At 42.7% G+C, this 72,089-nt stretch overlaps 4 protein-coding genes and 1 pseudogene across 4 annotated transcripts in view; 3 read left to right on the top strand and 2 right to left on the bottom strand.

The window, feature by feature from the left end:
- LOC127755877 (uncharacterized) overlaps positions 1-1,739 on the bottom strand; it is a 2,208-nt gene extending 469 nt beyond the window's left edge. The window contains exon 1 of the mRNA XM_052281493.1: positions 1-1,739. This exon is cut by the window's left edge and continues 469 nt beyond it. Within this exon, the coding sequence (XP_052137453.1) occupies positions 1-1,739 (1,739 nt within the window).
- Positions 1,740-11,163: 9,424 nt separating this feature from the next.
- On the top strand, positions 11,164-13,290 carry LOC127753907 (uncharacterized). The gene has a single exon (XM_052279356.1). It carries the CDS (start codon positions 11,176-11,178, stop codon positions 13,288-13,290), a length of 2,115 nt encoding a protein of 704 aa, XP_052135316.1. The 5' UTR covers positions 11,164-11,175.
- A 7,801-nt stretch (positions 13,291-21,091) lies between these two features.
- LOC127755876 (putative disease resistance protein RGA3) lies at positions 21,092-25,022 on the bottom strand. The gene is made up of 4 exons (XM_052281492.1): positions 24,816-25,022; positions 22,391-23,327; positions 21,281-22,336; positions 21,092-21,144 (listed from the first exon to the last, which is right to left on the bottom strand). Exons 1-4 carry the CDS (start codon positions 25,020-25,022, stop codon positions 21,092-21,094), a joined length of 2,253 nt encoding a protein of 750 aa, XP_052137452.1.
- A 19,695-nt stretch (positions 25,023-44,717) lies between these two features.
- LOC127755874 (disease resistance protein PIK6-NP-like) lies at positions 44,718-45,620 on the top strand. Its single transcript, XM_052281491.1, has one exon. It carries the CDS (start codon positions 44,781-44,783, stop codon positions 45,618-45,620), a length of 840 nt encoding a protein of 279 aa, XP_052137451.1. The 5' UTR covers positions 44,718-44,780.
- A 655-nt stretch (positions 45,621-46,275) lies between these two features.
- On the top strand, positions 46,276-70,996 carry LOC127755873 (disease resistance protein RGA5-like; annotated as a pseudogene).
- The last annotated feature ends 1,093 nt before the right edge of the window (positions 70,997-72,089 follow it).

The following is a 72,089-nucleotide window of genomic DNA, read 5'->3' as shown; positions in this document are numbered from 1 at the left end:
GCAGTCTCCGTTCGGTGTTGTTCTTCTTCGGAGGGTTGGTGCATGGGGTCATGGGCCTCGCAAAGGGTAGTGGCGATGTGCCAAGCTAATATGGTGTGTGTTGTAGTTTCATGGTTGGTGTATGACCATGAGAGCTTCTGGAGTACTCCATTAGCTTGTAAAGAGGTGACCCCATTTGTCAGTTCACCATTGCTACTCTTCAGGGTCTCCATGACAGCTCTCTTTACAGCCATTGACAGCTTGATGGGCGCATCTTTCTTGCGACCATTTTTGGTCTCGTCAACCAGGCCGAATGTGACTCGGTGCAAAATGTTTATTGGTTTGAAGTTGCAATTTTGTAGCAGTGTGTACTGACCAAGCTTATCTTCCCAGGTCCTGAAGAACTTTAGGCCTGTGATGCACCCAATGGACTTGGCAACCCACTTGCGGCTCTTCCATGAGTCTCTAACAACGTAGTTTGAGATGAGGGCCACCTTGCACCAGCTAGAGGCAAGGTACAAGTACACCTGTAAACCCTCCACTAACGCGATTCCAACAACGAGCACAAAAGTGATGAGAGCGTCGTAGTTCCTGTTGTGAGCAGGGAACACGAGCTTGAGCTCATCATTGGGCGTCTGGAAATGCCGGAACAGCTTGTAGGCAAGCCAACTGCAGAAAGGAATCATGGAAAAGGACAGCAATACGGACAGATGGTGACCGCTGTAGATAGCGAAGTACTTGGTGTAGAAGAAGTCATGCACGAAGGCTAACTCCTCCTCGATCACCCTCAAGGCTCGCTCGAAGCAATTGTCACCATGGAGCAACCCATGGAAGAGGAAGTCATGGGTCTTGCCGAGACTGGATTCGGCAAGCTCAAGGCCGGCAAACCTGCGTTTCAGCATATTGGACAGTGCCATGGAAAGGCACAAGTCCTTGAGCCGACCGATGTTGTCGCCGTCGCCACGGAGCAAGCTCCCTTGGCATCCCCAGACTTTGTCGACGGTGAGAAGCTTGTCCACATCATACTTGAGCTCGAAGTCAGGTGCCATAGCCACCATGCGCCACTTACCATCACCAATTACATACCGGTACCCTCGCATGGTGACGGGGTCAGGGTCCTCGTCGTCAGGGCATAGCTCATGCTCGCAGCTCATGTAGTCCACCATCCCTTTATCTGAGATGTCACGTCCAGTGGCGAGCCTCAATGATGCAACTCTCACGGAGCATTTGATCACGATGATGGCATACATGACCCACAGAAGATACTGGAAATTGGGGTGGCCACCAGAGCTGATCAGCAAAACCACCCAGGACGACATGATGAACTCCTGGAAGTAGAACCTCTTCCAGTTTTCATTGTCCTGTAAGCTATAAGCGGAGAGGGAGTCGACGCTCCCGAGAATGAGGAAGAGGCACAATGCCCACACGGAGAAGAGGCCGTTGTTGTAAGGGGAAGACTGCATCAACCCAAGGGTGTAGTTGACCAGTGGGTAGGAGGAGGCATACGCCACCCAGATGGTCACCTTGACGGCCGCGCCGCTCGACCGCCGGCGGTACGAGCCGAGCAAGAGGAGGACCAGCAGCCCGACGACGCCGAGCAGCATGAGAACCTCGGTGAGCATCAGTCGGGCCGCTGGACTGCTGCGGAACACACCGTACAGCGTCGTGCGGCTGTCGTCGGTGATCTGTACTGTGCTAGCGGCGGCTGCAGGCGACTTTGCTTGCACGATTGTTAGCCTAGCTATATCTTCCATCATCATGCTTCTCTTAATTAATTTGTGCGCTTTGCGTCGACTTGATCACAACCATCGTTCTCCGGTGCTTCAATTTATAGATGAGCTTTAGCTAGTTGAAGGGCTTTGCCGGCGGCTGATTGCTGATTGACCAGGTCCATAATCACACCACACCCGCACACATCATCCATAAACTTTGATCGATATTGATATTCTTTACAGTCCTTGGAAGAGGTAAACATACATATCTTGGTTGCAGTCCAGAAGAAATTATTAATTTTGCAGCTTTCACTTTACTATTTGGGAGCAGTCAGCTCCCCCGATATCTTATAGTGTAGCCTATTTGCACCCACTTAATCAATATGGCGTACCTGTACTTTTGGAAGATGATTAACTAGATACTTCCTCCGTCCAAATATAATTGCAACTTACTCCCTCCGTTTCATAAGACTTTTTAGCATTGCACAAAGTCTAACATTATAAAACGGATGAAGCAGTACATATGTGATATATCCTAGAATTACGAATCTGAACAACTGTATGTCCAGATTCGTAGTTATAGGACATGCCGCGCCTGTACTAGCATAGTAAGTTGCATTTATATTAGGACAGAGGAAATACTCTCTATACCCTCCTCGTTAATTGCACTCCCTCCATCCCATAATATTTGGGAGCAGTCATCTCTCTCGATATCTTCTAGTTTTGTACTCCCTCCATCCCATAATATAAGGCACGTGCGTAATTCAAGATTCAACTTTTAAAATATTTGACTAACACAGAGTATAATATGAAATAAATTTAATTTGTTAAAATTTATATCATTTGATTGAGATTTAAATTTATTCTCATATGGTTATAATTTTGTTACTGTAAACCTTATAGTTTATGAGATTATAAGCTAAAGATTAGTTTTGAAGACTGTGCTAACTTTGACCGTGCCTTATATATTGGAATAGAGGGAGTAGTTTATTTGCACCCACTTAATTAATATGTGTACGTGTACCTTTGAAAGATGATTAATTACTTGCTCTATACACCCACCTCATCAATTGTACTACTATAGGATGCATTTTGTTCATGTTTAAAATGTAGAATATGGTATAGGTTCCGAGGCAATACATGTTTATTTAGAGATTAACGTATAGCGTTGCAGTTACCATCGCCATGGATGGGCTTGGCGCTGTCGTCACCCCCCCCCCCCCCCCAAAACCGCTAGATCCGGCCAAGGGAAGGCCAGATTGGCCATGGGACGTTGGATCCTACTGTCCCAATCACCACAAGAATACTTTACCATCAAGTCTATCATTGCCACAACCTTGTTGTTGCCGCCATCATCACTACTAGGTGGCCTCGCAGCCGCCATCATCGCTGCCCGTCGTTTTTTGACATTTCTCTCATGGCGATAGAGGGAGAAGGGGGAACGGTGGTGCTAGGGTTGGGGAAGCTGGCCATGTCGTCTTGTTTGGATAACGTGGGGCTGGTATCTCATAGAGATTATGTTGGGTTCTATTGCTTAGTAAAAATGCAGGTATTACATGAACTAAATCTGGAGTCAATGGCATCCTACATGCAGTATACTCCAACTAGAGGTGTGATGAGAATCTGGAGTCAACGGTCATGGGGATATTTGCCAATTTCATATGGAGATTTAACAAATAGGATTTAATAAGATGCATTTCTCCTTTTTGTGATGGAGTGTTTAAACATATTCTCTCATCATCTTTTTAGTCGTTTTGATGGTTATACATGTTGAATAGTCACACATTCGTTGTGAAGGGCTAAGTGACCTAATATATCAGTGAGGGAGCACTCGCCCCATTGGCTAGCTTTTTGTGTGAGAAATGCTTTTTACGATTTTATAATTGATATTAGAGCTTGGCTAGTTTAACATATTGATCCGAGGGACACTAGAGTGTGAAGACCTGCATGACCCGAGAGTCTGTCGGTGTACGGAAAATGAGCGATGAATGGTTGAGGGACACCAACGTATGGGGGGGAATTGTCGAATAGCTCCACATTGATTATGTAAAGATAAGTGACCTAATATATATAAGTGTAAGAACTTCTCACCTCATTGAATAGTTTTTGGGATACGAAAGAATCTTTACGATCTTTATAAAAAAAAGTTGCCGTTTCTTTTGATTGCTCACAGTAGTATTTGACTTGCAGACTCAATGAGTTGTAGTCAATGGGGAAAGAAACAAACTTGTTCATATAACGGTACAGTCTCGATGATCAGTTGTATAAGGACAGAGTTGTCCCAACTTGAAGTGCCATCGCCAACTCGAATTCTTTTGCAACCATTTGTCAAACATCAATTTATAATTGGCATGTTGCCTTGTGACTGGGAAGTTGCAATTTTTAAATGTTCATGTCACTAGTAGTCATTTATTTTTCTGTCCAGATGTTTAGTATCTCAGCACCTTGAGACAAAACGTTGTCCAGTTCCATGGTAAGCTACTTGAGAAATCCGGCGTCAAAGTTGACAGCTTTCGAGTAGTATATCAGCAAAAGTATCCACTAGTACAAAGCAGAAAACAATCAAGAGCTAGTAGCTCATCATCGTCCGTAATTCCACCATGATCAACTTGGTTTTGGAATCTCCCTCGGACACTGAACTAGGGAAGGCCAAGGTGCCGACCTGCCAGAACAAATTATCGGCAGCTGATTATCGCTGGAATATAATGGCCTGTATTCGCCGGCATCTGCAAGAAGAAACTTGCGAGCAGTATCAATCGTTGCGGAAAACAGAAGGCTAAGGGGCTCGATGGCTCATGTCTTCCTATGGGATTCATAAATCTATTAATTAATTAACTTAATAAAGTAATAGAAAAAAAGTCTCCACTGTAGCTCTCAAGGTCTATAAATTCTCATATTAATTAAAATAAAATAAAAAAATATGAGAATTTGAAGTAGATAAGGACTCTTTCTTTTTCTTTTTAGAAAAAAATCACGTTATATACATGTAACATCCGATTGGACACTTGCATAGACGAATCTTTTGCAAGAAAAAGAATTACCTACAGTAGCCATGTAAAACACGATTTCACTGACGTAACGCTTTGACCTATTCTATCCCGCTGAGTCATCCTGTTATGCACTTCGAATTATTTTATCTAATAAACAACCCAATCGAACTATACGGTTGTTTGACAGGCTATCGAACTCCAAAGTTCGATACCCTCTATGCATGCACACACTTTTCTTTTTTTATCTGGTCATCTAACTTAATTAATATAAATTAATTAATGATTGTTTTTCGCTCTATTGTATTCAATTCTTTCTCTCGCTCAATCAATCTTATCCACTTTCAACACGTTATGAGCACTTTCGCTCTCGCGAAGTACATCGCGAAGTGAAAGAAGGAAACCCATCGCTTTTGATCTAAAGGAAAAGCGAACAGAAAAACAACAGAAGGTACGATGCCTACCTTTCGTTGGATCATGGATGCCGTTCTCGGCCTCCCTCGCCATCAGCGTGCACGCCGGCTTCGCCATCTTCTTCGCCGATCGATCTTCTTCCTTCTCCGAATCAGATGCAAAATTCCGTTAACAATTACGTAAGTTAATGAGGTTTATGATAAATTAAATTTAAATAGTAAATAGAATGATGATTCAAATGTAAAAGTAAGGTGATATGACTTTATTAAAGAAGAAAAGTATTGAGATAGTTTGGACCATAGATTAATCATCTAAAGGGTAAAGATAATTGAGGTAATATGGACTAATGAGAGAAGAAAATGAGAGAGATAATTTGGACCATAGATTAATCATTTAAGCACTAAAAACAATTGATGTGATATGGCTTAATGAAACAAGAGAAAAAAAATATTAACTACGTGAGGATGAACTATGTAGGTACTGCCAGTGTTATGGATAAGGCAAACCCAATAGCCTTAGGTTGAGCTTAGCGGGGCCCACCATATACCAAGTTTTATATAGAATCATGCCTCATATATGGAAAATATTCCTTATACGGAAGGAGAAGCAGAGTTCTACATGGAAACTACAAGGACTACTCGGATCGTATCCATTTTTGTCTTCCTATTTCTATTTGGACAAGGGACATCTGTGGTATAAATATAAGCCCCCTAAGAGGAGAGGGGGGAGATCAAGCCAAGCCTAACCATAATAAACACGCTCAGTGAGAATAGATACCAATACACATCAGCAGACATAGACATCGGAGACAAGCCTAGACAGACTCAAACGCCATCCCTTATGTCATCGAGTTCGTATTCGAGCAGGAAGACTATTCCGTCGTCGACTACGTGTGGTGTTCCATGCCGTCAAGTCAATGATGACTAGATATGTTATCCCAAATATTGTACTTGTTTGATTCTGATGAAGAAGAGCAATACTGGCTTCGACCAATATGAGTAGGTCTATTACCTGTCGGTTAAGGGGCCCAAACCTATATAAACATCCTTGTCTCTGTATCTTTACCCCCAATCTCGCGTATATCCTAGCACCAATGATCTCCATATTCTGCAAATAACCTAGTTGTGATCTACTCCGTCAACAGGTACATAGCATATTATAAAAAAATAATGAAAATCTACATTGAAATATTATGTGAATTATGTGAAATGATGATCACATGTTAAATATAAGTTTATAGATAATATAGCATGTTTGCATGATGTTTAAATTTAATGGTTGTTAGTGGATGATAATGATATAGCATCTTGTTAGTGTATGATGATGTAGTATCTTTGCATGTTAAGCTTTAAAGTTAGTGAGTTATAACTTTATAGTAAGAGAGGATACAACCTCACTTTGAAAAATATATTGGCATATTATATAAGTGTAGCGCCCGTTCCGTCGTGGCGCCTAGCAGGAAAATTAAATTCTAAAAACCCTAATTGCGAAAATTGTTTCTTCGCTTGCAGTCAGTCTCCGTGCCATTCCGGATCTCAAATCCCCGATCTATCGTCAAATTCAAATCCCGAATCTCGATCCGTCCCAAATCAAATCCCTCCGCAAAAGTCTGTTTTGCCTCCCTCAGGTTCGATGGGCCGAATTCCTCTCGGCCCATTTCTCTTCATCTCTCTCTCTCTCTCTCCCTCTCTCCCCGCTCTGCCCGTGAGCCGCGCCGAGCGCCTCCCCCTCGCTCTCCCTCTCCCCGCCTCCATCCCCGTGAGCTCCCCGCCCGCGAAATCGCCACGCCGCCCGTTGCTTCTTGCGTGCGCGCGCGCCGTGGTGGCCGACCGGCCAGACGCCGCCGCTGTCAGCGCCTGCCACGCCTGAGCCCGCGCCTGCTGCCCGTGTCGCCGCTCCGTTCCAAACCGCCCCCGCCGTCATCGCCGTCGTCATCGACTCGGCCCCGCCTCTCCCCGCGCGTGCTTCCAAGGAAAGGAGGAAGGGCTCCTCCTCATCGCCCTCTCTCCCTCCTTCTTTTCCCAAAGAGGCAAGGGGCAAGCCCCCTTTCTCCATTCCTTTTTCCTTTTCTCTTCCCCGCCGGCGTCATCCGCCTCTGTCGCCGTTTTGGCCGCGAGCGCCGAGCGCCAGCTCGCGCCTTGACCGCCCAAGGTCGGTTTCCAAACCGACATTGCCGCCCTATAAACCCAGGCGCCCTCCCTTCCCTTTTTCCGTTTTTCGCCCGCGCCAATCTTCTCCGTTTTTCACCCGCGCCATTGCCGTCCCTCTGTCTCTCTCGCCGACCGCCGCCGTCGCGTGTGCCGGAGGAGCCAGTGCGCGCTAGGACATGGAAGGGGACTCCGAGCGCTCGTCTTCTTCCTCTTCCCCAGCCCGAGGCCGGAGAGATCACTCCCGTGCCGTCGGCCCCTCGTCACTGCGCCCCATCACCCCGCACGGTAGTGCCTCCCTCCGTTCTCCCTCCTCGTTCCATCTCCTCCCCTTAGACTCGGGTAGTAGCACGAGTAGCCTCCCCGTAGCTAGCTGGCGCCACCCCGACCGTTGCCGCCGCTCGCTGTGTGCTCGCTGCCGTCGCCGCCCGTGCTCCGTAGCGCCGCTCGTCGCCGGCCTCGCTCGGCGTAGCTCCGCCCAATCCGACGCTAGCAACGGATTCCCGGAGTCGCGTAGATGCTCTAGCTCGCCCGAATCGGTCTCTCGTCGCGCCGTCGCCGTTTCCCCCTTCTCTTGCCGCCGGTTGCCGCCGCCGCAATCCACCGCCGTCGAGCAACCCCCGGCGAATCCGAGCCATTGGCTCGTCTCCCCTCGTCCCGTGCAACCTCCCGGTGTGCTCGCTTTCGCCTGTATCACCGTGGTTCGCTCCTCCGCTTGCTGCCGCCGTCCGCCGTCCATTCCGGCCGACGTCGTCATCTACCTCCCACCGGCCCGCATGGCAGCCACGTAGGCGCCACATCGGCGCCACCTCGGCCGCGACCGGGTCAAGCTGATCCCGGTCCGCCGCTTCCCTCCGCCCCGCTCGTGCGCGCGGTCCACCGCGAGCTGTGAGGCTGCGCGTGGGCCCGCTGCATCCGCACCCCCGCGAGCCGGCGCATGCACCGCGCCCCGCTCCACACCCTAGCGCCGCGCCGCGTACTCCCTCCGCACGGTAAGCCGAGCCGCTGACAAGCGGGTCCCACCCGGGACCACGCAAGGTGGACCCGGCCCACCGGCTCTCTCTCTCTCTCCTCCCTGCCCGCGCGCGCCTTGGGCCGCCTTCTTGGGCCGGCCGGCCCATTAAGCTCGGCCAAGCCGCCCCTTTCTCTCGGGCCGCGCCCTAGCCGCCCGAGGGAAGTCTATTTCCACTCCCTCTTTCTTTTCTTTTCTTCTCTCAAAAAGGATTTAAATAAATCCTTTTCCTTTAGACCAAAAATCCAATAAACTTAGAAATTCAATATCTTCCCAACCGTAAGTCCGTTTGACTCCGTTCAACTTCCAAAACTCCTCAAATCTCGAGATCTATCTAATGGTACGCCTAGAGGTCAATAATAGGGCTTTATTTTCGCCGTTTGTTGAGTTGTCCCGTTTCGCGTGTAGTTTCGGAGCCCGAAGACCCGCAGTGCGAGGATTTCGAAGATCAAGTTCAAGATCTCGAGCAAGGCAAGTCACCTTTGATCATCTTGCACCTATAATTTAAATCTAAGTATTTCTTTTCCGCAAATATTGCATGAATAGGATTTACACAAGTAATTCGGCCGCGGCTTGCGAGACGGCCTGCCGGCCCCCAATCCTAATTGCTGCAATTACCCTCCTTGAATTATTGAACACTTAAACCTCCTTGTTAACCGTTGTGCTTCGATGCACGGGCCTTCGGGTACGCGCATCGGAACACCCCCCCTCAAAATATAAAATATCCAACCATGGGTAAAACTTGGGTTTTACAAAAGACATGGAAAACCCGACACCTGGGTCGGTGCTTGTGAACTAAATGAATTTCCAAAAAATCGCGGACCGGGGAACGTACCGGGTGTACGGTTTCCCGCTCTTGCACTTAAGGACCGTTTCCTTGGAATTTTATCCGAACATAAGACAAGTGCGACCACATGGGTGGAATGGGACACCCCTGGCTGAGTAACTAGCTAATCGGGGGAGCCATGATGCCAAGAGACATGTGGATTCAACGGGGTGGTGTTGGTGAGAACACCCGGGTTTCCTGGCACAATATGGTCTGGGACCTAATCTGGTGTTGGTCTGAGACCCCTCTCGTTGGCATATGGTGAACCTGTGTCGGCTTTCGAAATTCCTTGTCATGAAAGCCTTAAGGTCTCTAGTCGTGGCAGTTCTGCACGGGCTGGATGATCCGGGTTAGTAATGTCGTGTGGGTAAAGTGTACCCCCTCTGCAGAGGTTATTAAACTGTTCGAACAGTCGTGCCCACGGTCATGGGCGAATGTGAGGTGATTCCTAGCGTAGTTTTGTTTGACTACTGCTTTGTGAAATTTGCTGAGGTGGTTTGGGTTCGATGTTTGGAAAATCTGCGGCTGATGGGATCAGCCAGGCCCGGGTGGCCGTTTGAAAGCTGTTGGCCGGATGCCAACCTTAATCAATTCAAAAAAAAACTAATACCTTGCACATACTCCGACCGGACGAGACGCACTGTCTCATCCGTGTCGTTTGAGAAGCACTCACTTAGTTGTTTCAGAAAAGAGTTTAAATAAAATCAATTACAAAAACAACAGCCTTTCCTTGAAGCCTGCATTAAACACTTAATCCCCATGACTTGCTGAGTACTCCCGTACTCACCCTTGCTCTATATAAATAATCCCCCCCAGTTGCTGAAGAAGATGAAGCGGATCCCGCTGACGAGGAGTTCTTCCAGGAGCAAGTCGGCTACGATGAGTTTTAGGGTTTCGGCCTAGTTCCCAAGTCGCGCCTATGATGTTTGGTCCAAGTCTTGGCTTCCGCTTCCCTTTTGTAATGCAGTTGTGAGCTCGGGATCTGTCCGCAGCCCAACATGACTGTACTCCTACTCTATAATAAAGAGACCTCTGTTGCTGTGATATTCTGTCTTCCTGTGATACCAGCACTGTTTCCTGGGACTGGTATCGATTAACAGGTTAATTTGGAGCGTCACGGGCTCGTTCCGCTCGCGGCTAGTTCGGGGCATGACAATATGTGTCTGCATAGTCTCCAATATTATACTTTGTCTAAGTTTTAAACAAACTTTATAATTTGATCATTATTTTTTATAATATATTATCAATAGTGTGAAATATCATATGAATTGTCTAATTAGATTTTGTCTCTATTGAATTTGTGTTGTATCCGCTTTACGCGATGTGTTAGTTAGGTGTGTGGGAATGGAGGCCATCGCTCGGTCGGACTTACAAATGAAAAATAATTGATGTGACGAACGGAAAGTTGCAAATTTTTTAATTAACTAGTTAAGAAGTAGGATTCAACGGTACGTACCGTGTTCAGAAAATGGAAGCGTGTCCATAAAAATCTAATAGAGCTAGTGATTAAAAAGAACGAGGCGAAACTTATACCCTAGCACTATACTGTACGTTTTGCCCCTTAATTAATAGAACTGAGGTACAAACGAGGGTCAGTGTGCAAGGTCGGAAATGATCCTCGCGTGACTTCGTCAAGTCTTCAGTTCCTAATTATAACATCGGGCAAAAGTTAAGAGATCGATTAGGACAGTGTGACATCACGGCCCAATTTGAATTAGAAATGTGTGGTACATGCATGTAAGCTGTGTACGTATGTTTCGTACCACATTGCTAGTTTAGTAAAAGTGGAACCAACTTATAAGAGCTTGTCCCTTCAACTATATCACTCCTGTATTAACCCTTTTGTACGAAACGAGAATGAAAATAAAAATGAAATTGTAAGTGGAGTTGTTATGTGTAAGTGGGTCCGACCGTCAGATGGTCTGGACAAGGCAGGAGGGATGGTTGGATAAAGTGTATAATTATCGATGACCTAGCTAGCTACCTAGCAGCAGCTGGTAGGGCTATCATCCTTCGTGCAACTGCTGCCTATATATTAACCAGTACACCAACACCTAGGCCTAGATAGCATATTTACGTATATATGGCACTCGTCGATATGGTTCACGGGCTCAACAGCCCAAAGTTGCGATTGATCCGCATCGAGGTTCTCGTGTTCCTGGGCGTCGTCGGGCTGTTTGTGCTCCTCATCCTCGGCTCCTACCGCCGGCGGTCCAGCTGCGAAGCTGTCAAAATGACCATCTGGGTGGCGTACGCTGCTTCCATCCCCATGGTGAGCTACACCCTGGGGCTGATGCAGTCGTCCCCTTACAAGAACAGCCTCTTCTCCGTCTGGGCCATCATCCTCTTCATCTTCCTCGGCAGCGCCGATTCTTTCTCTGCTTATAGCCTACTAGACAACGACGACTGGAAGAGGTTCTACTTGAAGCAGCTCATCGAGTCTTTCTGGGTGGGTTGGCTGGTGGTTTCCTCTGGTGGCTCGGATTTCCAGTACATTCTATGGGTCATATACTCCATAGTCATATTAAAATCCGGCACACGGGTCGCGTCGTTCAAGCTAGCCAGTAGAAGCTCCATGCTCTCCAAGAGTACCAAATGGGTGGCCGACTACATGAGCTACGAGCACTTGCGCCCTGCCGGCGACGGGGTCCAACGACGAGACGCCGTCGACATGCAAGGGTACCACTATGTGGTTGCAGGAGAGGACGAGCAGAATCCTAGGGTGGAGCCTCCCGAGTACCATCTTAGGTACAACGAAGATGACCGGGCAAAGCTCGTTACCGTTCAAGATATCTGGAACTGCAATGGGAGTCTGCTCTCCGGTGGCAATGGCGGCAGGCTCAAGGACGTGTGCCTCTCCATGGCCTTGTCCAAGATGCTGAACCGCAGATTTGCCGGCTTTCAGGTGCTCGCCGAATCAAATCTCGACAAGACCCACGACTTCCTCTTCGGTGGCCTGCTCCACGGGGATGACAGTTTCATCTACTCCGAGCGAGCTTTTAGGGTCATCGAGGTAGAATTAGCCTTCGTGCACGACTACTTCTACACCAAGTACTTCCTTATCTATAGCAGTCACCATCTGTTCGTCACGTTGTCTTTTGCCATGGTCCCGAGCTGCGGTTGGCTTGCCTACAAGCTGTTCCAGCATTTCCTCCGGGTACCCGAAGAAGATGAGCTCAAATTCCTCATCAATGCTAACCACAGGAACTACGACGCTCTCTTCACCTCCGTGACAGCGATCGCAATCGCTCTGCTTGAGGGTTTACAGGTGTACATATACCTGGCCTCGGCTTGGAGCAAAGTAGCCATGATATCGAAATATGTTACCACAGATTCATGGAACAGCAGCGTATTGGTCACCAAGTCGATCGGATGCATCACGAGCCTCAAGTACTTCCGGAGCTGGGAAGATAAACTCGGTCAGTACACACTGCTCAAAAGTTTTGACTACAAACCGATGAACATACTGTACCATGCTACCTTCTCCTTGGTCAATAAGACCAAGAAGGGCCGCAAGGAAGATAAGCGTGTTAGATTATCCATGGATGTAAAGAAAACTGTTATAGAAACCCTGAAGAAGAATAGAGGGCGCCGTGGCCAACTGGGAAACGGTGTCATATCTTTGCAAGCTAACGGGGTATACGACCAACTCTCATGGTCATGCACCACACTCCCAACTACAACACACATCATAATGGCTTGGCACATCGCCACTACTCTTTGCGAGGTGGAAGACGAAGATCAACATGGAATGGGCAGTACTACTACTACTAATCAGCACGTAGCCTGTAGCTTGTCAAGGTACTGTGCCTACCTAGTAGCCTTTGCTCCGGAATTGTTACCGGATCATAGCTTCGTCTCCGAATCCATATTTGACGCCCTGGTCGAGGAAGCCCGCGAATTGCTGAAGGGTAAGAAAACAATGCAGCAGCGGAAGGAAGCGCTAATAAGCCAGGACCATGGCGACAACCGTCTCCTCGTTGTGGGCGGTCGGCTCGCAAACAATCTCATCGAGATCGAACACCCGGGGGACAGATGGAAGGTGCTGTGTGATTTCTGGGCAGAGATGATGCTGTACATTGCACCTTCGAATGATGCCAAAGCGCACCTGGAAACCCTGCCAAGGGGAGGAGAGTTCATCACACATCTCTGGGCTTTGCTTACACATGGTGGCATCTTGGAGCGACCCACTGGTCCAGCTCAAAACGTATGAGCACCAATAGCCTTTACTACGTACATCCGGTGCCAAGCTTTATGCTCTATAGTTCTCTATTGTGTTAAAGTGCAGTGTATCTTCTATGTATGTGTTAAAGTGCTTGTAACTTTTACTCCCTCCGTTTCAAAATATTTGACACCGTTGACTTTTTAGCACATGTTTGACTCTTCGTCTTATTAAAAAAAATTGTTAAATATGTAAAACTATATTTGTACATGAAAGTATATTTAACAATGAATCAAATAATATGAAAAGAATAAATAATTACTTAAATTTTTTGAATAAGACGAATGGTCAAACACATACTAAAAAGTCAACGGTGTCAAATATTTTGAAACGGAGGGAGTAATACAGCTAACTTTTAGACATACGTTTGACCAATCATGTTATTCAGAAATTTAGTATAAATACAATATATTTTATTATGACTTATTTTATCTTTAAAGGTTCTTTAAGCACAACTTCTACTTTTTTATATTTGTATTATAAATTTTAATTAGGATGAATGGTTAAAATTACATAGACTCAACTAGTGCGTATATTTAAAAACGGGGCAATACTGTGTGTGTAGAGTGCGGTAACTCCCATGCATCTTAGTCTATCTATTATAAAGTCTATCAAACTTTCTCAAAACAATCTCAAGCCAACACTTGGCGCTCTAATAAACTAAAGAAAAACATATATAGAAACTCTGAGAAAAAACAAAACATATACCCCTCGATTTTCACTTAAATCTATGGGTCTAGTATTATAAACTATATTAGATTAGATTTCTCAAAACAAACCGAACCAAACTCCTTCCTTACATTGTCTCATCTTTCCTTCTGTTAAGTAGGAACGAATGTACAAATATTGACCTACCTTTTTTTTCACGTAATTTTTAATAAAATTATTTGTTCATCGATTTTCACTTAAATATGTATTAGACCATTAGATCTATCTTTTCTAAAAATAAAAAGCCTAGAAATTCTAAAAATTTTGACAAAAAAAATACATATCCCTGGATTTTTCAGTAAATCAATAGATGACCATTGGATTAGAATTTAAAAAATCCTAGTAATCACTCCTCATGGTCATCCCGGCTAATCACACCCTCCTATCTCTAACACGTAAGTACGTAATTCGCATATGTACGTATTGCATGTCAAAAAAAGGTATAACCGGCAAATCCTCTAATTGGATTAGATTAAAAAGGCCTAATCATATCCTACCTAATCTCTAATTTTTTACGTACTGTTACGTGTCTCTATCTCTATCTCCATCTCTATTTCTGTCTCTACTGTTATAAAAATTAAAAATATTTTTGCCGGTACTTTAATAAGTCATTTGTGTATGAGTCGGTTTTTAAGTTCGATCGCTTTTGGAAATACATATCCGTATTTGAGTCGGTTTTTAAGTTCGTTCGCTTTTGATAATATAGAAAGTCATATAAGAATTCTTTTTAAAAAGATTGCATGCTAAGACGATCGGACTTCTAATTGCAGCTTATGATTTTCTAAAAAAATATATATCCAAGTGAATTTCATCTTAGCTAGACCATACAACAGCAATACAAATAAAATAATCTTCACCTGTTGCAATACACGGACATTTTTTCTAGTAAAAAAAAGTACATGTGTTGGATCGCCACCAAACCCCCTACCAGCGCCTACCGCATGCTCTTAGCCTGTTTTACTTCCAATTATGAAATCTTAGGTGATCTCATCCAAGACATAGGCCTTGTTTGGATCCGGAGGGCTATTAAATAGCCCCCCGGAATCTTTTATTTAGAAGTATTAAACGTAAATTATTGACAAAACCCATTCCATAACCCCTAGGCTATTTTGCGAGACGAATCTAATGATGTATATTAATCCATAATTTGCTACAGTGATGCTACAGTAGTCAGTCGCTAATTATGGATTAATATACATCATTAGATTCGTCTCGCAAAATAGCATAGGGGTTATGAAATGGGTTTTGTCGGTAATCTACGTTTAATACTTCTAAATAGCAAGATTTTGATGGGCTATTTAATAGCTCGGAGGATCCAAACAAGGCCAAGGCCATAGATGGGATTGGCACCCGGTGAAATAGGCATATTGCGGCCGGTTGCCAAAGCCTCTCGCTCCTACAACCAACAGAGAAGGGTGAAAAATGCCTCATGACGTCATACTGCAACAACCACAAAAAGCACTGCAGGAAATTAACATTGAATCCCAACTAATGAAACTTAAAAAGAATTCATAAGGAACATATTATATGTATTCAAATACTTAAATTTATTGGAAAATTTAATTGTAGGAAATATCACAAAATGCTTACTATAAAACATCTAGAACATCACATGCAACAACTGCAAACGTCCTAGTGAAACATCAGGAAGTACGTATCGAAATATATAAAGAATATGATGTGCAACATAAAAAACAGAACCTTTGCTAAAAATATAAAAAAATATTTTTATCAGAAAATAGTCATGCGAGATATTGTTATAAAAATTTACTTGGGATAAATACAATGGTTGAATTAGATCTTAGATTGGATGAATAGTTTAAAATAACAATTATTTTGAATGTTATTGCATGCGACTAAAAAGACACATATGCTTCTTCCGTTCTAAAAAGAAACCAACCTAGTATTAGATGGGATATTTTCTAGTGCAACGAATCTGGACAGAAACAAGTTCAGAATTGTAGTAGAAAATATTAAATCTAATAATAGATTTGTTCTTTATGGGACGAAGGGAGTATACGGTTTGCATGCATGTCAGAGACACAAAGATAAAAAAAAAGTAGTGCTCAGCCATCCCAGGGAATGGAATGCGTACAAGTGGACAGTTGACATGGAGTGAAGTGCAGGTTTACTAGCTAGAAATGGGCGCCCGGTTTTTTAGAAAAAAAAAGAATAGGGTGCATGATCCGTAGTCTCGTCGTGATCTTACTAATTTTCTATTACTACTTTATTGTTTTTTAATTTTTATAACTTTTTAGACTACTTGAGTAAATCCCTCTAGGGAGACCGGAGACATGAATCCATCACCGTTGATTGACTTGATCTAAAGTCTTCTGTCCAGAGTCTTTGCAGGGCCCACGTGCTTAGTAGGCAAAATTGTCAATTTGGAACAATGACATCTCCAGCATTTTGGCTTAGCTGTGGGCGGCTGGTTTTCTTAGCGCATCCGGTGTTTCAATGATTAATTGGTTATGTTCAGAGAAAACACCCATGCGTGTTTCATTGTTTGGTAGTGTGAAATATATACCAGTATGTTACTATACATTGGAAATATAGTTATGATTCGATATATTTTAATAAAAAAACATAATAAACAAAACATGTATATAATAGGATGATTCAGTTGTATGTAAACATGAACATGCTAATAACAGTAATAGCATCATCTAGCAACATGTTTAATACTAAGGTGAATAGAGTGATATACCCAGAGAGCGTACGTTCTGGTACTGGATGAGGCATGGTTGGTGTTGTTGCCTCCATTGCCGTTGTCGTTGTCATTCTCGCCTCCACCTCCGTTGCTGCCATTCAGGTTACGGGTGACATGTTGATGTAGTGGAAGAAGATGCAGTGCCGAGGGCAGCCGTGTGAAGAACGCGCTCCTCAAAAACTTGATCGCTCGCCTAACCTGTGTACGTACTCAAGTGAATGGAGTTCTGGAAGCCTGCTCGTCCCAAATACTTGTGCGCGCAAGTGCTTAGAACCGAGAGAGGTTTATATCTTTCCCAGTGGGGAAGATAACCTTGTCCTGAACACTCGTGTGCTCAAAGTGCTTAGAATCAAGAGAGGTTTTTGTTCATGCTAGTAGGGGAGATAACGTTGCGTGCGCATTGAGGTCTCGTCCAATACTTGAAGTAATGTCACCCGTCGGAGATAACGTTGTGTGCGTATTAAGTTATCGTCCAATACTTCAAGTAATGTCACCCGTCGGTTATGCCTTTGTTCATCAAAACAAAAGGTAGCATTAGGGAGGCAGGCAAGTCCCCATACGCCCTCTGGTCACGCCTCACCCTCGCTCATGGACTAGCACAGCGCGTGCGTAGAAGTCTCACCACCACCTCAACCGCTCAACAAGTGCTCTCATATAGCAGCATATTTAAGTTGAGGTTCTTTCTCGTTGGTTTTCAAGATGGTATTAATCTTGTTAACATTAATTGTAGGTCTATAAAATTTATTAGAATTAAATTGGGTCTAGCTCATTTGATTCTAACATATTACGTGCCTGTTTACTCAAGGCTGACAGGCCAAAAAAAATGACAACCAAAATATATTTAGGGGGTTAAACATTATATCAATATTATTGTTGATTTAAAAGTAAATGCTCCAAGAAGTGTGTAAAATTACGCACATGTATATGTGCATATAGGTTTTCCATTGCAATGAAAAAAATATAAACGACCCTTGAAGTTGTTTATAGTATATTGGATAACATTGGCCTAACTTTTAAATTTCCAGTAATCTAATAATTTATGAAATGCTTAGTCCAAAAGAAAAGAAATGTTTTACTACACGTTATATGTTCTTAAATATTTGATAGTAAAACTGTTAGATTTAATATGAAGATTTATGATGATTCCACTCTCAATAAAATGATTACTAACATTAGATGTGTTTTAATTATACCGCATCCTGGGTAAGATATTGTATATGTGTGTGTGTTTTTTAAAAGTCTGAGCAAATACTTATGTGAGCATGCACGTACGTACATACGTACTCCCTCCACTCTCCTACTCACCTCTAGGATACTATTCTCCTCTCATACTTTCTAGCTAACACATAATATATAAAAGAATAGCTAAACGATCATGACTCTCAAGTTAAATATGCTTTTCTCAATTATTTGATTTGTTGTGTTATTTATAATTAAATACATAATCCAAGATCCATATTACCCATATTTTGCTATATAGAAGTTAGATATTGCGGTCGTTCTGACTACAAATATAAATATTTGAGCATAATAGCACTTCGAAAGCGATGAAATATGTGAGTCTAAAATCCATGTTCAATCACCACCAAGGAGCTTGGAACCATGATGCATACCTTGGGCTTGAAACCAACGGAGAGATGGACACCGACGACAGTGACATCAATGACTTCCACGAGTTCCTAGGTCTAATAGCGTGCTAGATGATTAGGTGAAGGGCAAGGACTGAGAGGAGAGATAGAGGGAGACGTTCCATGTCTTTGACAAAGACTAGAAAATGGTTCCATCTCTACCGCCGAGCCCTGCCACATCATGTCGAATACGTCAAGAGAGGCTCACTAACGAGAAGGCCGACGAGATGATCCGCGAGGCCGATGGTAACAACTGGATCACTACAAGGAGTTTGTAATTAAATTCAGAAAAAAATTAAAACAAGCAATTTGATTAAAAACGCATTAAAAATAAAATAAAAATTAAAACTAAAAAAGATAACAAGATTCTATGCAGAATATAAAATATCAAGAGTCTATATAAAAATATAAGTTATAAATATCTTAAATTTGGAATAATAAAATAAGTATTAAAATTAGAAGAGTCCAAATACAACACGTTACGAGATTAAGTACAATTTCAAATTCCTAAAAATACAATTTAGAATAAAACAATAATTTGATTTGAATATAAATTCGAAATTAGAATCACTCAATCACTAAATTCAAAATACAATAAATATTTTTTAAAGAACTTTTCTATCTTTATTGGTTCACAAGCATAACGAATATGCATATATGTGAAGCAATTAAAGATTAAAGATATGATTAGTAGGGTGGTAAAAAAAATACATTTCTTACCAATAAAACCAATAAAAGTTTGTCGAGATTTCTTCAAGGAAAAAAGATATAATGAACACTCAATTAAAAAAATCGAAAATACCTTACCTTAAATAATTTGTTTTGCTAGAACTATTTTCAAAACAAACTAATACGCATGCCCACCGTGAATGCACGGGCTATCTTCTTAGTGTGCATAAATATTAGACACACATGGACATGCTTTCAAAAATTATGGTGATGACGCCAAACATGAACCATCTATGTGAGCATGGGTTAGAAACGAACATACGGCAATTCAGGGAATATGTACGCGTGTGTTATGGAATACTTACGCACCCACAACTCCACACGCTTCAGTTATGATCGATTTTACGGTCCTCTATCGAAGATCTAATACCAACGATAAAATTGTACCAAGGGCCCGCGTGAAGACATTGAAAAATATATCATACTGCAGGGACTCAGAACAAGTTTGGACTCGCGCTTTTAAATTTTTATCCATGCATCTCGTTTGTGCCGATGACTGAGTACCTACGTACTCAAGTAGTCAAGTCTTTGTCGTCTATATTTGAGATTTTCTTTATCATCAACAGCGATGCGTCAAGGATATTCAAGTCTTTGTATATATTTTTGTGTATAGTCTTCTATATATCATCAACAGCAACAGAAAACGATGCGTCAAGGATAACGATCATAAAATATATTGGTCAACGGCACGATCAACAGGACGTGCCGTTGACCATTGACTCCACAAGTCTTTTGTCCGGAGTCTCCGCATGGCTCCGCGAGGCGACGGCCCGACGCCCTCATGAATGAATGCATGAAGAAAAATATCTATCGACCATTTGAACACATCCGGTGTGCTTCCAATAATTTCATGTAATTAAATATGTTAGGGAGAAAACACGCATGTGTTCTTGGTAATGTGAAATTATTGTATGTTTCGTACGCGTGTTTACTGCACATATTTTTAAGTCACATGTAAAGAGAAAATATACTCTCTCCGTATTTTAATAAATGACTCCGTTGACTTTTTCACCAACATTTAACCATTCGTTTTATTCAAATTTTTTGTGCAAACATGAAAATATATATGTCATGCTTAAAGAACATTTGATGATGAATCGAATCACAATAAAATAAATGATAATTACATAAATTTTTTAAATAAGACGAATGGTTAAATGTTGGACAAAAAGTCAACGGCGTCATATATTAAAATATGGATGTAGTAATTATCAATCTGACGGGAGACGCTCCTGTACTTAAGGAAGCACTTAGACAAACACTTGAACAAAATGTTTTGTGCTACCAAAACTGTGCAGCTTTTCTTAGTTTTTCTTCTCTTATTTAACAGCAAGCAAGAACAGGAAATCTGTGGAAATGCAACATGATCCTCCGCAACGCGGGCCATTCATCCCACGCATGAGGAACACCACAAACACAAAGGGCGCTGCACCGACAAGCCCGGCCATGCGCTTGACCAACACAAGGAATAATAAGAGAAACATGAAACAGGTAAATGAAAGAATAAACACAGAATGTACGGGATTATACTGAAATTAGCAACAAATGATCCAAAGATCACAAATTCACAATCTGGCCATGCCAATTTTATTTTGGCTTACTGATCAAAGCCACCATGCTTAACGTCCTCTTCTCTGGCTGTGTTCCAAATGCCGTGCATTGGCGTCCATGTACACGCCATGATCCGCCCCCAGCATTTAGTATATTTGACAGGCTTAATTACTTCCTGATCAACAAAACAGAATCAACATGAGTAACAGTATAATCACCGTAGAGCATAACTTTTCAAATAAAAAAAAAAGAAATGGAAATGGAGGAGCACACACATGGACTTTACATTGAACATGTATGGATGCTTATAAATGCTTGTTTTGAATGTGCTTGATCTTTTGCCAGTTTTCATGACCAATTGTTTGGCACGAACTCGTGAGCACGTCGCTGCAGCGATAAAGTCGAAACGTCTTAAGAGACAGGGGCAGCGCTGGAAGCAGCAAGATTTGAGGGCAAAGAAACAGCTCTAGTTTCTCGAGTGACTTGAGACGCTCCATGTTATCTGGTAAGGAGTCCCAGCTGCAACACCAAATCACGAGCGAACGAAGATCAGTGAACAGCTCGCTCTGTTGAGGAATAGATCCCAATGGGCTGCATCTGTTGAGTTTCAGTTGGTTCAGGAACTTGGGGCCATTGTTCAGGTTCAGCAGCTGACCCACAAGCCAACTAGGATACATTGAGCAACGGTAACCCCTGATTTCCAGTGTTTCAAGCTCCATGGGTGGGCAAAGTCCCTCCAGTACCTCTGCTTGAACGTCCGGGCTGCAGCTCTCATCATTCCAATCCCATACCAGTACCAATTCTTTGAGGCCTTTCTTGGCAGCAAGATTTGCTCCAGCAGCTGCCTCCTTGCTTTCAACATTTTCAAGACCCTCGATCTGCAGCCTGCCTCGAAGCTTGTTTAGTTGTGCCAGCTGCTGTATCTCGCACCCGGCTTCCTTGGTTACTGTGAGCAATGGTATCGTCTGGAGTGATGTCAGCCTGCCAAAGTTTGGGATGTTCAGCTCTTGATCGCTAGCGATGAAGTGCCGCAGGTTGGTGAGTCTACATAAATCTTCTTCTGAGGAGAATACTAATTCTCTGCAGTAACCAAAATCTAGCACCTGCAAATGGTAAAGCTTTGTCATTGTTCTTGGCAAAACTAGCTTGCAAGTAGAGGTAGAGCCCGTTGCGAAACCAAAATATCGTAGATGCTTTAAGTTGCTGATAGAGTTTGGGAATGATAACTCTCTTCTCTGTTTGAATCCGAAGGTTTTTACTCCCAGTACCCGCAATTTCCTCATCCTCGTGAACATACTTTCAAATAGTGTTTCATCAGCAATCATGTCTATGTCGCTCCCATGAATGATCAGAGAGTGTAAATTTTCCATTTCCGAAATTTTCTCAGTAATCATTTCTTTATCAAAAGTCTCGATAGAAAGATGGCGAACACCTGGAGGAATAATAACTCCTTGCAATCCTTTCTCAATTCTAAAGCAATCACTTCCTGCGACCTTCTCCGCTAAATCATGCAGCAGATCATGAACTGTAAAGTAATTCGTCGGACCACCTCCGGTTTGCTTCATCAGAAATGAGGACGATACTAGTTCGTCAAAGTATTGCCGACCAACAGCTTCCTCCTCTCCCTGATCACTAGTCCTAATAAACCCTTCTGCCACCCACAGTGTAACTAACTCATCACGTTTCAGCCGATGTCTTCGAGGGAAAATACTGCAGTAAGAAAAGCATCGTCTGACCTGCTCACCAAGATGTTGGTAGCTCCAGAACAGAGCTCCCATTGTCTGGTTCAGAAGGTCTCGATCACGAGCATCCCTCCAGAAGTCAATATTCAGTCTTATACGCAGTTGTCCTCCTACTGTTCTGGCCGCCAGAGGTGATTTCCTCAGCTTTTTTGCAATGTCAACTCCAATCACTTCAAATATCCTTCGATCTTGTTCATCGATGTTCGCACCTTCAAGCGCATAATGCATGAATAACTTGAGGAAGACGTTGTCATCCATGTCAGATATCAAAATACATCTCCCTGCACCCAGAGCTAACAGTGCGTCCATGTTTCGACTAGTTGCTAAAATCTTGCTTCCTGCCTTCCCAGCCTTCAATGGAGCCAATATTTTCTGTAGCTCCTGCTGATTCTCACCGTCGTACCAGATGTCATCTAGTACAAGAAAGAACCGATGTCTACGCAGTTCTGCCTCCAGATTCCGTTCGAGGATGTCAACATTATTCAAGTTATCACATTGCTTCCCTGTAGCTGCCTCGAGCATCTCGGTAAGAATGGTACGCACACTAAAATTCTGAGAAACATGAACCCACATAATAAGATCGAAATGATCAGCATTTTTCTCACTGGCACAAACAAGCTGTGCAAGGGTAGATTTCCCAGAACCGGCGATGCCATGAATACCAATTATACTTCCAGATCCTGGTTGTATGTCATCTACATTCTCATGAAGCATAGCTATGATGTCGTCACGATCCTTGTCTCGGCCGATTACGACGGGTGGAGGAGTCGCAGTAGTGACTGCACTGCGTGTACTGGAAGAAACAATGTCAGCCCTAGTGTAGCCTGGCAAGTTCGTAAGAGGCAAAACTTTGTGGGCTTCATTGATAATGTTTTCTATCTTATCTAGAATTCTCTTCAACGCCAACCTTGACACATCAGGAGGTGCACTAGTACTGGTACTTGACCTACCAGTACTCTTCTGTAAAACAACAAAAGAATAGCAAGTCAAGTTTTGGATAAGGATTTTTATTTGGGAATTCATCTGTCATGCCATCACCCCTGATATAGAAGAAGGCCTAAAAATAAGATACCTTTTAGGCATTGTTTGGTCAACACATTCAAAACAATGCCTAGAAAGGCAGAACATACAAATTCCAGGGATATAATCTTGTAAATTTTTTTCTGCTATATCCCATGCATGCTATTTCTTTCAAAAAAAAAAAAAGAAACTAAGTCACAGTGGGGTGCTACAACACCCTGCTTTTTGAGGACATGTTATAAAATATTTTAATAAATAAAATTTGGTTGTAAAATTTCACTTGTTTGGCTGTATCAATTATTAGGTGCCAAAAGGTCTTAATTAAATCCTTTCCTTCCCATGTGGCCCTAAAATTCTTGGCCCAAAATTTTCAGCTAACTGCAAAATTCAGGATTCAAATTTTCCAAATTCGATCTCCCCTTCGTAAAATTCCAATTCCCAAAAATCCTTTTAGACACGACTCAAACATCTGTTTAAATTATTTTCTATTTCACTCCATAATATTCTTTTGAATTTCTTAATAACAAAATTCTGTCCAAAATTCTCTAGATTATTTCGAGTTCGAATAACGCATTCAACTTCATTTCAATTCCTTATCATGCACCCTTATCTCTTAGGGATGCCCTAAAGGCGGCACGTTATATGTTTGGAAACTGATAGGAAAAAAAAGGTGAGTATTAGGAAATAATCTAATATCTAACAAATAGAAATGGTGAGGCATCGAACTCAGACCGGCTAGCCCACCACTTTTTAGAGTTAGCTGGAAGACCCCTAGGCTCTTTGGAAACTGATAATATGATACTAATCCAAAATCTCTTGAACGCACAGCGCAATTATAAGGATTTTTTTTTTAGAAAATGGGATAAACCCAGCCTCTAATATAAGGATGAGTTTATCATATTATTACGGATGATCTTACTTGCCTATCAAAATACAATATTGTAGCTGTTTAGCACATACGCACCATCACAATTCACAAAGTTGTACAATAGAAAGTACTACCTCCATATTTTAATGTATAACGCCGTTGACTTTTTATCCAACGTTTGACCATTCGTCTTATTCAAAAAATTTATGTAATTATCATTTATTTTATTGTGACTTGATTCATCATCAAATGTTCTTTAAGCATGATATAAATATTTTTATATTTGCACAAAAAATTTGAATAAAACGAATGATCAAACGTTGCTTAAAAAGTCAATAACGTCATACATTAAAATACGGAGGGAGTACCTGTTTTTTTAGGCAGGAGCACTCGGGCAGGGCTGACTGGAGCTTCTTCATCCAATTCCTCCGAAACTTGTCGTCAGGTTGAAATAAGATCTGCCTTTCGAGATGGTAATACTCGACATCATCCAATATGTCTTCGGCTTCATAGAAAGCCGATTTAAGTCTGTCCAACAATGGCTCCAAGCGATCCCTTACAGAACTCTCCTCAACGGCTTCAAGAACTCGTCGTAGCTCTGAAACTTTATTCTCAAGTTCATTCAGCTTGGCTGATCGACCACGGCTGCCAAGATCGAGGTAGGAGAAGCCTTTGTTGATGAGGTTGGTGATGATGGGCGAGACGACCCAACCTACAGCAGATATGCCCCAGCCTACTGCGGCACTGACAGTCACTGGATCTGCCATCTAATCGAAGGAAGTTCACAGCAAGAAGAGGTGGACAGGAGGAAAGGGGCTAGCAGGTTCTTGATTGCTCATGGTAGAAGTAGTGATATTAGCGATCGAGTTGTAGTCAATGATAATCTGCATATATGGATAGAGTTTGTTCCAACTTCCAAGTGCTGGCCAGCTCCATCTCGAATTCTTTGCAACCGATTGTCAAACATCAATTTACAATTGGCATATACTAGTCATGTGAACTGGGAAACTGTTGCAATTTTTAAATGTCTACATTATTTTTCCCCCTATCCAGCCAGGGTTCACTCTATCGGTTGAGGCCTTCGTATCAGGGGTCACCGAAATCCCAAAATTTTGGTCTGAAATTTCCGAAATTTTGAGAACATTTAGTTGAATTTGAACAAATATTACCCAAATTCATGAAAAAATTGAAAAATTTTGGCCGAAGTAATATCGTATCGGAGGTGACCGAAATGACCAAAATTTCCGAAATTTCGGTCCAAAATTTCGTTAATTTCGGTCTGAAATTTCCAACCCTGTATCCAGCTAGCTAGCTACTCCTTCAAAAGATGACATATATCCCAGTGCTTCATCACTGTGAAACGAACAATGTCTCCGTTCTAAATAAACCAATACTGCTTGCCGCTTATTATTTAGGCTCCATGATTGAGAAGTTGTCATCAAAGTTGAAATTAAACTTCCCTACAGATCAGCACAAATATATATAGGAGAAGTAATCCCATCTGATGAGGCTTCATGCATTAAGACCCACATGGATATGGAATCTAGCTTCCTGGAATCGGGGAGTGAATGGCGCTGGCCCGACAGAAGAAACATCGTAGTATTTGCTGGAATCGTATGTATTTTCTGGACCTTCTCCTGCCGGCGGTGAGCAGCATCGTCAACTCGACACGGCTCATGTTCCCTATTGGATCGCAAATTTCTTTTCTTTCCTAATCTAGATGGGCCATAATGGATCGTGAATTCTGGTTCCGTTCCAAATCTCAAATTTGATCGGGAAATTGGCGGTCAAATTATTTAAGGGCCTTACTGTATCGCAAGCTTCTATTTCCTATCAAAGTTGTGATTAGCCATCTGCAAATTTAAAAATGGCCCAAACTGGATCACTAACTTTACTATCTCTAAGATAAAAATGGAAAAAGATGTCCAATTTGACTTCCGCAGATATAGGACGAATCTAATTTATAACTTCAACCGCAATATCAAGTATAAAAACTCCCCCAACTATTAAAGCTATTGTAAAATGACAACTAAAAACTGGTGTAAGATAACTCTCTCAATAGTATTAACGGACTAACGGTGATTTTTGAGGACGTAGCACATTGGCTAGAGTCTTTATCCTGCGTGACAGTTATGTGACCCATACGTGTAAACATTGTCCAAAACATATATTTTTTTAAAAAAAATACTAAATAGGACCCACATGTCATTGGCAATTTTATAAAAATCAGTAGATATTTGTGGAGACCACATATCAGTTACACATGGGGTCCTCCCTATCCCTCATTCCTCCCTCTCTCTCTCCCCTATCTCTCTCCTCCGGCTTCCCCCTTCTTCCCACATGGCTTGGTGGCTCCCATTCTGCGGTGAAAAAAAAATCACTAATTTTGGGGGTGCTCCTCCTATTTGCCGCAGTTGTGCCTAATACGCAAAGGCTGCGCCCCCAAATTGACTCTAATCATGTTAATTAGTGCTAAGCACAAGGGATAATTTCGTTAAAAATATAGAAGGGTAAGTTTGGTATTTGTTAAAAATATAGAAAGGATTGTTTAGTAATTTGAAGTAGAGATTTATGTGCACCGAGAGTTAATCTGAAAAGGGTTGTTTAGTTGGTATTTGTTTTGGATCTCGTAGTCCGTTCGGCCAGAGCAGCAGCGGGGGACGGCTAATGGCCGGGCCCACCCCCCCCCCCCCCGCGCTACCTTCTCTCCCCCTTTCTCCTCCCCTTCTTCTTTTTTACTACAGTACACTATACAATTTAAAAAAAATGAAAAAAATTATGTATAGAAATACAAATACTATATATAAAAAAATGTTGATTTCAAATTTAAATTTGAAATGGGTATGTAAACTTTTGACTTATAAACTTTGGATCTATAAACTAATATTTGAATTCAAATTCAAATTTAAACGGGTATGTAAACTTTTGACTTATAAACTTTGGTTCTATAACTAATATTTGAATTCAAATTCAAATTTGAACGGGTATGCAAACTTTTGACTTATAAACTTTGGGTCTATAAACTAATATTTGAATTCAAATTCAAATTTGAAACGGGTATTTCAACTTTTGACTTATAAACTCTAGGTGTATAGAAATACTATATATAAAAAATATTTGAATTCAAATTCAAATATGAATCGGATATATAAACTTTTGACTTATAAACTTTGGGTCTCTAAACTTTAGATGTATAAACTTAAGGTTTACAAACTTTAGGTGCATAAATTTACTAAAATAGGAAAGTAATGCGGTGCCAAAAAAAAGAAACCAAGTGAAGGGAGAGGGGATTCAGATCCGATCGCCCTGGGCGAGCGATCGCCCAGTAGCAATTCCGGCAGCAGCGCTTCTTCGGAATACATCACGTGTGGCGGCGGATCGATTGTCGATGGATGGGCGCGCATGGAGGCGGAGCGATTCCTTCCAATCGAAATAGTATTCAGTACATAGGCCCTGTTTAGTTCCCCAAAAACTTTTCACAAGAACCTCACATCAAATCTTTGCACGCATGTATGGAGCATTAAATATAGATAAAAAGAAAACTAATTGCACAGTTTGCATGTAAATCGCGAGACGAATCGTTTGAGTCTAATTAGTCCATAATTAGATATAAGTGCTACAGTAACCTACACGTGCTAATGACGGATTAATTAGGCTCAAAAGATTCGTCTTGCGGTTTTCAGGCAAGTTATGAAATTAGTTTTTTTCATTCGTGTTCGAAAACCCCTTCCGACATCCGGTTAAACGTCCGATATGACACCCAGAAATTTTCATTTCACTAACTAAACAGCCCATAGTAGTTCAGATGCAGTAAGCCAGTAACGAGTACGACACACATTTGCCTCCATCTTGCACACTAGCCTGAACTCTGAAAAATCACCAACACTCGTTCAACTATCTCAGAAACACAGCAACTGCAGAGCCGACGCACAAAAATCTAAATAAAAAACCCTCCTTTCTCTCTGGGCCATCAGCCCGCAGCCTAGCCGACCCAATTTTCTCCCTTCTCCTCCGCTCCACCTCGGCCCGCAAGTACGCATACTCATTCGGCCCAGCAAGGCACTACAAGTCTAATCATCCTCCCCAGCTCCTTCTTTCACTGTCACGTGCGCCAGTGCTATAGGGTCGTCTCCTACCTCCATCGTCTGTATTGCCGCATCTGCCCGACGACGCCTGAATCCGACTCCTCCATAAAATCCAACCACATCCTTGGAGATAATCTAAAATTAACTGATCCTTGTCTTCTCTTCTTTCCGTTTTCCCAAGAATCAAAGCAAAACCACGTCGTATAGATGTCAGAAGCGAAACCCTAGTTTTTTAGTCTAAGTTAGTTTCTCTTAAAAACCGCGCATGCATACACGAGATGGGAGGGAATCGGACCATATGGACGAAAAAAAAGTGTGACGAAAGGAAAAAAGATGAATCTTTTAATTAAGTTAAGATTAAGATAAGATTAAGATAATATATATTATTATTAGGTAGGTATAGATGTACTATGGGGTGTTCTTGTGGTGTACGTATTAGGGCGTGATCTGAGCGTAGTGGACCTGAACGTGACATGGGCTTTTATTAGGGGTAATCGTGACATGGGCCTAAACAGATCTAGAAGGGAATAGGAAATCATGGAGCTATCAAGGAGGAATCGGACAGAAAAAATCCCACACTACACGTGGAGGGAATCGGATTAAAAAATCGCAACAATCGCTCTATATACGGGAGGGAATCGGACTAAAAAATCACTCGGGACGATGTACGAAAATTCATGGGCAAAAACATCTTAAACTTTTATAATAGGAAAAGATTTAATGATAAAACAAATCACAATAAAATAATTAATAATTATTATACTACATTTCTTGATAAAACAAATCACAAAATAATTGAATCCTAACGTTCACAGGCCTCTCACTTAAGCATCAAAGATTTCCAAACAATCAAGAATTTTTGGGCAAAAAAAGTGGCATGAATCGAACAATCCCTGCCTTGTGTCCTCTTATTTACCTCCAAGCAGCTAGCTAAGTCTAGTTTTGTTCCCTCTAATCTCGGCCCAGCACATACCCTTCCTCCCTCTCCCGTAGAGGCCCGAGAGGCCCAGCCTGCCCAAGTCAGTTTTTGCCCCTCCCTCGTTGCCAGGTGGCCCTCTCTACAGTGTTGTCTTCAAGCTCGTGACAAGGGCGGACTCCGCCATGGCCGCCATCTCCTCTAAAACCGACGCAGCCGTTGGCCCCTAATTAAATCCAAGCCCAAAAACAGAATCCCCTTAAACACCTCTTCCTTTCGGACTCGGATTAGACGCAAGAGAGCGATCTGGGAGGGTTTTTTTTTTCTCCAAGTCATTGATGAATCGAACATTCCTTTTTTTTTTCTTTTTATATGTTTGAATCGGACTCAAAAATTACGAGGGACGACGTACGAAAATCCAAGAGCAAAAACATCTTAAACTTTTATGATATGTAAAGATAAAGATATAGCCCTCTTATTCCAATATCTCATTTTATATGCATAATTCAAATATAGAAACCCAAATAATTTAGTACTGCTTATTCTTGCTTACAATCTGGTTAAAATACCTTGTACTTAGATTGAAACAATACGCTAGATTTGGTTGATCTCCGGGTGGCTAGTATTGTTTCAATCGTCATAAGTATTACCAACTACATGTGGAAAACGAACGAGTATGACCGCAATTCTCGCATCGGTATAGACCTAGTCAATTAAGTTAATTAACAAAGTTGCTACCTCTGTATAGTGGTTCTTGTTTAAGTCCTCAAGCAGGAGGCAATTCTATGCTGAGCAGGGCAGACTAGACATTTACCACGTACAGGTAAATGATTTATTGAGCTCAATTATAATTATATTATGTTTATAAACCCTGGTTGAGATGACATGGGGTCATACAATCAGTTCCTCTCAAATACCTCGGAAACGCCATAACTTCTCACGCTGCTGATAATGTACGTTCAGAGCGCATGGGGACTAAAATTCATGGAATAGGTGCCACTAATGTTAATATCTTAATAACTGGGCCATGACTAAGCTAATGTATATTGGCATGTCATAGATTGCGGGTAAAGCGTACATCTACTGCAGTACGAGTATTTATGAAACTATTCGAATAGTCGTGCTCACGGATTTGAGTATCGGGACTCACATTGTACCTTGGTTAGAAATCTAAGTTATTTACTTTATAAATTCTTGCTTAAATTTTACCAGATTGCCTATTTCAGCTTTTTGCAAAGAACAGTATTTTATATACCAATGCATGTCATATTTCTGCAATAACTCATCCTTGCTCCATATCACCTTTTTCAGATTTGGGTCAAGAGGAGCATCTCCTTATGACTTCCACTACAATGACTCTGAAAACTTAAGGATGAGCCTACTCCTTCCTAGTCAAAATAAGTTAGAGCTTCCGTTGTGTAATAAAAGTACTAACTTTAGATTGTATAATTAGCCAGTACCTACTCATGTAAAATCTCTAGTATTGTAAACTTTGATATATACAATGAAGAACCAACTGTATTATTTGTATCAACTAGCTAGGTGGCCCGCGCAATTGCGCGGCTAGCACCTAAATAAAATCATATATTTTTTAAGGGACTATCTATACAACATTCGACTGAAAATTAGCCTAAAAATCTGTCAAATGTAACTGTAACATAATTACAATATAATTTTCATAATTACACTATATTTATACTATAATTACATATGTAATTTTCATAATTACACTATATTTGCACTATAATTACATATGTAACTTGCATGTAACTCGCATGTAATTATAGTATAAGTAAGATGTAAGTTCAAACTAGATTATATTAAAAATATAGTAGCCCAATGAGGCAGTCACGCCTTCATCCCATGAGGTCACAGGATCGATCCCTAAATATGATTTTGTTTTTCTTCCTAAAAGCACATATCTTGATGCGTATTAAACTGTTAGCATGAATCTAGGACACATCCAACGGTTTAGAAAGTGAAAGATTTAACCATCAAAAATCTGTCAACAAATATTTAGCAATTCCGATTTTTTAATGTGATTTTACTTAAAAGTTATTAAATAGCCATCTCGTTATCTTAATACTTTGAAACACCAAACCTTATCATCCCTGTGTTTCTAATATAGTTTTTAAAAGTCAGACCAATTGCTACCCTTTACTTCTATCATCTTCTTTATTTACTTACTCGATCTACCATTATATCTATTTATTTTTCTTGGAACCTTTAAAAATTAGATCTTATAGTTTTTAGAGTTTGTTGTCTTGTTGGGTTTTTATAATTTCTAGAAGTCCTGTCAAACGCTGCCATTAAACTCCTCTATGGCCCGTCCGCTGTCTTTTCTCTTTATTGTCATTGGGATTTTAGAAATCGAACATAATTATCGTCAGCGGCTTTGCCATTGTACTCCTATATAGCTAGCCCGTTGTCTCCCTTCTTTATTGTCATTGAGATTTTAAAATCGAACATGATTATTATTATCATTTTTTTGCTTTTTAGAAGTTCCGAACCTTTAAAAAATGGACCTTGTAGTTTTTAGAGTTTATTGTTTTGTTGGGTTTCATTTTTTATAATTTTAGAAGTCCCGTCAAACGATGCCACTATACTCCTCTACAGCCCATCCGCCGCTGATCACGGGTATTCGAATAAATTTTTTTACTCACACTACAGTGGATTTACACTTTTAATCACGTGCTCCGTGACGCGCCCAAAACATGAGACTGTTCATGACCCAACTTTTCGGTTCCCCTCGCATTGCAGCACACGTTTCAAACACTATAAACTCTCATGCTCCCCAATTGTCTAACCCTAACTCGAGCTGGCGGTGAGAAGAGTCCTAGCGTTTTCAAGGTGTTCGTACGGTTACATTATATATAAATATAATAGGGATGTTTATGAATATTCCTTATTTTTGTTCACATATAGTTTCCTAACTGTATTTATAAAATTCAGAAAAAGAACTAAAAATCAGAAGCTGATTTTCTCAGGTTTTTCATATACTCATCAGCTAGATTCTCAAAGTTAGTTCTCAAAATCTAATGGTTCCCAAACTATAATCCATTTAGTTTGTTTTCTGAGTTCGGAACAGGTATCTGGCCTCTTCTTCTCTCCTGAAGCTTATCCAAAGCAATCCAAGCTAGTCGTTGGCCACACTGCACGGACGCGTCGTCAGTTGTCGCGGTGATTTGGTCGCTGGTTTCAACAAATAAAATACTCCGCGACATCGTTTAAGGCTAATGACGTCGTCGTCAGTATGTCTAATGATGTCGTCGTCAGTATATTTCAACTGCTGTCGCCTATCAGATGAAGTCATTAGACATGTGAAGCAAAAACAAATGTAATCCGATTCATCGTGGACTAGACGATGTGGACGCCTGCATTGACTCGGGTCAGACGCCAATTGCTGTTAGAGCAGATACAATAGCATGCTATAAACCAGCTGCAAACGTATTTTAAGGAGATAAATAAGAAGAGAGAAGAGCAGCGGGCTACAGATTTGTAGCCAGCTGTAGCACGAACTCCAAGACGCAGTGTGTGTATGACAAGTGGGACCACATATTAATAGTGTAGTATATAACTATTGTATGGATAAGCTATTAGATTGGCTATAGATGAATTGGAGTTAGTAGTTGGCTATACTATTAAATTTGCTCTTAGTATTTCTCCTGCCCCAAGCCCAAGGTACAGTGAAATCTTTGGTAATGGTGAACTGACAGTAATGACAAAATTAAATGTGCGGTGTAAAATAAATGCAGACTTACACAAAGACTTACAAAACAAATACCAATTGACAAAGATGTGTTGGAAGGTTTCCACACTGGTCGTTAGAAGCAAGCAAGCCAATTAGTCGAACCAATCACTACTAGAAAAATCAATAATTTTACAGTCGAACTAATAAGCTTTCTGCAGGCGGCCGACTAAGGCAGTCGGGTACGGCCCTTCGCCCTTGGCCATGGTACGTACGTTGCTCGCCGCGTAGCCCCTCACTCGGCGGCTCGGCGCGCGTCGGTTAATTTGCAGTCGCAGCGACACTGCATGCACGGCAGGAATTGGGATCGGTAGCGCTCACCACAGTGTCGCACTACTGGAGAAACCATTTCTATTCCCGATTGGTAACCTACGAATCCAAAATTAAAGATGAGGGTTGAAATATCCGGGACAAAAAAATACTTATTAGTCCTATTTTTGAAGTGAATTAAAACTATTATGAAATTTAGCCGACCGACTAAAAATCGTTTGTGTAGTAATGTTACGTATACTCACTTTCCTGCTCGTGTGATACGACCATGCCGCCGATTAAATAAAGAAAAAACTAAACCTCTCAACTTCAATCAATTCACGCTTGCTGGTTTGGGACATGCATGTGGTGTCGTATGCAAGAAATCTAGTGAATTCGTCATCGTTATGCGAGCAGAGCTTCACTAATTAATGACGACGGGTCACTAATGACGGGAGTACCTCCCTCGAGGGGTTCACATCGTCTGCCTTTGGAGCAAACGGCAAACATTGCTGTTACACTCATCCATGCCACACATCTTCGTATCAACGGCTGCATGGATGACCCTACCACAGTGATTAATTAGGGACATCTAATCTAATCAATACAATTAGTTGGTCAAGGTACTGCTACAGGACAAGCTGTAGAAGGTATTGCGAGACAGCCAGAAGCTGAAGATAAAATACGAGTTTTTCTCTTGTTAATTCCTATTTCTAGGTGTAGTGCTTTTATCCGCTATGCTATCTATTAGTACTAGTAGAGTAGGATTAGCCTGTAATACAGAACCTATCCTGTAGGTGTAACCTATTTGGGAATCTCCGGATCTATGCTTATTTTCAACTCCCCGAAGCATTTCGTCGCTTGCTACACCCTTCCTCGTCTCTGGGTACCTAGGTATCCACCCCATTCCCTACTAGATTATTTGAGACAGTAGCTGTGAACTACTCCCCTCCCATCCAAACAAGCACCGGATTGAGCGCACTAGTGCGAAAGCGTTAGCACGCGCATCCGTTTTCTTGCTCGTTGAGCAAGTACGTTGCGGCTAAGTGCATAGGAATATTAGCAAAAACTTTGATAAATCATATTGTTGAAGAAGCTGGTAAAATAGATCAAATATATCAACAATGGCATGGAGAAGAAGTGGAAGGCACTGTATGAGAAATCAAACGGAGAGAAACTTGTTTGTATCGCTTACTTGTTAGATGTGGCAGTAGAATCATTTGGCTACTCCATCGAGAGATCAAACAAAGAGAAACATGATTTATCAAAGCTTTTGCTACTATTTTCACGTTCTTAAACACGGGGTATTCGTTGAATTTTTCCAGGAAAGAAACAACTAATTCTATAGATTAGATGCTCCTAATTATCACTGTGGTGGGGTCACTCCTTGTAGCCATTGATAGGACGATTTGTGGCATGGATGAGTGCAACGGCAATGTTTGCCGTTTGCTCCAAAGGAAAGTGCGACATGGTCTTTGAACAGTGGATGAAAAGGCAGATGAAAACTTCGAGAACAGAACAAACCAGCTGCCCTATCGCTCTATTAAGTTAAAAGCATTGTAACCTGTATCTAACTTGTTTATAACGTGCGGTATAGCTCATTTTCATTTCTCTCCCACGCGTACAAATCTTGAAAGAAATCCAACAGCCTAAAATTCTAAAGTTGCCCTCCGAATTTTTGTCGTAAGAAATTCTAGTAAATTAATCCGTTTTGCTAAAATCTTTTAGGTGTCTACGCTCGTTCATTTGGAGAAGATAGCGAGAATAAATCTCTCATTTTACGCATGTATGTTCCTTCAACTACTAAATACTCCCTCCATTCCTAAATATAGGGCGTAACTTATTTTCAACTGGACTCCATAATACAAGGCGGCAGCTTTTCGGTGCATGCAGGAATTGATGAGTAATCCTCGGCTCTATCTGAACACTTGGAAGGCACTGAACTCTGCAGAAAATTGCAGAGGGATTGAGCACCGGAGTGGTTCGGCCGAACCAAAGCTGGCCCCAATCCCTCTCAATTTTCACAGGTAAGTAGGTGAGCACGTCCATTATCTGTATATCTCCACCATTGTATAGTACTAGAGCTGGACATTCAAGAAACAATTGGTTCAAGCATAAGTAAGAGATAAAATTTCCAACTAATGAAATTCTTCATGTGATTAATCTTGTATATTCATTATTCTCAACTGAACTTGTGCTTGTGAACAACCATTCATGTTTAGGGAACCTTATACATCTAAGTAATTGCTTTATGAGAGATGATTCAAGATGAAAGGAATTCTTGCAACTATTGTTATGATTGTTGGGAATTTGTTTTCAAAATAAAATTGTTTTAAAATCTCAATCCTCCAATTGACTTTATCTTATACCTACCAAGGCCATATGCAAGTACATTAATGATCAACTTTATCATGCATATGACTGCTTGACATTATATTGAACTTTGTCAAATTTATGTGACTTGTGTTAGATAGCTTTCATACTCTCATAATCAAGGGGTCATTATCATTTTCACTTTCCATTTCCACATATGCTTAAACTAAGCTTCTACATTGGAAGTTGGCTTTCCCCAAAAATATACATTTGAATAAACTGCTACATTGAACTATTCTTTCTTCTTCTGGAAAAGTTCTTGGCGAGAAGAAAATGAGAAAAGGAGGGAAAGGCATGGCTATGAAAAAAAAGAAAGAAGAAGGAAATAAAACTTGCTCTCAAAACAATGAGCAAAGTTGGAAAAAAATATATATAGCCATGCCCCTTCCACAATCATGCCAAGAGAACCAACTTGGAGAGAAAGTATAGGAAAAAGGGAGAATCATTTCTTTATTCCACCATTCCACAACATATTTTACTTTTTCATTTTCCACCATGAATAAAGACCCTTAATCTAGGAGTATGATTGATTATCTTCTTGAGTCCATATGTTTGGCTTTGCAATGTATATGATGCTGGTGTGTCACAGTTTATCCCTACCAAGCTCCACATATTGCCTTGGTAAGGATCCAAAGAGAAAATATTTATCCTTGAGAGATAAGAGAGAAAGTCAATAGGAGGAGAAGAGCTGATTTGCAAAAATTATAAAAATCCCATGAGTGTGACAGAGAAGCAAGAAGGACTGGAATCAAGATCGTATACTCAAGATGGTAAGATAGCCACTTATAAAGTTCACAGGTGCAGGTATGGTTGTGAATGATTTATATGCTTGATTTATATCCTGAAGAAATTCATTCTACACTAACCTTTACTTAGGGATGAGCAAAGGACTAAGTGTGGGGGGTTTTGTTGGCGGCTGTTAAATGCTGATTCTATACCGCCAACATCCGCATAAAGTTCAGATAATAAAACATCCAACATAGTGATAGGTGCTTAATCTCACATATTCCATAGTGTTGGTGTATATTTGTATGCAGGTGATAAACCCCGATGTTGGGAGGAAATCTAGACTAAAGTTAGAAGAAACATGTATCCATGCAAGGAGGGGTTGTGAACTTCATCAAAATATCAGTAAATCAACCCAAAACTCCGAGAAATAGATAGAGGAAGGTCCAGGGAGTCCACCGACCGAAGGCTAGGCCAGGAGGGCCTAGCCCAGGTTCGGCCGAACCCCTTGGTTTGGTCGAACCCTCTTGATCACCGTTGATCCTGGGGTTTGGCGTGGACGCTCCAGATGAATTCCCAATGACGGTTGCGGGGCAGTTCGGACATTTCCCCTTCTCACAACCATCATAATTGTCCTATAAAAGGACCTCACTTCATTCACTCTCTCACACACTTCCAAGCTTGAGCTGAATTATAAGATGCTCTATTGTACTACATTGTATACTAGAATAGGAAGAGAGTAGAGTAGAAGAAGTCGGAAGAATTCCGTAGCTGTCGGTAATCTTCTCCTATTTCTTTTGTTCTGTTTATTACTCTGAATTCAATATAATATTCTTCCTGAGTAATTTAGATTTATCTTGTGAGAATTATTTCTTGGTTAGTTCCTAAATAGCATACGGGATTATTGTTCACTATAACCAACTAAAATATAGTGATTGCTTTGGTGAGTTATAAACACTGAAGTAAATAGTAATTGCTTAGACATGGTGTTTAGGTAATTATTATCCAGTAATTGCTGCGTATCTCACAGTACGTTTGAGGTAGGTGTAGAGGTGGTGACAGCCCTCGAGATCACTTAAGTCCTCCCTGTCCGGGTACGTAGTACAGCGACATCTGGGAACAGCGGGTTGCCAGTGCCTGAAGTATTGCATTAGGATTAAGGTTAAGCTTTCCCTAGACACTGTTTCTCACTAGTAAATCCTCTCTATCCCGGCCTATCATTTGCTTGGTGTCCTTGGATGAACCGGAGGAAGATCTGACCACACACGTTCCCTTGGATTCGATACCCTTGAATACTCCGTAGGGGAAGTGCTACATCGGTATATCCGTGCGCTTGCAGATTTTATCTGTAACCGTATCAAATACCAACATAAGCCACACAATGTTTGCGGTTTATAGTTGGTTAAGAAGTTACTTTTGTAATTATTAAAATGTTCAGACTCATATTGATTAGGTATTTTCTTCTGTTTTTTTTAAAAAAGAAAGATACTATAGATCACACATATATTAGGGAAGGGAGGTCTACCATATATCTTTAGAAATTTATATGTAAATATGTAACAAATTGCTCAATAAAATATATTCATTAACAATAATAGTTATTTAGGATTTGCTAAAAAAAAAGCCCCTAAACATTTTATTAAACAAGACAAAACATCACATGTTTCCAAACAAATTAAATCTAACTCCTTTCTAGATAATGAAGAGATCATAAATAGTTGTTTATAGGAATGTATTAAACATTATGTATTTTAAAAGCTAACGAATAGATTGGAAAAATTATCTAAGCAACATTGATGAGGATAAGTTATGGATAAACAGTACTTATGAAATGACAAGTGTCATCTGGCTGATATTCTGTCATTTTATATATTTTTTTCAAACATAAATTACAGTACATGGCAGCGCATCGCACGAGCTACCTTCCTAGCTTATTATTAGTATTTATCAGTAGTGTGTCTATGGACTACAATAACATGTTTCCTGAGACTGATACCAGCATCGCGGTTCCATAGAAGATGGTTTGTTGTTTTCCTATGGCACACCCTACATTATTTGTCTCTATGGTGATATCGCTGCCACCTGGTTGTCACATCCATTGGGAAGGGGTTCATCGTCGTCGCGGCGGTGTTTAATGACAGCATGGCCGGAGTTTGGGTCGTTGCCGTGGCGGCTGTGGAACTTGTGTTGCCTCTACCGCTGCTACTGTATCGCCGAGGCACGCCGCTGGTTCTTGGCGTTGTCAGCTTCCATCGTTAGTGTTGATGAAGTTGAGGATGTGATGAGGATGTTTGGTCCTGATCTTTTGATAGGTATTGATAAACAGTCGATTTGGATGGAGTCGCGACACAACTTGAACCGGCTTATGAACGAACACGCTACTGAGCCCCGCAATCGTAGCACCACGTCTCCTCTGGTTATCAACCGTGCCGAAACACGGTTGATCTCGCCGAGAAGGCTAATCCCTACATGCGAATCGAAGAACACAAGCAAGAACAAGATAGCTAGATTGCAAGACAATTGCATATGAATGATTAAGCACTCGAATTTGGGGTTCTACAAACCGATCTAGCGGCGAAACTGTTCTTGACAGATTAATCTAAGCAAAACCCGACTCTAAACGATGACAGCTACTGACTAAATATGATTAGGGACGTCCTAGGATTACCCTAGGGCGCACACCCCCTTGGGCTAAGCCCACGATACAATTATAAGGCCCAAAAACCCAAATCAGATTCGGACTGGATGAGATACGTGACTTGTTTTGCATATTCCCGGCAGCTCGGTAGGAAATTTGACATGGGACCAAAAACATCTGAAAGTAGACTCTATAAGCTTTCCAAAAAGTACTCATGGGCCTCTAAATTCCTTCTAGATCAGCGGCTAGGTCTGTTTGAAGTTGATGCTGTTAGGAGGCCCGAATCCGAATCCAAAACGTGTAAAACATGATCTCTTGTCTTCTATGGACTAAAAGTAACGTGGTGAGATGGAAGTGGACTTGGAGAAGGTCTTGGTTTGGTCCCCAATTAACTTCTTTAATCATCCATGCAAGTACCTCTACAAACGAAAACACACGAAACTTATTATGTAGCAACATTTATTCAAATATATAACAAGTAAATCTCATATAGAACAAATGCACATTTGGTTGATTAATACATAAGGTAGTCATGGTTATATCCGAGCTAGTTGTGTCCTCATCAGGATGCAGAGAATGTGTAGCTTAAATGATGAATTTATCCCTCTGCACATAAATTTTTGGACAAATATGCCCTTCCGCGTTTCTACTATCATCATTGGCTTGGCTTTGTATAAATTTCTTTGGACAAGTTTATCCCTCCACGTTTGGACAAATAGGCTTTTATGAACTCGGCTTAGCTTGGCTTGGCTTGGCTTAGTTAGCTAGGAAACAAGCTAAAAAGCTGAGCTTGGCTAGGCTCATTTCTAGGCTCTAGCCCAGCTCGACCCAGCTTGCGAACCTTCTAGTTGAAGCGAGATAATTAATTATTTAAAGTGGACACACATGTTATAGACAGCGAGTGGCAAATAATTAATTGTCACATCTTAAAGTGGTAAAAAGTTAAATGTCCCAGTTGAAGCAGCTCTCTATGATAGTAAGCAATAACAAAACAAAAAGGAAAACATCGAGATGCAAATTTTCATGTCCAATTCTCAACAATCCATTATGATAAAATACCAAGTTAACATATGAAAACTCCACTAGACAATAAGATAATTCCCTTATGCACAAGATAGCTTGGGCATGCGGGCCAAGCCCGACTTGTTTCCTGAACGAGATAGAAAAGGAGGCTAAGCTCGTTTGGTTTCCGAACCAAGATCAAGAGCCTGAGCTTGTTGCCCACCCCAGCTACTTGTCTTAGTTTTCATGAAGCAGTTGAACTGAACTAAAATGGGGAAAGTTATATGTAGCAATCTTGGTAGCCATTTGATTACTTTCCGAAAGAACGGAGGGTATTTTGTATACAATATGGTTGTGTTTAAAATGGCTGGAAGATGAAAGATGGAATATATTATCTGGTTTTTTTATAGCAATTTGATGGTATAAGCGATGGAATTTACTACTATTAAGTTAAAAATCTACTACTTTAGAATAGTGAGATGAATAACTTCTGTATAATTTTTTTAAAAAAAATTTACACCATTTAGCAATTCAAAAGGCGTGCTCACAAAAGTTGAGGAAAAAACTGAGCAAAAATGCATATAAGAACGCAACATATATCAACCAATAGTTCGGTACCTCCTGTCCTGTTATAATATTTAAGGACCCATCACAATCTAGGCCGTGGTTAGTTCGTGTGCCAAATTTTTTTTTAAGTATACGGATACACATTTGAAGTATTAAACATAGACTAATAATAAAACAAATTACAGATTCTGTATGTAAACTGCGAGACGAATTTATTAAACCTAATTAATTCGTCATTAGCAAATGTTTACTATAGCATGTAGCATCACATTGTCAAATCATGGCGCAATTAGGCTCAAAAGATTTGTCTCGCAATTTATATGCAAACTGTGCAATTGGTTTTTTCGTCCACATTTAATGCTCTATGCATATGTTCAAACATTTGATGTGACGGAATTTTTAGAAGTTTAAAGACAACTAAACACTGCCCTAATCTAACGTTGCAAATATTTCTCCCTTTCAACTCCTGTGGCGCGGCTCCTTCGGAACTCTGTACAGTGGCTTCTTCGGAACTCTGTACAGTAGAAAGATTCATGTACGCCAGCATAGTCACGTCACATGCGCCATGTCTTCCATTCCATTGTGATCAGGGTTTTCCAATAATTTGGAATGTAGGAAAATTTAGGTGGGCACCGAAATTCGAAAATTTTGGACGAATTTTTTCGAAAATTTAACACATTATTACTAAATTTGAAGAAATTATGACAAAATTCAGAAATGTTTGAAAATACTAAAAATTTTGCTTGAAATAATTGCTTGCCAGAAGAGGGGGGGTGAGGGGGTGGGGGCGAAATTCCCGAAATTTCAATCCCCGATTGTGATGCAGTGGTGCAGGGCCATCATCCTCCCTTGGCATCAAGTCAGTCTATTTGACAGGGTCAACGTAAAAATAGATAAGTACTCTCTCCGTAAAAAATATATTTTTCTCCATTTTACACGTACTGATATATGGGCTAAAAGACTATCATATCCTTTATTTTTTAAAACTTCAATAATCAATACAAACTAGCTACTAAGTCGCGTGTTCGCGTGACGATGATCTATCTTTCTCTACCGTGCAATATCATTATGTGTCATTGGTAATAACCAGTGTGAAAATTTTGTTGGTTGCCTCTTCCACCGGCTCGTTGGTCGCCCTAGCCTCATTTGCATGACAGCTCTCGACAGTCCATCAGCAGCCGCACCGACTTATTGATTGCGGATGTCCACGCTTCACGCCTGATCATCGGACGACACTATGCTTTCCCATCATCTTCGCCGCTGTATGCCTGCATTCTTCGTGCTGTACGTACATAAGTGCCACACCATTCTTCTTCCCAACAGTGGTGATGTCAGATCTTGCAGAGTGGACTGTGGAGATGTGGCAGCTGCGCATCAGCGCATGTGCGAGTGTAGGAGCGGACAGCAGAAGTGGCGACGTCAATATATAGCAGTGACGCTGGCAACAGTGAGAAGAGGAGTGGACACAATATCTCACTCTCTCTCTCTCTCTTAATTTCTTTCTTCCCGGTGGCTTTTGCCCGGCTCTCTGTTTTTATTGTTTTATGACTTCTATCCATAAAATTGTCATAACATTCTCTGGATCCTTCCCATGGAAGTCTCCTGATCGATCTAACTCTTCTCTTATCAAATCTAACGGCACATTTTTTTATAGGTACACGTGGCTAAATGATACTCCCTCCATTCTAAATTAATCTACATATAGTTTTTTATACTATTCCTAAATGATCTATATATTTGTATTCATTCATTAAATCTATTCGTTATTTGTGCATTGGAGTAAATGGACATTGATCCATGCACACAAGTATTTATAACCCACATACAATATCTTGATTTGCTATTGGCTAGGAAATAGTGGGGATGGTGCATGCATCGAGTTTGTTGCTAGGGTAAATATAGTATGAGAGAGTTATTAGCTTTTCTTGGTCTTGATGTACTTATGAAATATGTAGATTAATTTGGAATGGAGGGAGTAGAATGAATAGACATTCTTAGTTCATTAAGATAGATAGATAGATAGATAGATGTCTCATACTTTTTCAAACTCCAATGCAAAAATATTCCTCACATTTTTCAATGGTCAGTACATTAATTATCTAAAACTGAAATCTCAATGGGATAATTCATTGATTAAAAAATAAAGTCTTTTTGGGAATGGCTCTCAACTACACAAACAACGTTTGTAATAAAAAAAATAATGGTAGTAGTTGCTTTACTATCACCAGAGACAGAAGTAACATAATGCCACAGGGTAAAGCTGTGTGCCAACATTCCATTAACTAACTTTACAAGTCTTCTGTCCAGAGTCTTCGCTTGTTCCTTGGCAATGACTTGTGAAAACCGACTTGATTATAAAGTGTGGACTCCTTTTCACGTGAAGAACTGGACTCAACTTGATTATAAAGTGTTGACTGTTGAGGGTATGTGCAGATTCCATTGATTGAAGGCACATTGATTTGAGTCTGGTCTATCAGTGTCATATAGTATAATGCTTGTATCAAATCGACAGTTAAATTTATTTTGTTACTCCTACTAATATATACCAGCACCCAGCTCGAGCATATGACTATCCTGTAGTATTCTTGCATATAGTTATCTTTAGCAAACTTTGCTACTACATGACACTCAAAACATGTATTATTTGTTGTGGACACCGCAAGAACATAAATTTATACGTGCACACTAAAAGAACGTGGTAATTTTTCATAGCACACATGAGCATTAAAGTACAATATTCACTTAGTTGAGAAGAGAGGAACCATGTAAAATAACCAATTTACCCTCATCTTCTTCTTGCTTACAATATTCACTTAGGCAAGGGATTCTTCTTGGCTGGCGTTGGTGCGGGGGCGTTGGGTTTGTTGGGAATGGTGGTGGGTCGCTTGGCAACGATAAGAGAAAGATCGATTGTAGAAGCCTCGATAGGGGGAGAGGAGGCTGGGCTTGGGCCTGGGGCAGGAGCCTTGGTGGGTGGCGCAGTGGCGTGAGGTACTGAGGTGGGGTGGTGGGCGGCGCGGTAGGGACTGGGGTAGTTGGAGTGGGGGTGAGTGGAGGTGGCGCAAGCGGGCATATGGTGGTGGTGGTGGTGGTCGGTGCAGTGACAGGCATGGGTGTCTTCTTGGAGGAGGCCAGCGGCATGGTGGTCGACACTAATCGGGGCAGTGGTCTTCTACGCGGGGGTCAACACCAGGAGGCAGAGCAACACGAGAAACCCTGGGGGTAAAGATGTTATTTTACAAAAAAAATATCCTCAAAACTGTAGAAAACCATAAAATAATACGTACGGTATCTAACAACAAATTACCATTTTTTTTAGTGTCGTCACATAATTAAATTCACGTTTTTGTAGTGTCCACCAGCAATAGCACGTTTTTTAAGTGTTATTGTTGAGGGAATGGACGCGACCCTGCGCCAATCACTCCCGGGCGGCCCCGAAGGTTTTATGGGCCACCGGCCAAAGGCCCTCCGGAAGCACCTAGCGGAGCCAGCCTCCGTATGGTGGGCCCAATCTACGTGCTCTAGGAGCATGTAGGAGCGCAAGAGGTGGTTGGCTCCGAGGAGTCCGGATCCGATCAGAAGGCCTGAAAGCTTCCGGAGGTAGTCGGAGGCCTTCAGAGGACCCTGAGTGGGTCCAAGGGATCCAGAGGCCATAAGCCAGCTCATAGACTCCGGAGCACCGCCGTGGCTTTGGAGCCGGAGCTTGTGCGGGACAATCGGGAACAAGTACGAGGCATCATTAAGGCGCACTACTCTCCTCCAATCACCTCCGGCGTCATGACACAATGGGCAATGCGACAGCCGGTGCCGGTCATTACCCGGAGCCGTCTATTAACCGGGTAAAGGCTGAAGCCATGATGGCGCCCTACCGCACTCCTTAATGGGCGCCGCTGACTTTCAGACCGAGGAATAGACCCCCGGACAGTCGGCGGGCCCACCTATCAGCCACCAGGAGTAGCTAGAAAGATGGGGGGTAGGGCTGTAACTTCCTCACATGTATCCTAGTATAAACATATAAATGCTACCCTCAGGATAGGGATCAAAATCAATACACAAGTTGTCACTCGTAAACTCTGTTCCAACGGTTATGTAGTAAATTTTGCCTTCTCTATATATATAACGCCTTCTCTAGACGGATCATTTGCACACATACAGAACACACAAAGCACACAGTACGTACGTAGTATAGAGAAAAGGGAATAATTGAAGGTTTGGCGAGAGATGCAGGCAGCGGCGAGCCTCTCCACGGGCTTGCTGGATGCCGTCCTCCGCAAGCTGGGCGAGATGCTCGCCGACGAATACGAGTTACAGACGGGCGCCAAGGATGGCATCCGGTACATCCGGGAGGAACTGGAGAGCATGCAAACTGCCCTTGAGAGGGTGTCCAGGGTGCCACCAGACCAGCTTGACGAAGAGGTTAAGCGCTGGGCGAGGAAGATGAGGGAGATGTCCTACAACATCGAAGACACCATCGATTCCTTCATGCTACACGTTGGCGATAGTGATGCTGATGACGAGTCCGGAATCTGTGCTTGCGTGCGGACCATATCCATGCTGCCATGGAGGTATAAGTCTCAGCGCGACATCGCCGCCGAGATCAATCGCATAAAAGAAGAGGTCGATGAGGTGAGCAAGCGCCGAGAGAGGTATAAAGTTGACAGTATTTTTGTGGCCCCAGCTTCGTATGATCCCCGCTTGCTAGCACTGTACGAAGATAAAGAAAAGCTTGTTGGCATCGACCACTCGACGGACGAGATAATCAAGTTGCTATCCATGGAAGGTGAAGGTGCATCGGAGCAGAAGCTCAAGTTGGTCTCAATCGTTGGCCCTGGTGGAATGGGCAAAACCACCCTTGCCAATGCCGTGTATAAAAAGCTTGAAGAGCAATTCGATTGCACAGCTTTTGTTTCGGTTTCTCTTCAGCCTGATGTCAAGAATATCCTCAGCGGCTTGCTTCGTCAAGTCACGGCCAGCAAAGTCAAAGATGACCTGGAAAAGGACGAGGACGAGGACAAGGACAAGGACAAGGGGTACGTATCAGTTAGATTACTACCTAAGTAGTTTTGAAAATCCTCCTGCTATATATTAATTCACTGAATTCCCAAGCCTAAAAAAATTTAAAACCTTTTGCAGTCTACATCGTCGAGAAAGCCAAAAACATTACGGAAACACAGAAAAGTTGTCCGAAAAGGAGCTCATCGACAATATCAGACTTGTTCTTCGCAAAAGAAGGTACGTCATATTACTGTTGCTATCATTTTTATATCAAAAAACTACAATTAATTCAAAGCAAGGAAATACATGCATGGAACCTTGATTATTATTGAAAATAATTAAATTGCAAAGAAAAAAACTCAATAGATTCGTTCTGACTGACTATAAATTACCTCTATATTCGTTTCTCGATGTCGTAATCAGTTTTTAGATCTCATATGGAATTTCTTCCATGTTTGGTTTTTCATGGCGATTTCGAGCCGATTTTATAAGATCCCCTTTTCTCCACCACTTTCCTCCACCACTCGCCTAGTATTCTCCCTTTTCCCATTCTCTCTCATTCCTCTCGGCTCTCGCGACCAACCACTTCATAGGTAGGCTATTCTAGGAGGCAGTGGATCGATGGCGACGTGGTCAGCACCAACGACGGCGCCGGCCTCGCGCGGGAGCGGCGGATACATCGCTCTCGAACTTTGTAGGGTCAGATTCATGGATGGCGGGCATGGGAGCGGAGACAACGACAATAGTGACCTTAGGAGGGATGAAGACGACGGTGCCAGCCTTGGGAGTGACCAATCCGGCCACGTCCACTGCCTCGGGCATTGGGAGGGGTGGAACCACTGTCGTCGGGCACAAGAGCAACGATGATGTCCGCGATAGCATTGGGAGGGCCGTATCAGCTGTCGGCGGGCACGTTAGCGATGGCGGCCTTGGGAGGGCTGGATCCACTGCTGGCAGGCACGGGAGCGGCGATGACGACTGTGGCAGCCTTGGGTGGTCCTTGGACGGGCGGATCCTGCGCCAGTCTCTGGAGCGGCGACAACACCCATGACAACCCCGGGGGACACGTGCACTACTGGCACAGCTTCGTGCAATAGGATCTCCCTCTATATTAGCGTGAATTTGTATTCTGGAGAGAGAGCTTGACATGGGACTTTAATTTGATGACCAAATGATATGTTTTTTGTATTCTCTGCAAAACCGTTAAAACAACAGCGCGGAAGCATGAGCATGTAGTGATGTTGGGTGTGCCACAACGGATCAGTTCTCTTTATTTGGATCATTTTGGTCTGGTTTGCATGGACTAGCAAAGTTAGTGTAACTACTGGAGAACCCCACATCTCTCCCGGTTTACAACCACCTTTACTCCCGGATAGCGAACCGGGAGAAGGAATCCGTGACTAAAGATCGCAGTCTTTAGTCCCGGTTTAGATACCCAGAAGCAAAGATTTATCTTTAGTGCCAGTTGGTGTTACCAACCGGAACTAAAAATAGCTGAGCCACGTCCCGGTTTATCCCCTTTTCTTTTTTTTTTCCAATTGTTAATTTTCTACCGACTGAGTTAATCCCTGTATTTTCTACCAAATCGGGTGAGATGCATATCCCTAAATCAAACACCGAATCAAGTAACATCCCAAATCATTCACCTCACAAATCCTAAGTTACTTATATATACAAATCAAATATATCACAAATCCTTAAATAAATTACACACAAAATAAAAACATCACAGATCCATGCAATGAATCACAAATTTATACATCCAGTGAATCACAAATCACAAAAAAAAAGAAAAAGAAAAGAAAACGGGAGGACGCCGGCCGCCGCCTGCGTGCGCGGCCCCGGCAGCGGCGGCCGCCGCAGCTGGCCGCCTGTCCGCGCTCGCCCGCGACGGCCGCCGCCTGGCCCGCCGCTCGCTCTCGCCCGCACTGGCTGCCGCCTGGCTCGCCGCGCGCCCGCCGCAGGCCGCATGCCCGCCGCCGCCGGTCGCCTGCCCGTGCCGGCCGCCGGTCGCCTGCCCGCGCCGGCCGCCGCTCGGCCCGCCGCTCGCCCGCGCAGAGGGAGGATGGGGAGTAGAGGGGAGGATGAGGAAGGGGAGAAGGGAGAGGAGGAGAGGAGTAGGGAGGAGGATGAGATCGGATCTGAGGGGAGGAGAGATCGAGGGGACTTAACTGATCTTATCTAGGACTTAACCGATAAGAGATAGGAGATAAATATTTACTCCCGGTTGGTAGTACCAATCAGGACTAAAGATAAATCTTTACTCCCGATTGGTACTACTAACCGGGACTAAACACAATCTTTAGTCCTAGTTCTTATTAGAACCGGGACTATTGTGGAAATCGCTCGACCCTCCAAAGATCATTTCTCCAGTATATGTACTAAAATGAGCATTTTGTAAGATATTGCACTTATTTGCACTTACCTTGTAAGTTCATGTATCGTGGGTATAATATACTTCTTTTAACAAGATGAATAAACTAGGTGGCCCGCGCAATTACGTGGTTAATTAGCACCCATTCAAAGTTATCTACTTTTTAATATGGTTTTACTTAAAATTTGTTAAATAGCTATTTCGTTGTCTTAAGACTTTGAAAGATCAAACCTTATCATTCTCATGTTTCTAATTTTATAGTTCTTAAAAGTCTCGCCCAGTTGCTACCTGTAACGCTCCGCTTCTCGTGAGACGTTAAAAACTAATTCGGCAAAATCCTATATGCGAAAATTTCGTTCTTTGTGTGCGAGTCTAAGTTGTGCCAAGGATCTCAATTCAAATCCCGTTGTTCCCTCTCATCGAAATCAAAATCCTCCACCTCAAATTCCTCTTCCGATTCAAGTCTCCAAATCAAATTCCGAAATTCAATCGCATCCTTTGAATCCTCGCTAAACACTCGCTCCCAATTCCGAAAAATACCAAACCCTATCTTGAGCCTTCCTTGTTTCCTCCCTGAACCCTCGAGTTCGAATATCGAATTTGAATCCAAATCCAAACTCCAATTCTCTCCAATTCAATTCCTCTGCAGAAGTCTATTTTGCCTCCCTCAGGCTCAGTGGGCCGACTCTTCCTCCCCGGCCCATCTCCCCCTCTCAGTCCAGCCCACCTCTCCCCTCCCAGCCTTCCTCTCCCCTCGCACATGCGTTGCACGCGATCGAGTCGAGAGAGAGAGCGCCGCTCTCTCCCTCTCTCCCTCTCTCTCTCGCTCGTTCTCCCTCTTCTCTCACCGTCGCCGCCATTTGAACCCGCCACCGCCTTTGGTTCCCGCGCACGCGCCAGTCGTGGCCGACCGCCCGGTCGCCGCCACCGTCAGCGCCTGCGCCGCGCTGCCGCTCGGCCCCGCTGCCTGCCGCGAGCTCTGCAGCGCGTGCCCGAGCCGCTCCACGCGTGTCCTGCCAAAACCGTGAGGCCGAGCTCCCGCTCCCATCCCTCTCCCTCCCCAACTCGGCAAAGAGAAGAGCTCCCTTTTCCCCTCCTTTTAGCTCCCTTTTTCCCCTCCTTTTCCACTTTTGCCCGACACCGCCGGCGTCATCACCTGCCGCCGCCTTGGCTGCACGCGTCAACGACCGCCAGCTCGCCGCCCTTGCATCCTTGACCGCCCACGAGGTCGGTTTCCTCCCTCCCCAAACCGACATCCCCCGCGCCTATAAAGCCCGAGCCTCCTCCCCATATCCCTCTCGTTTTTCCCTCGCCTTCACCGCGCCATTGTTGCCTTCCCGCTGTCCTTGCCGTCGCCGTCTGTCGCCGAGCACCGAGGGAGCCGGTGCGTGCGTGGACGCGTGACGAGGAGCTCCGGGCGCCACCTCTCCCTCCCTTCGTCTCGCCGCGACTCCATCCGCGCCGCCAACGCCGCACCCCTCTCGTCGGTGAGCTCCCCACCGTGTTCTTCGTCTCGATGAACGCAGTGCCGTCACCCTCGTGCTCTCGCGCTTAGACGCCGCGCCGCGCCCGTCGCCGTTCGCCATAGCTCGCCGGCCGCCTTGCCCTGCCCCGGAGGTCGCTCACCGTCGCCATGACTCCCTAGGCTAGCTCGTCGCCGCCCGTCGCTTGAAACGAGTTCCCGGAGCCGTGTAGAAGCTCCTTCCCCGGTGAATTGGACTCCCGTTGCCCCGACGAATTTTTTTCCCCTTTTCTCCGCCGGCGATGGCCGCCGCCGCAATCCGCCGCCGTCGGTCCCCCGCCCGACGATTCCTTGCGCCGCCACCATCCCCGGGCCCCCTCGAACCTCCCCGGCTCGCCGCCGCGGCCGCCCGCCTCGTCGGCCGCGCCCACGCCGTGCCACCCATCCCGCCGCCGCACGGCCGCCGTCGCCGGCCGCCGTCACGCCTCCCCTCCCACATCCGAGCCGGTGGATGGAACCCCCTTGGCCCCCTCTCGCTTCCGGTGCCCGCCGCTCGCTCCGGTTCGCCGCCGCTCGCCGGAACGCCTCGCGCGTCGTCGGCCGTCCGATCTCCGGGCGCGCCTCCTCCTCCCGTCTCGCCTTGCCGCCGTGGCTGTCCACGTGGACGCCACCTCAGCCGCTCGGCCGCTTGACCGAGTCCACCCCTGCCCAGTCAGCCACCCCCCTCTCTCCTCTGGCTCGTGGGCTTGGCCCATCGGCCGACCCCCCCTCCTCAGCCTATTAAAACAAACGAAGTCTATTATTCCTCCCTCTTCCCAAGCCGAGTGTCCATCCCCCAAGAACAAAGTCCATTTAAATCCCCTCCTTGAACGGTACACCCTTGGCCCCACTCGTCAGTGACTGTCAATAATATTCTTGTGAATATTATTTCTATAAATTCCATAAACCATTTCTCGTATTCCGGAAAAGTCCGATAAATCATTTCCTTGTCCGGAAAATCCCATTCGAGCTTCCAAAAATTCATATCTGACAATCCGTAGCTCCGATTGACTCCGTTCAACTTCCAGTAATTTCGTAAAATTGATATCTATTTAATGGCACTATTATTTAGTCTAAATAGGATCTTTCCTTTGGTCTTCTGTTTAGGTTTTTGATTGTTTGCGTATAGTTGCGGTTACCGGATTTTCGTCGATCGCGGGTTTTCTCGAAGAATCGTGAAGCTTCGTGAAGACCTTGAGCAAGGCAAGTCACCCTTTGATCAATTGCTCCTATAATTGGAAAATCATTATTATTTTGTTTGCAACTTGCATTATTAGAATCACTCCTATAACATGCTTGGCCTCGGTTTGCATGTCAAACCGACGGACCTACCCAGTAGTCGCACTAATTCCTGTAGGCTGTACTACCCTGATTCCTTGTCGCTCCACCCTTGTGGTACCTCGGTATCCGTGCTCTCTGAGCGCGTATACCAAATATCTCACATACACCGTTGATTGTCGAAAATTTGGGAAATGGGTTTGAGAAGCCTTGAAAACCCGACATGTGGCGTCGGTGGGTTTGAAAATAAAATGAACTGCGAAAACTCGTGATGCGGGGGTTGTGCCTATGTGGCACTGTCCCGTATTCGCATATAAGGACCGATTCCTGTGGGAAACTCATCGAACATAATCAAAGTGCAACCACAAGGTGGAATGGGACACCCTGGCTAAGTAACTAGTCGGTTCAGGGAAACCTCGCATGCCAATAGTTGGGAACGCCGGGGCGGGGTCGGTTGGAGCCAAACCGGGTTCCTGGTAAGGCAAGGAAGAGAAGCTTGCCAGATTACCGATCGAGGTGGTTGGAGTTTGATTTGTGAAAACTAAAATGGCCTATATTTATGTGAGGATTTGATCCTTCTATGTGGCATGAGGTAACCTTGGGTTGGCTTGGGAAAGGCTTTGTTGCGAACCTCCGATACCGACGGGTGTTCGGAATAAGTTCGTATCTTGTGGGTAAAGTGTACCCCTCTGCAGAGGTTAACTAACTGTTCGAACAGCCGTGCCCACGGTCATGGGCGGATGTAAGGTGGTTCCCGTTGCGTAGATTTGTTTGCTTGTGCTTTGTGAAAAGTTATTGCGGTGTGGGAATCGTAACCAGAATCAGCCTATGTGGCAGATGGATGACCTGAGTGGTCAGAAACGAATCTGTGTGATTCGGGATGTCTACAGGCATCATAGACTAGGCTTCCCGAGTGGAAGCGGAATGTTGTGCTGCTGGGCAGCTGGACTCTGGGAGTCCGAGAAAATGAAAAAGGCTCTGGGAGCCGCCTAATCAAGTGAAATGGCTCTGGGAGCCGATAAGTAATGATCTGACCCGGGAGGTCGGTACATTACCATTTGAGTTGTTGAAAAGCATCTCTTAAGTCGAATTGAGACGCAAGTCTCTTTTCAGCCCAAACTTAAAAAGAAAGAAATCACTTAGTGATTTCAAAAATGATTTCAAACAAAGGATTTGCAAAACAACCTTGCCCCTCTTCCAAGCTTGCATTTAACACCTAAGTTCCCGTGACTTGCTGAGTACGAAAGTACTCACCCTTGCTCTATATAAATATATATAGTTCCTCCGCCTTGAAGTGAAGATGAAGTGAAGTGAAGATTAGGGTTTCGTCCTGGTTCCCAGCCGTCGCCTGTGGTGTTGGGTGTTAGTCCGTTGGTTCCGCTGCTGCTGCTGTTGTTGGTGTTTCCTCGTCCGTGTCGTCGGTTGCATTCTCGGGCTGTTCTGAGCTGCAATCTAAGTTAAGGTAAATAAGTCCTCTATTTATTTTAACGATTTGCAATGATTCATATTTGTCACCGTGGGTACCAGCACTATGTCCTGGGACTGGTACCGAGATCGCGGTTTCGTAGGAAGCGGTTCGCGCCGTTATTCCTACGACACGCTCCTGTCAGGTGCCGTTGTACGGCGGTGCCAGATTGGGGTGTGACAGAGATGGTATCAGAGCCTTAGTTGGCCCTAGGATCGAAACCCCTAAATAAGATGGCATTATTTGAGTACAAAAACTATCTGTGAAAGCTAAGGTGTCGTTGTCCCCTTTAGCTCTAGTTTTGCGAAAAATCTTTTCGTGTCCAAAAGTAGAAGTTAATCATTTGTTTTGACTTTTAACCTAGAGTAAACCTGTCTTCACGCCCAGTTGAAGAAAGGTGTGCTCAAGCCTCTAGGAGTCTTAGTTAAGCCCTTGTTGGTAGGCAACCCTAGCTCCGTCACCCGCTCGGTAGGAGTTGTGGTGAACTAGTGTGTGAGTTTGTTTGGTAGTCCGTGTTCAGGTGTTAGACCAGTTGGGTTACCGGCTGGAATACACCACCTAAGTCTTCTGCATTTTCGAAAACCGTTTTGATCTAGTGTTTTTGTTTTCCTCCTTTTCTTATCCCATTTCTGGTTCGGTCAGATCTCAGTCGCTCTGAAGCAGATGGCTCGTCGTTCTACCCGTCAGATCCGTGCCCCTAACCGCTTTGGTTTTGAAGAAGAGCCAGTTCAGTCAGAAATTCCCGATCAACCAGTTAACCGGACATATGAGAAAGAAGCCGAGAGTGATCATACGATTGCTTCCGGATCAGTTAATGATGTCTCAAGAGGTAATCAACCCCCACCAGTGGACCTTCACCAACTCATGGCCATGCAGACCCAGATATTACAAGGAGTGATTCAGAATATAATTGCTATGCAACAACAACACACACAAGAGCGTCAATCCCATATGGTTCAAGATAATGGCCGATCAAAACTGAATGATTTCTTGAGATCTCGTCCACCGGAGTTCTCTCAAGCAACTGAGCCTATTGAAGCTGACGATTGGATCAAAGATGTGGAAAGGAGATTAAATCTGGTACAGTGTACTCCGCAAGAGAAAACCCTTTACGCTGCATATCTGTTAAGAGGACCTGCCGCAGATTGGTGGGATAACTACTGCGTCGCCCATCCAGATACTAGTACCATCGCTTGGACAGAATTTGCCGAAGCCTTTCGCTCAGCACACATCCCAGAAAGCATAATTGATTTGAAGAAGGAAGAATTTGCAAATATCAAGCAAGGATCCTCTTGTATCAACGAGTATTTGAGTCACTTCAATAGATTGGCCCGATATGCCCCAGAAGATGTAGACACTGATAACAAGAAGATCATGAGGTTTCTAAAAGGAATGGATGCGAAGTTGCGAGTGAAACTTTTGGCTCACGACTTTCCGACGTTTCAACATATGGTCGATAAGGCCTTGTTACTAGAAGATACAGAAAAAGAGATGCAAGAATACAAGAAACGCAAAGTAATATCCTTAGAGGTTCAAGCAAAAGAAGGTTTGCGTCGAAAAACAAACCCGCCAGTGCAGTACTATCAGGGAGAATCTCAGTATTCCAATGGTTCTGGTTCTACGTCTCGTTCGACAATGTCAGAATCTAGTCAGCAAACCACAGTGATCAACAGTAAAAGCCTTGAAGGAAGTAATTCCGTGTCATGCTCTCCACCTCCGAAAAGACGTGGTCATAAGGCAGGAGTCGAATGTTTCATCTGCCATGAGATGGGACACTATTCGTGGTATTGCCCTCAGAAAGTCAAGTCAAAGCGAGTTCAACCAACGACAGGCCTTCCCAACGTATCTAGACCAAAAAGTTTGAAGGCACCGAACAGTGGATCTATCTCGCTGACGTCACCGCCTGTTGGACAAAGTCGTCTGAACCATGTGCAAGTAGAAACAAATGGAAAAGTTATGAATCTCGAGCAAGTTGAAGGAGCAGGTGAAGAACATGTTCCACATGCAAGAATCGAGCCACAGTAAGTTGAAGCATGCTAAGTGAGTCAGAGTACCAGACCGTTTTGTGGCAAGTTTGCAACATTGAGATAAAGAAAGACCAGCAGAGTCTGAAGCTGTGAAGGAGTCTGAAGATCTCTTTTTGGTTTCGTGTGTGTGATCCACCTTCGAATCTCGGGGTCGAGATTCTTGTAAGGAGGGTGGGTCTGTAACGCTCCGCTTCTCGTGAGACGTTAAAAACTAATTCGGCAAAATCCTATATGCGAAAATTTCGTTCTTTGTGTGCGAGTCTAAGTTGTGCCAAGGATCTCAATTCAAATCCCGTTGTTCCCTCTCATCGAAATCAAAATCCTCCACCTCAAATTCCTCTTCCGATTCAAGTCTCCAAATCAAATTCCGAAATTCAATCGCATCCTTTGAATCCTCGCTAAACACTCGCTCCCAATTCCGAAAAATACCAAACCCTATCTTGAGCCTTCCTTGTTTCCTCCCTGAACCCTCGAGTTCGAATATCGAATTTGAATCCAAATCCAAACTCCAATTCTCTCCAATTCAATTCCTCTGCAGAAGTCTATTTTGCCTCCCTCAGGCTCAGTGGGCCGACTCTTCCTCCCCGGCCCATCTCCCCCTCTCAGTCCAGCCCACCTCTCCCCTCCCAGCCTTCCTCTCCCCTCGCACATGCGTTGCACGCGATCGAGTCGAGAGAGAGAGCGCCGCTCTCTCCCTCTCTCCCTCTCTCTCTCGCTCGTTCTCCCTCTTCTCTCACCGTCGCCGCCATTTGAACCCGCCACCGCCTTTGGTTCCCGCGCACGCGCCAGTCGTGGCCGACCGCCCGGTCGCCGCCACCGTCAGCGCCTGCGCCGCGCTGCCGCTCGGCCCCGCTGCCTGCCGCGAGCTCTGCAGCGCGTGCCCGAGCCGCTCCACGCGTGTCCTGCCAAAACCGTGAGGCCGAGCTCCCGCTCCCATCCCTCTCCCTCCCCAACTCGGCAAAGAGAAGAGCTCCCTTTTCCCCTCCTTTTAGCTCCCTTTTTCCCCTCCTTTTCCACTTTTGCCCGACACCGCCGGCGTCATCACCTGCCGCCGCCTTGGCTGCACGCGTCAACGACCGCCAGCTCGCCGCCCTTGCATCCTTGACCGCCCACGAGGTCGGTTTCCTCCCTCCCCAAACCGACATCCCCCGCGCCTATAAAGCCCGAGCCTCCTCCCCATATCCCTCTCGTTTTTCCCTCGCCTTCACCGCGCCATTGTTGCCTTCCCGCTGTCCTTGCCGTCGCCGTCTGTCGCCGAGCACCGAGGGAGCCGGTGCGTGCGTGGACGCGTGACGAGGAGCTCCGGGCGCCACCTCTCCCTCCCTTCGTCTCGCCGCGACTCCATCCGCGCCGCCAACGCCGCACCCCTCTCGTCGGTGAGCTCCCCACCGTGTTCTTCGTCTCGATGAACGCAGTGCCGTCACCCTCGTGCTCTCGCGCTTAGACGCCGCGCCGCGCCCGTCGCCGTTCGCCATAGCTCGCCGGCCGCCTTGCCCTGCCCCGGAGGTCGCTCACCGTCGCCATGACTCCCTAGGCTAGCTCGTCGCCGCCCGTCGCTTGAAACGAGTTCCCGGAGCCGTGTAGAAGCTCCTTCCCCGGTGAATTGGACTCCCGTTGCCCCGACGAATTTTTTTCCCCTTTTCTCCGCCGGCGATGGCCGCCGCCGCAATCCGCCGCCGTCGGTCCCCCGCCCGACGATTCCTTGCGCCGCCACCATCCCCGGGCCCCCTCGAACCTCCCCGGCTCGCCGCCGCGGCCGCCCGCCTCGTCGGCCGCGCCCACGCCGTGCCACCCATCCCGCCGCCGCACGGCCGCCGTCGCCGGCCGCCGTCACGCCTCCCCTCCCACATCCGAGCCGGTGGATGGAACCCCCTTGGCCCCCTCTCGCTTCCGGTGCCCGCCGCTCGCTCCGGTTCGCCGCCGCTCGCCGGAACGCCTCGCGCGTCGTCGGCCGTCCGATCTCCGGGCGCGCCTCCTCCTCCCGTCTCGCCTTGCCGCCGTGGCTGTCCACGTGGACGCCACCTCAGCCGCTCGGCCGCTTGACCGAGTCCACCCCTGCCCAGTCAGCCACCCCCCTCTCTCCTCTGGCTCGTGGGCTTGGCCCATCGGCCGACCCCCCCTCCTCAGCCTATTAAAACAAACGAAGTCTATTATTCCTCCCTCTTCCCAAGCCGAGTGTCCATCCCCCAAGAACAAAGTCCATTTAAATCCCCTCCTTGAACGGTACACCCTTGGCCCCACTCGTCAGTGACTGTCAATAATATTCTTGTGAATATTATTTCTATAAATTCCATAAACCATTTCTCGTATTCCGGAAAAGTCCGATAAATCATTTCCTTGTCCGGAAAATCCCATTCGAGCTTCCAAAAATTCATATCTGACAATCCGTAGCTCCGATTGACTCCGTTCAACTTCCAGTAATTTCGTAAAATTGATATCTATTTAATGGCACTATTATTTAGTCTAAATAGGATCTTTCCTTTGGTCTTCTGTTTAGGTTTTTGATTGTTTGCGTATAGTTGCGGTTACCGGATTTTCGTCGATCGCGGGTTTTCTCGAAGAATCGTGAAGCTTCGTGAAGACCTTGAGCAAGGCAAGTCACCCTTTGATCAATTGCTCCTATAATTGGAAAATCATTATTATTTTGTTTGCAACTTGCATTATTAGAATCACTCCTATAACATGCTTGGCCTCGGTTTGCATGTCAAACCGACGGACCTACCCAGTAGTCGCACTAATTCCTGTAGGCTGTACTACCCTGATTCCTTGTCGCTCCACCCTTGTGGTACCTCGGTATCCGTGCTCTCTGAGCGCGTATACCAAATATCTCACATACACCGTTGATTGTCGAAAATTTGGGAAATGGGTTTGAGAAGCCTTGAAAACCCGACATGTGGCGTCGGTGGGTTTGAAAATAAAATGAACTGCGAAAACTCGTGATGCGGGGGTTGTGCCTATGTGGCACTGTCCCGTATTCGCATATAAGGACCGATTCCTGTGGGAAACTCATCGAACATAATCAAAGTGCAACCACAAGGTGGAATGGGACACCCTGGCTAAGTAACTAGTCGGTTCAGGGAAACCTCGCATGCCAATAGTTGGGAACGCCGGGGCGGGGTCGGTTGGAGCCAAACCGGGTTCCTGGTAAGGCAAGGAAGAGAAGCTTGCCAGATTACCGATCGAGGTGGTTGGAGTTTGATTTGTGAAAACTAAAATGGCCTATATTTATGTGAGGATTTGATCCTTCTATGTGGCATGAGGTAACCTTGGGTTGGCTTGGGAAAGGCTTTGTTGCGAACCTCCGATACCGACGGGTGTTCGGAATAAGTTCGTATCTTGTGGGTAAAGTGTACCCCTCTGCAGAGGTTAACTAACTGTTCGAACAGCCGTGCCCACGGTCATGGGCGGATGTAAGGTGGTTCCCGTTGCGTAGATTTGTTTGCTTGTGCTTTGTGAAAAGTTATTGCGGTGTGGGAATCGTAACCAGAATCAGCCTATGTGGCAGATGGATGACCTGAGTGGTCAGAAACGAATCTGTGTGATTCGGGATGTCTACAGGCATCATAGACTAGGCTTCCCGAGTGGAAGCGGAATGTTGTGCTGCTGGGCAGCTGGACTCTGGGAGTCCGAGAAAATGAAAAAGGCTCTGGGAGCCGCCTAATCAAGTGAAATGGCTCTGGGAGCCGATAAGTAATGATCTGACCCGGGAGGTCGGTACATTACCATTTGAGTTGTTGAAAAGCATCTCTTAAGTCGAATTGAGACGCAAGTCTCTTTTCAGCCCAAACTTAAAAAGAAAGAAATCACTTAGTGATTTCAAAAATGATTTCAAACAAAGGATTTGCAAAACAACCTTGCCCCTCTTCCAAGCTTGCATTTAACACCTAAGTTCCCGTGACTTGCTGAGTACGAAAGTACTCACCCTTGCTCTATATAAATATATATAGTTCCTCCGCCTTGAAGTGAAGATGAAGTGAAGTGAAGATTAGGGTTTCGTCCTGGTTCCCAGCCGTCGCCTGTGGTGTTGGGTGTTAGTCCGTTGGTTCCGCTGCTGCTGCTGTTGTTGGTGTTTCCTCGTCCGTGTCGTCGGTTGCATTCTCGGGCTGTTCTGAGCTACAATCTAAGTTAAGGTAAATAAGTCCTCTATTTATTTTAACGATTTGCAATGATTCATATTTGTCACCGTGGGTACCAGCACTATGTCCTGGGACTGGTACCGAGATCGCGGTTTCGTAGGAAGCGGTTCGCGCCGTTATTCCTACGACACGCTCCTGTCAGGTGCCGTTGTACGGCGGTGCCAGATTGGGGTGTGACACTACCCCCTACTTCTTTTGTCACACCTTCTTTATTTTCTTCCCCGATCTACCACTGCTTCTATTTATTCTCCTTGAAACATTTAAAAATTATATCTTGTAGTTTTTAGAGTTTATTGTCTCATTGGGTTTCAATTTTTTAATTTTAATTTAGAAGTCACGTCAAACGCTACCACCATACTCCTTTACGACCTATCCACTGCCTCATCTCTTGATTGTCATTGGAATTCTAAAAATCGAATATAATTATCGTTTTGATTCATGTTTTACTTTCTAGAAAGTCCCGCCAAACCGTCAGCAGCTTTGCCACTGTACTTCTTTATGGCTCGGTCGTTGCTTCACTCTTTGTTGTCATGGAGATTTTAAAAATCGAACATGATTATCATTGAGTTTATTTTTTACTTTTTAGAAGTCTAGCCAACCGTCGTGACCGTGTTCATCGTCTCTCCTTTTAATTGTCATTAGGATTCTAGTTGGGGTTTTGTTAATAGTTCTTGGATGTCCCATCAACCGCCAACACTCTATTCCTTTATAGGCCTATCGTTTCTCCCATCTTTATTGTTATTTGTCATCATTGTATTCTATATGAACTTTTTTTTGAAAATTCCATATTTTTCGTTCTGATATTCTTTTATTTATAAAATATATTCCATCATTGTATGTCGTCCCTCCTTTTAATCGTTATTGGGATTCTTTTTGAGGTCATGTTAATAGTTTTTAGATGTCCCATCAACTGTCACCACTCTAGTCTTTTACAGGTCTGTTGCTTCTCCCCTCTTTGTTGTCATTTGTCATCGTTTTGTTCTATATTTTTTCTGAAAATTCTACATTTTTCATTCCGATGTTGTTTTATTTATAAATTGTAGGAAAAAGTACGAATTACCCCCCCAACTATCGCGGTCGATCGAATTACCCCCCTGAACCACAAAACCGGATGTTCTTCACCTCCAACTATGCAAACCGGACGAATTAACCCCCTCGACCCAATCCGCGGTGGTTTTGATCTATGTGGCATACGCGTGGCAGACCAGACAACATTCTATTTATAAAAAAGTGGTGGGGTCCACCTGTCATACTCTCTCATCTCTCTCCTCTCTTTCTCTCTCTCACTCATCCTCTCTCTCGCGCGTGGGTCAAGCGGCAGCGGCGGCGCGGCTAAGGCGGAGGTGGAGCGGGTGCTGGCGGCGGCGGCGGGTGACTGAGGCGGAGGCGGAGCGGGCGCTGGCGGCGGCGGGCAGCTGAGACGGAGGTAGGCGCTAGCCGCTGAGACGGAGGTAGGCGCTAGCGGCGGCGGTTGAGACAGAGGCGGGCGTTGGTTTGCAAGCAGACATCCTCCTCGTCTCCGGCTTCGATGAAGGCATCCTAGTCGCCGTGGCCGCCGCCGCATCCTCGCCGCCCTTCTCCTCCTCGGCCCCCGCCGCCACCGGCTCCTCCTTCGTCCGCGCTGCCGCGGCTGACCACCCGCTGCAGCAACAGCCTGGCACCGCCCGCGCTCTCTTTGCTTCCGCCGTTGCCGGCCGTTTGCATGACGGCGGAGTCCTTCATCTCGGCCTACATGCGCCGCCTCCACGGGACGCCGTCGCCGATCCATGTGCCCACCTCGCCGCTCGGGTTCGGATGCGTGTGCGTGCCGCCATGAGCGCCGCCGTCCGCGCCGTCCACGCTGACCGTCGGCCTGCCCGTCCCCGCGCCGACCGCCCGCCTTCCCGCCTCCATCACAGCCGCCCACCGCCGCCTCTAGCGCCCGCTCAGTCTTCGCCTCAGCTGCGCCACCACCCGCTGTGTGCGCCGCTGCTGCCGCTTGACCCACGCGAGAGAGAGGATGAGTGAGAGAGACAGAGAGTGAGAGAGAGATGAGAGAGTATGACAGGTGGACCCCACCACTTTTTTATAAATAGAATGCTGACTGGACTACCATGCGTACGCCACGTAAACCAAAACCACCGCAGATTAGGTCGACGGGGGTAATTCGTCTCGTTTTCATAGTTGGGGGTGAAGAATGTCCAGTTTTGTGGTTCAGGGGGGTAATTCGGTCGACCACCATAGTTGGGCGTGTAATTCGTACTTTTTCCTAAATTGTACTCCTACTTAAACTTCGATAATTATTTTTATTTTTTAGAATTTATTTTATTTGTTATTCCAAATTTTAAGTAATCCTTTCTTGTGTTCTAGATGGTATCATCTTTCAATAGTTCTTCTTTTTATTACAAATTTTGGTTCTTTATAAATTGTAATCCTAGTTGAACTTTTATTTTTCGTTTTCTAAGTTCAGAATTTATTTTATTTTTATTTGGAATTTTATTTAATATCGTATTGTGTTTTATATGGACTATTCTTTTAATATTTCTTATTTTTATTTTCAATTTGAGTTGTTTTAAAATTGTATTCCTAATTGAACTCTCTGTTTTATTTTTATGTTTTATATTTTATTTTATTTTTATTTTAAATTTTAATTGATCCCGTATTGTGTTCCGATATGGACTCTTATTTCCATATCGCTTAGTTTTAATTCCGAATTTAAATTATTTTTATATTACATTCCTACTTGAACTCTTCTTTTCTTTTTTTCTAATGTTGTATTTTATTTCATTTTTTAATCCGAATTTAAGTTAATCTCATATTAGGTTCTTAGATGGACTCTTATTTTAATACCGCTTATTTTTAATTCCAAATTTCAGTTACTTTTTAATTGTACTTCCACTTGTACTCTTCTTTTCCTTTTTTCCGATTAATGTAGGAATTTCTAGCCCCCATAGAAAACTTGGTGTCTCCTTTCAAAATTGTCTTCATAATATAATAGATAGATGATCGAATTTATATATATACTAGAAAAATGCCCGTGCGTTGCAACAGGTGAAAACTATTTTAATCTTATTATTGTTATATGGTTTAATTAAGGTGAAATTCACTGTGTTAAATTCGTTTGTATATATACTTTATTAGAAAAACATGAGTTGCATGCGAGTTTTTAGAAAAGATTTCTTATACGATTCCTTATACATTTGCAAATGCGAATGAACTTAACAACCGACTCAAATACGGATTTGTATTTCCAAAAGCGAACGAACTTAAAAACCAACTCATACACGGATAACATACCAAAATAACGGCAAAAACATCTTCAATCTACAATATTATTAAAACAGCTTTAAAAGGAGGCACCACGTTCGCTGTGGGGGCTAGAAATTCCCACATTAATCGGAGAAAAAAAAAGGTCCAAGTATAAATACAATTTAAAAATAGCTAAAAGTAGGAATTAAAAAAAGCAATATTGAAAGAAGAGTTCATATAAGAACCTAATACGAGATTAACCAAAATTGAGAATAAAAATAAAATAAAATCCCAAAATTAAAAAAGAAGAGTCCAAGTAGGAATACAATTTAAAAATAACTTAAATTTGGAATTAAAATAAGGAATATTGAAAGAAGAGTCCATATAAGAACCAATACGAGATTAATTCAAATTCGGAACAAATATAAAATAAAATACAAAATTAGAAATAAAAATAAAAGAAGAGTTCACGTAGGAATACAATTTGAAAATAACAAAAATTCGAAATTAAAAATAAGAAATATTGAAAGAAAAAACCATATAAGAATCTAATACGATTAATTAAAATTCAAAATAAAAATCAAATAAAATCCAAAATAAAAAAAATAAAAAAGAGAGTTCAAGTAGAAATAAAATTTTGAAACAATTGCGATTGAAAATAAAAAATAAGAAATATTAAAATAATAGTCTATATAGAACACAATACGAGATTAATTAAAATTCGAAATCAAAAATAAAATAAATTCAGAAAATAGAAAAAGAAGAATAACTCAACTAAAATATAATTTATAAATAACTAAAATTTATAATTAAAATAAAGAATATTGAAATAATAGACGATCTAGAACACATGATAATTATAAGAGTTCAAGTAGGAATATAATTTCTGAATAAAAATCATCGGAATGAAAAATATGATTTTGTTTTTTAAAAAATAAGTCCATCTAAAACACAATGATGACAAATGACAATAAAAAAGGGAGAAGCAATAGACCTGTAAAGGAGTAGAATGTTGGCGATTGATGGGATATCTAAAAACTATAAACAAATCCTCAAATAAAATTCCAATGACGATTAAGAGGAGTGAGTGACGTTGGGCATGGCATTAAGTAGCATGGTCACAACGGTTGGCAGGACTTGTAGAGAGTAAAAATAAACCCCAATGATAATCATGTTCCATTTTTAAAATCTCAATGAAAATAAGGAAGGGAGGCAGCAGGCGGGCTGTAGAGGGGTACAGTGGCGAAGCCACTAACAATTTGGTGAGACTTATAGAAAGAAAAAAACACAAACAATAATTATGTTTGATCTTTATAATCCTAATGACGGTGGCAACAGACGGGCCATAGAGTAGTTAATTAGCGATGTTTGACATACTTCTAAGAATTATGAATAAGAAACCTATCAAGACAATATACTCTAAAAACTATAAGGCCTAATTTTTAAAGTTCTAAAAAGAATGAATAGAAGTAGTGGTAGATCGAGTAAGCAAATAAAAAGGTGACAAAGGAGTAAGGGGTACCGATTGGCGTGGCTTTAAAAAACTATAAAATTATTAGAATCACGGAAATGATAATTTTAAATAGAATCATGTGTAAAGAATAGATAATTTTAAATTGATGCTAACCGCGTAATTACGCGGACCGCCCAACTAGTCTATTATCTATCTATCTATCTATTCTATTCTATTCTATTATATACTAAAAGTCCATTAATTTTACTATAAACACTCCTAAACCGCCATGTGGCGTTCCTACAAACGCTCTTAGATTGTCACATGGCATTTTATAATCTCACCGTCGATTTTCATTTAAGTTGGTAGACCTATTATTTTACACCATTAGATTAGATGTATTTGCTTCCTACTTACGAAGCACAGTGGAAAAAAAAAAGGGGAAAGTCTCACGTCAGGTACGTACGCACAATGGAAAAAAAAAAAGGAAAATCTCACGTATGTACGCACCACGGGAAAAAAAAAATCTCATGTACGTATGCACGATCGGGAAAAAAGTACATATGTACGACAAAAAAAACTATTAAAAAGGTACTTTTTAATTAAAAAAATACATATGTACGCGAGTAAAAAGAAAACCAAAAATATATATGTAAGTCGGTAGTAGAAAAAAATAATTTTTTGTAAATAGTATTTTCTATAGTAGGAAAACAAAATTTATTACTCCACAAATATGGTAAAAAAAGTACAATAAAATTATATAATTTAAAAGTATATGTTTTCAGCTGCTCGGGCATTCTTCTTATCGGTGAGGCTTTAAAAAATCAATCTAACAATAATAATATGTAATCACTTACTATTTTATTTATGCATGCCAATGAAGAGGTATAAGATGAAATAATTATAGTCACTTTCTTTTTATAATTTTACATACATGTTTGAATGACATTCAAGGGATAGCAAATAGATGCTAAAAGAATATACATTTTACAAGTGAAGTAGACAACATATGCCATAAATTCTAATTGTGATTTTATCATAAATAACACAATGGTCTAAATAGATAAAAAAAATGAACGTATGATTTAAAAGATAAAAATTATGACGATCTAAAATATATTGTTACAAATAAATATATAATTTAGAAGATTGTGGTAATTTAAAAATTATTGTTGCAAATATTTTCATAAAGAGGAAAGGGAGAAAAAGTAATCAAGGGGATAAACTTCCTACAAACTCTTCTAATCTGCCACATAGTACCATATATACGCTCGTCTACCGTCATGTGACACTCTAATAAATCATAGAAATTGTAAGAAAAAAAGAAAAACATTTGACCATCGATTTTTATTTAATCTGGTGGACCCATTATTTTCAACTATTAGAGCTATCTTAAAAATTACTAATTAAATTTATCTGTAAAAAGGTCCATGTAGTATGTAGTAATGCCACTACTGGCCAATATACACGTACTTAGGTATCCATCCTTAAGAAAAGTATGTACCTACGTACAATATGTACACATATATTCATCCTTAGGAAAAAAATATGTTCCTATGTACGTTACGTACTCATGTCGGATCCCACATCCTTATTTTTCTTTTTTTTTCCTTCTCATTTAGATTTGATAGAAAACCAAACTAATAATTTATACCCATATTAACTATGCCTTAAGTTGTAAAAAAAAATATGCTATTTCAAGTTGTATTCAAATCAGACGCATGTCATCGAAACATCCAAAAAAAAATATAAATAAATTAAAAGTATAGATTATGTGGTTGTTAAATTAGACTTACATTTTTCAAAATAAAAACAACTTCAACTGTGGGTAGAATTTTCAAAAATTATTCACTCCCTATTGTAAAAAATACTAATATGACCAAAGGATGTTACTAAATTTATTATAAATATATTTTCATGTATTATGTGTTTACTCTATTCATATATTACTAGGAAATTGAACATCAAATATATTCATTTGACACCATATCAATATCCTTTTTCTCCTACTTAACCTTCATTCGATCTGGATCATTGATTTAGCTTATGCAGGAACGTGAAAAGACAAAAATCATTAGCACATGATTATTCGAGTATTAAATATTACAAACTTGAAAATAGATTTTATTTTTTTTAGAAAACTTATATAATAAAAGTTATTTTGTAAAATACACACCATTTAGCAATTCGGTAAACGTGGTCAATCTGATAAGTACTTTAGAACTTAACCAGCTAATCCCTCTCTCCTAAGAACCAGCTAATCCCTCTCTATGCACGTACATACATAAGAGATGTCAAAAACAAAAAAGAAGAGTGCATATATGGTTCACCCTGTCTGGTAGTTTTCTATTTTTTTCTTTGTAGCCCTAAGGTTTTCCTGTTATTATGTATATATATGTAGCGACCACTCTTTGCGAGGTTGACGAAGAAGCCACGCTGCCATGGCGCTGCTTCATGCCACCCTCGCCAATTTTCTTCAAATTATTTTTTTAACTAACAATGTAAAAGACAATCATAGACGGTCATATAAAAGTGTGCATACCCACCCTATGAATGCACATATACACACCCTACCTCCTGTGAGAGAAAAATATTTGTCCAAAAAAACATGAAATAGTATGTAGATATGAGAGACTACCAAAACAAAGCGATTTTTGTTTAAATATGATAGACATTGCCATTTAGTATATCGAAATCTATGGTCTATTTCACGGTATAAATATTTTCTTCTTTTACGGTAAGGTTATGAGGTAATCTATAGTTTTTTACGATGATATATGACTTTTTCAGTAGTGTTTTATTAAAAAAATAATAAATTGCCCACACATGCACGGACTTCCTTCCTAGTTTTTATAATAGTAGAGATAGAGATATATATCCAAAAGTAAACAACATCATATATTAAATGAAGGATATAGTAACTCTATACAATACGAAGCACCATGGTTAATTATTTGATAGTACGTCCGGTGAGTTCTCCGGTCCACATCTCAACTTGATTGTAGCTCCCAAGTTAATTTTGCGAACTTATAACACACTGCAAAAACTGTAGGTACTTGATTGTCATTGATGATATATGGAAGAACAACCATGGAAATTTATCAAGTGTGCTCTCTTTGAAAACAAACTTGGCAGTAAAGTAATCACGACAACTCGCAATACTGAAGTTGCAAATAAATTATGTTGCTCTTCTGACGAACTTGGTATCATTCATCAACTGCAACCTCTTTCGGATGGTGACTCTGAAAAACTGTTGTATTACAAAATATTCGGCAAGGAAGGATGCCCAACCGAATTAAAGGATGTGTCGCAGAAAATACTAGAGAAGTGCGAAGGCTGGCCATTAGCTATCAATACCATAGCTAGTCTACTTGCAAACAAACCGACACAAACTCAGGGTCAGTGGAATAGTGTATTCAACTCAATTAGTACTGGACTCGAGAATAATCATGGTGTGAAGGACATGCGGTTGATATTATCTCTTAGCTACCGTGATATGCATGCCCAGCTAAGAGATTATCTTTTATATCTAAGCATATTCCCGGAGGACCATATAATTGGGAGAGATGACTTGATACAGAGATGGATAGCTGAAGATTTAGTTCATGGAAGACAAGATGACAACCTGTATGAATTAGGAGAAAAGTACTTTAACGAGCTTATTAATAGGAGTATGATCCAACCAATCGATGTGGATGCCTTTGGGAGGGCGCAAGCTTGTAAAGTACACGATTTGGTACTTGAATACATCAATTCCTTGTCAGTTGAAGAAGCCTTCGTCACGATATTCAATGGCTCGCAGTCTTTTCCACCTCAGCTAGACAGCATACATCGGCTATCCCTTCGAAACAGAGAGGGAGAGCACGGCATACCTACCAAAAGATTGCCTCATGTGAGGACACTTGTTGTATCCTCGCATGCTATTAATTCAATGCCTTCCCTCTCCATCTTTCCAGTTCTACGTGTCTTGGAATTAGAACAGTGCACCGGACGTAATATCAGGGGTGTGGAAAATTTGGTTCACTTGAGGTATTTGAGGCTAACTCAGGCATATTATGATGTTTGCATTAACCTTCCAAAAGGAATTGGAAATTTACAGTTTTTGCAAACACTAGACCTAAAGGAGGCCAGGATAGAAGAATTGCCATCCAGTGTGATTCAGTTTAGTCAACTGAGGGTGCTAGAGATTTCACTCCATAAATGTGATAAGATATGTGAGAAGCATTTGCTCCAATGTTTGTGCAATGCGAAACAACTCGAAGCTCTTTGTATCTTTGCTCCAAATTTGTCCTTGGATTTCATGTTGCAAGTAGATTCGATCCCTACACACATTCGAAGATTTACAGCATTTACCCGTCAGAGGACTGAACATATACTCAGGCGAGGGTCTGTATGGGCAGTGTTGAGCCCACTCTCCACACTGCCAAGGTGGATAAATTCCTCGCTCTCCTGCCTCACTGACTTATCCATCATGGTGAGGATACTACGGCAGGAACATCTCAATATTCTTGCAGATCTTCGTCTACTTAATTCTTTGGATTTAGAAGTGGTAGAAGCGACTGGAACAAGGCTGGAGATTAATGGCCACGCAACAGCATTCTTTCATCTAGGAAACCTCAAGTTTGCAAGCCGTGCAATGGGGCTGGTATTCAGACCAGGAGCCATGCAGAAGCCTCAGAAGCTATATCTTTGCTTTGATGTTGCAGAGACAAAAGATGTTCATGGTGATTTCGACTTTGCGTTTGCCGGCTTGGAGAATCTCACCTCCCTTAAGACCGTCAACGTGGATATTGACTGTCGCTGCTCCAGGCTCTGGGAAGTAGAGGCTGCAGAGGCTGCATTGCGTACAACCAACCTTAATCCTAACAATCCATCCCTTGATTTGGAGAGGCATTTCGAAGGAGAGATGCTATTTGATCAACAGGAAGAGATCCCTGACAAAGTACAAGCAAGCAAGAAAGAAGATGTACTGATTTACTGCTCATCTCTTGCAATATGTGTTCGTTTGCTTATGTTCGTATTTCACCTTCTCCTTTCTAATCTTTTGGTCGGTATGCGCTGCTCAGCCTCTACTTTCCAGGGTTGGGCCTTTTGGTGGCAACGCAGGGAGGGCCCGTGACATCCGGGTAGCACCCCACCGTCTGGAAAACATGACAATTTACAGTGGCACTATCGTAACTTCACTTGCATTTTCGTACACTGATCATAATGGCCAGCAGCGCAGTGCAGGACCGTGGGGTAGCTATAATAGGAGTGTTCCATCGCGTAAGGTCATGTTTTTTTTTCCTTCAACGCTAAACTACAATTTTCTAGTTTTTTATTATTATGTTTTTCAAAGTACGTTATAATATATATATATATATATATATATACTCTCTCCATTTCAAAATGTTTGACACCGTTGACTTTTTAGTACGTGTTTGACCATTCGTCTTATTCAAAAAAATTTAAGTAATTATTTATTCTTTTCATATCATTTGTTTCATTGTTAAATATACTTTCATGTACACATATAGTTTTACATATTTCATAAAAAAAATTTCATAAGACGAACGGTCAAACATGTGCTAAAAAATCAACGGTGTCAAACATTTTGAAACAGAGGGAGTGCACATATATATATATATATATATGCACAAACACTAGCAAAATGCCCGTGCGTTGCACGGGAAGTGTAAAGACAAGAAAATTAAGAAAAAGTTAAAAAGATTTACATTATGTAATTAATTGAAATACAAATTTCCTTAAAAATTTGGATATTTTTTTAAGTTGGTAGGTGTATAATTAAATTATACAAACTTGTATAATTAAATTACAATTACACTCTTTGGAATTTTATTGAAATTTTCAGAGCTTAATTTTTCAGCCCGCGAATTGAAATTTCTCGTTAGTTCTTTTCTGGGTAACTGAAGGTGAAGTACTATTTGATGCGGACTCTATCTGATTTCTTGTGCGTTGGACTTGGGACGTTGTGGACAAATATAGGTGAGGACGGACGAAAATTTGATTAGGTATAGGTATATATAATGTTAGATTATATTAGATTAGAGGTAGATAACGTATAAACGATGAAATTGGACTTTTTTCTTTCTACATACAATCGGAATTTTTTCGCTACTTTTTTAATTTTAGAGGGACGATGGAAACATTTTCAAATTTTTGAAGTATAAGTATAGATAGAGATTAGCCATTTTCGTTTTCTTAGAGAGTACTATTACGGAAAACGTGGTAGTTTATTAATCTATAATTAATTAAGTATTAGTAAAAAATAGATTAATATGTTTTCTAAAACAACTTTCATATAGATAATTTTTGCGAAAAATGCACCGTTTAGTAGTCTTATAAGGAAATAACAGCCTTAAGGGACCTAAAGTGAATTTATTCCGTGCGGAGCATACATGTGGCTCATGAGACGGCCCAATTGTGTGGCGGCCTGGGAATCGCAGCCCGATGTGGGAGCAGCCACAGCTGTCCAATTTGATCGACGCTCCAGATTGATCCAAACCTATATAAAAGGTCGTCAGCTAAACCCTAACTCTAAAATCATTTTTTCTCCCCCTCTCTCTCAAAACGACGCCGTCGCCTCTCCCCCTCTGCCGCGGCGGCGCCCTTCCCCCTCCCCCTCCCACGGTGACACCGTCGCCTCTCCCCCTCCGCCGCGGCGGCACCGCTCCTCCTCCCCCCCTCCCACGGTGACGTCGCTCCCCTTCCCCTCCGCCGCGGCGGCGCCCTTCCCCTCCCCCTCCCACGGTGGCTGGCTACAAGTGGCAAGAAGGGAGGCGGCGGGTAGGGGCGGCGCCCTCCCCTCCGCAGGATCCAGCGGGAGGGGAGGCAGCGGTGGTGCAGCGTCCCAACGGCGGCGCCGCTACCCCTCCCCCACAAGCGGCGGCGTCGTTCCCCCTCCCCCTCACACGGTGGCGGGTGGATGCGGTGTCCTCCCCGCCGCCGGATCCAGCGGGAGGGGAGGCTCCCCTTCCCCCACCGGCGGCGGCGCCGTTCCCCGTCCCCCTCCCATGGTGGCGGGCAGGTGCGGCGTCCTCCCCGTCGCCGAATCCAGCGGGAGGGGAGGCTCCCCTTCCCCACCGGCGGCGGCGCCGTTCCCCCTCCCCCTCCCCCTCACACGGTGGTGGGCAGGGACGGCACTCTCTCCTCCGCTGGATCCAGCGGGAGGGGAGGCAGCGGTAGCCCGGCGTCCCTACGACAACGGCAGCACCCTTTCGTTGCGGCGTCGGTGTTTTTGTGCATGTGATGTTCTTGTGTTGTCGTTGTTGTTGATGAAATATGTTCTTGTGGTCTTGTAGTAGTGTTTTCTCTAGGATTTTGTGATGATTCCTATTTGTATTTAAATTGAGATTGAAATTGAGATTTTGTTTTTGGGTTGGATTGGATTGGATGTGTGATTTGGAGAGGAGGTGCGCGTGAGGTTACGGAGGGACGAAAAATCAATGTGACGATCGGAAAAATACGAATATTTATATATATATATATATAAAGTTAAATAAATCTATTTCTAAGTTTGTAAAAGTTAATATTTAATTAATCATATGCTAATGAGTTCAATCGTTTCACGTGCTCTCCAAATTTTCCTCCAAAGCCATGGAACGAATGCAAATGCAGACTTAATTTTTCATTCTTCATTTTCGCTTAATATGCTACCTAGCAATTACAACCTCAGTCCTCATATACAAACACCAGCTTGTCTGTTTTTGAATATTGTGTGTATTTCTTCGCTTGCAGATTGATCTTGGTCCTTCGGAGTATCTCATAAAAGTTTCTGGGACAACTGGTTCATTTTGTGGACTAGCCAACCTTGTAACCTCGCTTACCTTTGTCACCAATGCTGCTTCCTATGGACCTTTTGGAGAAGGTGGAGGAGATCCCTTCGTCTTTCCAGTGCAGACTAATAGCAGCATTGTTGGCTTCTTTGGTCGCGCAGGGGCGTACCTTGACGCTATCGGTTTCTACGTTCGCCCGTTCTGACCGTGACTGCAGCTCGTTCTACGTTGTTATAGATAGGGTCAGTGATCCTTGTCCCTCTCTCAACTCGTCTTGTTTTCAGGGGCAAAATTTATTAAATCTGTTGCGGAAGTTGATATATGCACATGCATGTTTGTTTCTCTTGCAATATTGGCCAGGTCTGTTGCTGGGAGAATTACAGCAAGACACAAGGCTGGAGTTCACCATCTTCACTCTTGAGACTTATTGCATCTCTTCATAAATATGAATAGCAGCTTCCTACTGCTTAATTATTAAAAAAAAGAAAAAAAACTGCGCAAATTTCTTTCTTTTTTTTTTATGTTCTAAGTGTGCCTACCTTCGCCTTGAGGATTGAGGAGCTTGTTTCTTGGTTTGCAAAGTGGTTAGTAGTTATCGTATATCTGTCCCTGCTGGGTTGTCAGACAGTACAACTTTAGAGGTGTGGCTGTTATTCGTTATTTTTGTTTTTGGTTCTGTAACAACTGTGAACCTTGTAAGTTGTTTGTTTGCTTCTGTTTTTCATAATAACTAGCATAGCATGGATTGCGCGGCTAGCATCATTATATTTTCTCTCATATAATAGCATATATGTTTTCTTATTATATTATTCAAATATATTAAAATGACAACATAATTTTAAATTTTGCAATAACTTTACAAAACTACTAATGTGTAATATTCATATTGTATTTTATATACGTGTTAGTTATTAATTATTTTAAATATCAAATTTTAGTTATTTGTAAATTATATATATTCCTATATGAACGCTAGACTCGTCTTTTAATATTTTTTTAATTCCAAATTTTCTGTAAATTATATTTCTATATAGACTCTATACTCTTCTTCCAATATTATTTATTTTTATTTATGAATTTTTATTATTTCTAATTGTATTTCTATGTGGACTATAAACTCATATTTCAATATTCTTTAATTTTTAATTTCGAATTTCAGTTACTTCCTAATTGTATTCCTATATTGACTTTAAACTCTTCTTCTCATGTTTTTCTTAATTTCGAATTTTAGTTATTTGTAAATTTATTTTTATACGTACTCTAAACTCTACTTTTAAATTTATTATGTTTATTTCAAA

The sequence above is a fragment of the Oryza glaberrima genome, chromosome 11 (genome assembly GCF_000147395.1).
Source record: "Oryza glaberrima chromosome 11, OglaRS2, whole genome shotgun sequence".
NCBI lineage: Eukaryota > Viridiplantae > Streptophyta > Magnoliopsida > Poales > Poaceae > Oryza > Oryza glaberrima.
This window is presented reverse-complemented; position numbering and strand designations above follow the sequence as displayed.

What these genes read in the sequence shown, in the direction of transcription:
- LOC127755874 (XM_052281491.1), top strand. Translation starts at nt 44,781, where the DNA reads ATGCAGGCAGCGGCGAGCCTCTCCACGGGCTTGCTGGATGCCGTCCTC.
- LOC127755876 (XM_052281492.1), bottom strand. Translation starts at nt 25,022, where the DNA reads ATGGCAGATCCAGTGACTGTCAGTGCCGCAGTAGGCTGGGGCATATCT. An exon ending in AAGCCGTTGAGGAGAGTTCT is followed by an intron (nt 23,328 to 24,815) that starts GTAAGGGATCGC and finishes GTTGTTTTACAG; the next exon opens with AAGAGTACTGGTAGGTCAAG. An exon ending in GTATCCTAGTTGGCTTGTGG is followed by an intron (nt 21,145 to 21,280) that starts GTCAGCTGCTGA and finishes TTGGTGTTGCAG; the next exon opens with CTGGGACTCCTTACCAGATA.
- LOC127753907 (XM_052279356.1), top strand. Translation starts at nt 11,176, where the DNA reads ATGGTTCACGGGCTCAACAGCCCAAAGTTGCGATTGATCCGCATCGAG.